Source organism: Artemia franciscana, unplaced genomic scaffold, assembly GCF_032884065.1.
Source record: "Artemia franciscana unplaced genomic scaffold, ASM3288406v1 PGA_scaffold_1180, whole genome shotgun sequence".
In the NCBI taxonomy this organism is placed as follows: Eukaryota; Metazoa; Arthropoda; class Branchiopoda; order Anostraca; family Artemiidae; genus Artemia; species Artemia franciscana.
The window spans coordinates 1,068,182-1,125,747 of NW_027062618.1; the positions used below are offsets into that span (position 1 = coordinate 1,068,182).

The 57,566-nt window shown below is 34.6% G+C and overlaps 1 protein-coding gene across 1 annotated transcript; it reads right to left on the reverse strand.

The window, feature by feature from the left end:
• Positions 1–4,430: 4,430 nt before the first annotated feature.
• LOC136041248 (sorting nexin-14-like) lies at positions 4,431–44,752 on the reverse strand. Its single transcript, XM_065725855.1, has 8 exons — positions 44,564–44,752; positions 36,912–37,075; positions 34,917–35,164; positions 26,935–27,119; positions 22,026–22,190; positions 19,275–19,462; positions 9,952–10,080; positions 4,431–4,592 (listed from the first exon to the last, which is right to left on the reverse strand). The coding sequence occupies exons 3-7, from the start codon at positions 35,159–35,161 to the stop codon at positions 9,970–9,972; spliced, it is 894 nt and encodes a 297-aa protein (XP_065581927.1). The 5' UTR covers positions 35,162–35,164; positions 36,912–37,075; positions 44,564–44,752; the 3' UTR covers positions 4,431–4,592; positions 9,952–9,969.
• Between the last annotated feature and the right edge of the window lie 12,814 nt (positions 44,753–57,566).

The following is a 57,566-nucleotide window of genomic DNA, read 5'->3' on the forward strand; positions in this document are numbered from 1 at the left end:
ATATGTTTTGAATTTGAAGAAAGTTTAATGAAATTGTTTAATAAAATATATCTATAATAAATGTTGATCAATAAGAAACAATTGTTGTATACAAGACAGTATGGTAGCGGGATTGGTAGTTCCTTCAAAAATATTGTCAATTCTCAATTATACAAGACGTCCATAAAAAATATAAAATATGTAGCTCTTTCCATGCATAACACTATGATCTTCCAAGTAATAGTTACCTTTATGCAAAAGTGAAAATAAAACGAAAGTGAAAATAATGATGAAGCTACTTTAACAAATAATGGATTTAATTTGTTAAAAAATACTGAACATATTATTAATGGAGAATGTATTGAAAGTATTGATTATGTAGGTATAACGACTACTTTTAAAAAGTTATTAGACTTTTCAGATGACTTTAGTCAAAGCGTAGCTACTAATATGTTTTGGTATAAGGATAGAAAACAATCCGTTGATTCTTTTAAAGCAGAAAAGGAGTTTGAAAGCACTTTTATACCTGTTGCAGCTGTTGGTGGAACCATCACAACAAAACAAAATAGCACTTTTAATAGTGGTTTATTTTAAAGATAGAATAAAACAAAAGAAAGTCACGTGATTAGTATGTATTTACCATTAACACGATTATTTGGATTTTATCAAGAATATTGATCGTGTTTATAGAGGAGTTACACATGACATTATACCAAACTGAAACGATTTTTCCAATATGATTGCAAAATTTGGAGCTCAAAATTTTAAAGTAGATGTAGTGCATTTATCATGGATGTTACCAGTATCTCATCCCAGTTTACCCATAGCAACTCAATTAGAAGCACGATTAACGAAGAAGGCGGAACAATTAAAAGCTAAATTAGAAAATGGTAGCTAATTTGAATTGAGATGGGAGGCGTGTAATAGCTATAAAAGTGAAAATAAAACGGGTAAAGAATTAACATGGGGGATAGTCAATAAACGCTATAATACAACTAAAATTGTTGTTGTATTACATAAATCTGAAAAAGAAAACATTCATAGGCAAAACAATATGGTATTTGACCATATGAATATTGATAGAATTGAAATGTGAGTAAATGGATATAAATATTCACAAGAAGATTTTAAATGTAATTCCAGTGATGCTAATGAATATTATTCTAACGCTTATCAATGATTTTTACAGTTAGGATATAAACATAAAATTGTTGGAAGTGGAACAATCGTAAGTTACAATGATTTTAAAAGGGTACATCTTTTATTTTGTTTTGATGTTTCAATGCATGAATGGAAAATTTATGGAAGTGGATCAACTACTGATATAGATATTAAACTGTTATTAGATCCCTAAGTACCTGCTAATCCATATAACATTTACTACGTTAGATTTTCAGAAAGAAAAGCAATCATGGAGGTCATTGATAGTATCAAAAAACATTAAAAGATTAAGATATGACAAGCAACGTGCATATACAAGCTGCTGATTTTTTTCCAGGAAAAGACAGATTCGGGAAATATGGGTAAACACACGCACACAAAAACCGATTTTAGTGGAAAAAACAATTTACTAGCAGTGTTCAAGCAATAATCGCCTTGAGTATTGAAGAATTTGCTATGTATGTGAGAAAAGTGTATAACATGCTCTTTATAAATTCCCATCATCAATTATTTGTTAGTTGCAATCAACTTTGAGTTGTGCCACTTTATACACAGTTTCTTTTTCGAATAGCTATCAAGAGGCGTCCCATTCCTTCTCGTTCTTGAGACATCGGAAATACAAAATAAAACTTTAGGTTACAGAGTTGGAAGTTGAGGAATGAGCAACCCCTCCTATGTGGAATATTTTCTGTTTCTTTTAATTTCAAGCATTACTCTTTAACTTCATTTGAGAAAAATTATAAAATTTTTACTCGTTTTTAATACTATACCCAAGATTACCCTAGGTGTCAGGAGGGGTACCGTTCCCTAAAACGTGACTCTTTAAATCATAGTTTGACTTTTAGAGAGCTATGCTGTGAGAATAATTCTCATATAGGGTGTTTTTTTTCTTTTAAATAAAGCCAGATGAAGTAATTTAAATTGTCGTCTCCGTAATAAAACACTCCCACGCAACTCATTACAAACAGTTAACCTTATATTCGTCGACATACCCCTTCTAATTAAGGGGGGTAAGAGGTAAAACCAGAAATAATCTTAAATTCAGTCAATTTTTCAAATTTGCCTGAAATATTTTGGCCCTGTTCGGGTTAAAGTTCTTTAATGCTATACCTTCTTGTTGCATGAACTGTTTTATTACTTAAAAGAGGCAGTAGATCCTTAAATGTTTATTCGAATGAATATTCTTTTAATACGAAAAAAAATAATTGAAGAAAAAACGGGTTTAATTTCTTATAAAGCAGTGACAACACTGCTTTATTTTGTTGTCACTGCTTTATAAGAAATTAAACCCGTTTTTTCTTCAATTATTTTTTTTCGTAAATGGAAAAGCAGTGTGGTCTAAGAAATTATTCTTTTAATACCCTACTAGATAGACTATTGATAGTCGCTATATTGACCTTTCGTTTCTGAAAAAAAATAAGAATTCTCATTTTGTAGGTAGTGGCTTTGGGGTTCTCATACAAGTGAAATTCCGCCACATAGTTTCCATCATAATGGCACCCCCCTTTTCAGGGATTTATATTTCCATTTCCGAATCTCTAATAATTTTTGTGACATGGTAATTACGAGTGACTTTCAAAATAATGCATTTTATCCATTTAGAATCAGGATAACTAAAAGATTTGTAAGTTTATATATTGTGATCAAATTTTGTTTTTAAAGTTTTTGAATCGATTGGCAGTCTTTGCTCTGTACTTACAGTTTGTTGCTTAAAATTGTTTGGTCCAAAAGGTGTATCAAATATGAGTGAGACGATTATTCCCTTCCTCAAACTCCATTTTTATATTCAAGTTTAATGTTTTTTGGCGATATTTTGGGAACGATTATCATCCATTACAAAGCGCACTCGCCAAATATTGACTAGAAGGGGGACATCCTAAATATAGAAAATTAATTATAAGGTCATAAATTCCAAGGTTTTCAAGGTTAACTTTTCAAACAATATGTTTTAGGTATTCCTCCCACCGACATCGGTGGGGGAAAGGGTGCAAAGGAGCAATGCCCCCTGAAAAACGAGAATAAACTATAAATGTCTAGTTTTAGTGCGTGTTTGTGTCTTTGTACACACACACACAAACACATCATGCTCCATCTACTCTAGTGTTTCAGTGGAAATCGGCTATAATTTCATTTTGGAGGCTTATCTCACTGTTCAACTAGACATTTTAACATTTAGACATTTTAACTAGACATTTTAACATTTAGACATTTTAACTAGACATTTAGACATTAAAAAAAAAAATTCCCATACCTTGCACTATTTACCATTCATCTACACCATCTCCTGTGGTGTTTCAGTAGAAAACATCGCTAATATCATTTAAAGACTTACCTCGCTATCCTATTGCAATTTCCAGCACTATTCTACTTTTTACAGCTTAATTGCATACATTGTCATTGCCAATAAGGCTATATAGGAACGTGACAATATTCACTCGGTCAAACTTCATGTTGTCAAATATAATCTCTTCCTCCTCCTAATTTCCTAATCCTCCTCCAAATTCACTCCAATCCCCTAATTTGTGAGATTTCTTCTTTTTCTTTAACTTTCTTAAAAATTAATTAAAACTTGTATAGCAATTACTTGGCCATAACATGCGCCCATATGACACGTACGACTGAATAAAAGCATGGTATAAAATGAACAAAACTGTTGGTTTTTGTTGAATGGAAAAATTCTGGAGACCGTTTTTCAGACGGGCAAAAAAATGAAATCTTAATAATAATAGTTCTACTAACAACCTATTACAGCACCAAGTCACTAGAGGCTAACAAAGCTGTGCACACCACCTCCGGCCCTCTATTTGAAGCTTCGCTCTGCACTCTCCCAAGAAATTCCTATTTCCTCTGAATCTTTTTGGCAATTCTCCCTACCCAATTCGAGGACAACCCCCCATTTTGTTTGGCCCTAATTGGATGTGGGAAAAGGACGATGTTTGATAATCTGTCACCTTTCATCCACTAAATATTTCGTAATGATTTCAACCTTTTTTCCATTATAGCCATAAAAAACCGGATAGAACCACGTCTTTCATAGAACTTATTGTTTCAAATACGGTCAGTCAGATGGGTATCCAAAACTATTCGTAGAAAATCCCTCTAAAAAATCTAACAAATCCTCCTCCGTTTTTTCAAGCGCTGACATTTTCAAAAACCAAACTTAACCAGAGTTATCACTGTAGCTTCCAATAATCTAACTTCAGCCCATCAAAAAAAACAAATACTGCTAAAAAAGATCTAATCGGAATCGTACAGATCATACCATAAGAGCTATTGCCAATATGGCTGTAGCAAGTCAAAAGGTAATATATTTGTCACAAGTCTTCATACAAAATATAATTGTTCTTTCAATATGAATGACCATTTCAAGAATAGCTTTAACAGCAAGATCGTAAATCATATCACCTCCAGGCGTCATTGAATGTCTTTTCTTCTCTTCCCCATTGGAATGCCTATAAGTAGAAGAGGGTAAAATTGGACTAACAAAAGGAAAAAAAAAACTTGGGTATCTTTACATTTAAATAACAAGCAAACCCTGTAATTCAGGCGTACAAAAAAAAAAACCCCAGAAATTATAACGGAAGTTCTTAAGCCGAACTGGATAGACATGACAATAAACAATCAAGAGAGATAAAACTCTAGAAAATGAAAACTTCAAACGAGACGACGACCAGTAGAATTAAAAGACTAAAACAACGCGGATATTTCGCCTGTATAAAACAAGGCGTCTTCAGCACAAGATAGAAAATTAAAAGAAAACTAATCTAAAAACAAATAAAAACCATCACCAAATATAATAAATACAATTGTCGCTACTTATCCACGTAGGGAAAAGCAGCTATGCGAGTTACTTCAATGAGAATCAAAGAGCAACTGAGGAAAAATTTATGAAAATTGAAACTTAGTTAATTATTCTGTTGCGAAATAATCCTCTTGTATGCTAACATTGAAGCAACTCTTTTTGGTCTAGTGGGTAATCTTGTCCCCTGGTGATTGTGTAAAATTTTAATTCCCCCATCGACTATTGGTTCATTTTTTAAAAGAATATCATAAACTGGGTCAATATTTAAATTCCCTGTGTCTCTATTTATTGAAATATTAGCAAATATATGTTTTTTAATTTCTATAGCCTCCCTCACCCACTGAGAAAACCCTCATCATTAGAAATAGCTGTAGCCTCATCAAATTGTATAAAATGTTCAGGATAAAAGAATGTGTGTTCAGCTAGAGCTGAAACAAAAGTTTCGGGAGGCTTTCTTAGTTGTAGGTTTTTTTCTATTGAGTTGCGATGCTCAATAAATCTTTCAGTAAATTGTTGGTGAGTTCTACCAATATATATTAGGAGATTTAGTTAGTGGGGTATATAAAATTCCTTGTTCCTGTGGAAAGTTTGATATTGGTAGAACTCACCAACAATTTACTGAAAGATTTATAGAAAGATATTGGAACATACTAACGGGTATGTTCCAATAAGAATTTTCTTTTTTTTTAAATATATTTTTTTTTTGAAAATAAGAATTTTCTTTGTATGCTCCAATCAAACAGTTCGTGGTAACGAACTGTAGGAAGGAGCGACCCGGCTCAATAGTAAACGAAACTCTAAAAAACAGAATTTTGATGCTAAAAGATACATCAAAAGAATCGAATTTTCACGCTGATTCTAAATATATAAGTTTCAATTAATATAGTCTTTGTCATCAAAAGTTAAGAGCCTGAGAAAATTTGCCTTATTTTGGAAAATAGGGGGAAACATCCCCTAAAAGTCATAGAATCTTAACGAAAATCACACCATCGCATTCGGCGTATCAGAGAACCCTATAGGAAAAATTCCAAGCTCCTATCTAAAAAAATGTGGAATTTCGTATTTTTTGCCAGAAGACAAATCACGGGTGCGTGTTGATTTGTTTGTTTTTTGTTTTTTTTCCAGGGGTCATCGTATCGACCAAGTGGTTCTAGAGTGTCGCAAGAGGGCTCATTTTTACGGAAATGAAAAGTTCTAGTGCCCTTTTTAAGTGAACAAAAAAATTGGAGGGCACCTAGGCCCCCTCCCATGCTAATTTTTTTCCAAAAGTCAACGGATTAAAATTTCGAGATAGCCATTTTGTTCCACATAGTCGAAAATCATAATAACTATGTCTTTGGGAATGACTTACTCCCCCACAATCCCTGGGGGAGGGGCTGCAAGTTACAAACTTTGACCAGTGTTTACATATAGTAATGGTTATTGGGAAATGTACAGACGTTTTCAGGGGGATTTTTTTGGTTCGGGGGGTGGGGTTGATGGGAGGGGGCTATGTGGGAGGATCTTTCCTTGGAGGAATATGTCATGGGGGAAGAAAAATTCAATGAAAAGGGCGCAGGATTTTCTAGCATTACTATAAAAAAAATGAAAAAATAAACATGAAAACGTTTTTTCAATTGAAAATAAGGAATAGCATTGAAATTTAAAACGAACAGAGATTATTACGCATATGAGGGGTTCTAAAAATACTTTAGCATAAAGAGCGAGGTATTTAGGAGGAGATAAATATATCGCTCTTTATGCTAAAGTGTTTTTAGTAATTTCAATTACTTATTCTACGACCTTTCTGATTCAGCGGCCATTCTTAAAGAATTGGGACACAACTTAAGATTTAGTATAAAGAGCGAGGTATTAACGAGGGGACAAACCCTCTCATATACATAATAAAAATATAAGAATATTAAAGTTTGTTAGGTAAGTTAATTCTTAAGTTACGTATATTTTTTACTAATAAAAACGTTTGTTAAAAATTAAAAGTTCTAGTAGCCCTTTTAAGTATCCGAAAAACTGGAGGGCAGGTAGGCCTCCTTCCCCACCCCCTATTTCTCAAAATCGTCTGATCAAAACTAAGAGAAAGCCATTTAGCCCCCCCCCCCAAAAAAAAAAATCTACAAACTTTATTTCAATAATTTATGTGCGGAGGGACAAAATCAAACATGCATTAATTCAAAAACGTTCAGAAATTAAATAAAAAAACTAGTTTTTTTAACTGAAAGTAAGGAGCGACATTAAAATTTAAAACGAACAAAAATTACTCCGTATATGAAATGGGTAATCCCCTCCGCAATCCCTCGCTCTTTACGCTAAAGTTTGACTCTTTGCCACAATTCTACTTTTTAAAACAATTGAAAGCTTTAGCGTAAAGAGCGAGGGATTGCGGAGGGGACAACCCATTTCATATACGGAGTAATTTCTGTTCGTTTTCAGTTTTAATGTTGCTCCTTACTTTCAGTTAAAAAAACTAGTTTTTTTATTTAATAAGTGTCAGCTATCACCCGTATGCCTATATCATACATGCCCTAATAATTGTATCGAAATTTAAAAAAGGAGGGTATTTTTCCTTTCCAGTTTTCAAGTATATTTCAATGGTATTATTTAATCTATTATAAAATATAATTGAAGGTTTCTTCACAATTTTCTTAAATATAAGAACAGAAGTGAGTGAGAAGTGAGTGAGAAGTCAGAGAAGTCAGTGAGAAAAACAAAACAAAAACAGAACAAACAAAAACGCTTCAATACATAAATGTTATTCTAAATAGAAAATATCTTTGGGACGTCTTTCAACCTTCAAATAATGTGCTAATTTTAATAGGTACTTGATTTTTTTCTTAAAAGCTAAAAAAAAATTTGTAATTCAATTTAATTCATCAATATTTTGGCCAAGTATTTGGTTTATTTTCTTTAATTTGTTTTTCTCAAATCCCTCTTAAGAAATATATGAGATATTCTATCTCTTCCTGTGTAATTTTTTCCTAAAAAGCAAAATTAAGCAAAATTTCAAGTTTGCTTAGATGAACACATTTCAAAATCTTCCTTTTAGAATCATTTAATAAAATTAAAGAAAATCCTGGTTTCTGATATTTATGAGTAGGTCTTTTAGAGCAAAATTTCGAATATAAAGGTTATCCATGTTTGTGTACTTTAATAAATTATGGAGGATTCTTTCCCCCCCCCCTGTGTAAAGGTAGGCAGCGTTTTTCAAAGACAAGACTTTAATTTTAAATCCCACATATATGAAATTATGCATTTAAAAAAGTTTTTCTCAAAACTTTTCTTTAGGTACCCTTCAAAAAATATCGATGATTCCACCACTCCTGTGTAGGAGTACATAGGTGCTTTTAAAACTAAAACTTCAATTTTAATTATTACAAATTTTACAAGTAACACCATTTGAGTTTTTATTAGACATCATAATGATCTATCTTTGCTACTAAAGAGTATGTTATTTACTAAAAAGTATATTTTTGTAAGTGTAAATGAACAAGATGTAATTTTTTTCTTTTTAATAAAAATAGCCAGAAGCTCAATTTTATGAATATCGGGTGCGGGGGGAAATTAGACATTCACTTTTACTCCCAAGAATGAGCTTTATTTTTAGAGAACATACTAAAAAGTTCAGAAGGCACGATTCGAGGGAATAACATATTGCTATTGGAATAACAATTGAACATATTGTTGCGAAGATTTTATGCATTAGGGTGTGGTCTTTTTTTTCTTTTGAAAATCTTTAGGCATTCTTCGATAAATAACGAAATGTTCTTCCTAACCCAGTCTGAGGGTAGTTATACAATTTTAGATAAGGTTAAATTTCGGGGTCAACATATTTGAGTTAATGCATTTTAACACATTTGCCTCAAATCGTCCAAATGTGTTCTTCCAATGAATTTGATGGATTACTCGTGCATTTTCTAGAACACATATAGCTGAGCTGTCTCAACTCAATATGAAGAGGCACAATGCTTTGTTGCAGTGAAGTGGTCTTTACACTGAAAGCAAAATTACTGAAAAAAAGTTTTGTTTGTAACTGTGATAAAATAACTATCAGTTGCTCCATATAAGTGCAATATAGCAAAAGTTTTTGCCATATCAACATGAAGATAGAGACTACCTTGGGAGTTTTCCAAGTCTACAAGGGATTAACAAGGATAAAAAGTCTCAATCACTTTCCAATCCTTTGTTTTTTAACTGATCTAGAACCGTTAGAATGCACTCGTGGTTATTGTATTTTTTCAGTACTAAATTTGATTGTAGAACGTTATCTCTTCTTATGCCTGATTATTTAATTTGCGCATTAGAAAACACTTGTAAAATAAGGAAAAAAGGAGAAAGTAAAAGACACGAAATATTCTGAGTTTAAATGTTTATAAGATAATAATTTCTTCGTCTTCTTTAAATCCTCGTAAGATCTATTTCTGCTGCAGTCAGCGTATCTACAATGCCTCAGTGCACCCGTAATTTCTCAAATAGGAAGACTGTTTAATACAGAAAAAACACACGAGTGTACGAACTTTTGTTCAGACATCTCTCCGAAAATGCCACCGATCTGAAAGCGTAAAAATATTTGCGTATCAAAATGAAAAAGCGTATCAAAAGCGTATCAAAATGAAAGCGTATCAAAATTTATAGTTTAATTTGATATTTAGGATAATATCAGATTAATATCAGGATAATATCATATTAATATAGGATATTAGGATATTATAATATAGGATATTAATATAGGATAATATCAGAGCCACTGTTTCTATCCACTTTAATAAATTTCCTCATACCCAAATACGCCCATGCCCTTGATAAATCCCTAGGCCTACTAATAAGCAAGTCGTTGTTCAAACACCAAATAAAATTGTAACATTTAATTACAATTAACATTTTCTTCCGATTATTTTGGAAGGATTTTATTCTTTATTTCGGAAGGAAACTACCTCCTATAATTAAATGTAATTGAGAAAAAAGCTTACATATAGTACAAATGAAATAGAATGCTACAATCAAATTACGCTACATACCATTATTTGACAAGACAGCTACAGTCTGAAGTCACTTGAATGTGTTCTAACATGATAAGTTGTGACTGGTTTCTCGAATAGCTCAGGGAAAAGCTCTTCAATGATCTGATCAAAAAGCATATATACTAGCTGTAATGAAAAACATATAAGCCAAGCAAATCAAACAGTTCGTGGTAACGAACTGTAGTAAGGAGCGACCCGGCTCAACATTAACTAAAACTCTAAAAAATGGAATTTTGATTCCAATAGCTACATCAAAAGAATCGCATTTTAATGCTGATATTAAATATATCAGTTTCATCAAGTTTAGTCTTACCCACCAAAAGTTACGAGCCTGAGAAAATTTGCCTCATTTTAGGAAATAGGGGGAAACACTCCTTAAAAGTCATAAAATCTTAACGAAAATCACACCATCGGATTCAGCGTATCAGAGAACTCTACTGTAGAAGTTTCAAGCTTCTATCTACAAAAATGTGGAATTGTGTATTTTTTTGCCAGAAGGCAGATCACGGATGCGTGTTTATTTTTTTTTTTTTTCCAGGGGTGATCGCATCGACCCTGTGGTCCTAGAATCTTGCAAGAGGGCTCATTGTAACGGAAATGAAAAGTCCTAGTGCCCTTTTTGAGTGACCAAAATTGGAGGGCACCTAGGCCCCCTCCCAAGCTAATTATTTCCCCAAAGTCACCGGATCAAAACTCTGAGACAGCCATTTTATTCAGCGTAGTCGAAAAACCTTATAAATATATCTTTGGGGACGACTTACTCCCCCACAGTCCCCGTCGGAGGGGCTACAAGTTACAAAATTTGACCAGTGCTTGCACATAGTAATGGTTATTTGGAAGTGTACAGACGTTTCAGGGGGATTTTTTGGGTGGGGGGTGTTGAGAAGAGGGGGATATATTGAGGGAGGTTTCCTTGGAGGAATTTGTCATGGGGAAGAAAATTTCCATGAAGGGAGCGCAAGATTTTCTAGCATTATTAAAAAAACAATGAAAAAATAAATATGAAAAAGTTTTTTCAACTGAAAGTAAGGAGCAGCATAAAAAGTTAAAACGAAGAGAAATTATTACGCATATAATGGGCTCACCTCTTCCTAATACCTCGCTCTTTACGCTAAAGTATTTTAGTAATTTCAACTGTTTATTCTACGGCTTTTGTGATTTAGGGGTCATTCTTAAGAATTTGGGACCTAATTTAAGCTTTAGTTTAAGGATCAAGGTACTGACGAGGGGGTGAACCGCCTCATATACGTAATAAAAACATGAGGATACAGAAGTTCGTTACGTAAGCTAAGTTGTAAGTTACGCATATCTTTTACTAATAAAAACATTGGTAAAAAATTAAAAGTTCTAGTTGCCTTTTTAACTAACCAAAAAATCCAAGGGCAACTAGGCCTCCTCCCCCACTCCTTTTTTTCTCAAAATTGTTCGATCAAAACTATGAAAAAGCCATTTATCCAAAAAAATAAATATGCAAATTTTACTTTGATTATTCATCTGCGGAGAGCCAAAATCAAAACATGCATTGATTCAAAAATGTTCAGAAATTAAATAAAAAAAAAGTTTTTTTAACGGAAAGTGAGGAGCGACATTAAAACTTAAAACGAACAGAAATTACTTCGTATATGAAAGGGGCTGCTTCCTCATCAACGACCCGCTCTTTACGCAAACGTTTTTTATTGTTTTAAAAAGTAGAGTTAAGAGAAAGAGTCAAACTTTAGCGTAAAGAGCGGGGCGTTGATGAGGAAGCAGCCCCTTTCACATACGAAGTAATTTCTGTTCGTTTTAGGTTTTAATGTCCCTCCTTACTTTCCGTTAAAAAAAAAACTTGTTTTTTTATTTAATAGGTATAAGAAGTCAAAATTTCAACAAGAAGCTTTTGACCTGAACGTTTGTAAAATTTTATTTGTTATTGTTGAATATATTCAGAGTAAGTCACTTAAATAGCGCAAACAGAGGAAAGAATAAGTGAATTTTAAATATGTTCCAAACTTCAATAACAAGGAAAATTAAATCAAAAGTCATTAATGCAGGTCCAATTTGAAGGTATGAAGATCTTTTAGTACATGGAAGATGCTAACCCAACACTTTGGGGCATACCTACACGACAAATTACTAATTAAATGTATATACTTGCAAAATTGGACAATCATAGCGAAACTTGCAAAATTATATATACCTTAAAAATTCAACAAACAAAAAAGAGAGATAAAACTCAACAACAAAAAACCTCAAACGAGACTGCGGCCAGTAGAGAGATGAAAGACTAAAATAACACGGATATTTCGCCTGTATCTAAACTAGGCGTCCTCAGCACAAGATATAAAGAAAAAACACTAAACTAAAAACAAATAAAACCACCACCAATAATAATAAAAAACAATTGTCGCTACTGATCCACGTAGGGACAAAAGGCTATTAGAGTTACTTCAATGAGACCATCAAAGGAACTGAGGAAAAATTATAAAAATTGAAACTAAGTTAACTATTCTGTTGCGAAATAATCCTCTTGTTAGCTAATATTGAAGCAATACTTTTTGGTCCACAAGGTAATCTTGTCCCCCGGTGATTATGTAAAATTTTAATTCCCTTATTGACTATTGGTTCATTTTTTAAAAGACAATCATAAATTGGGTCAATATTTAAATTCGCCGTGTCTCTCTATTAATTGAAAGATAAGCAAACATATGTTTTTTAATTTCTATAGCCTCCCTCGCGCACTGAGAAAAACCCCTATGATTAGAAATAGCTGTGGCCTCATCAAATAGTCTGAAATGTGCAGGATGAAAGAATGTATGTTCAGCCGGAGCCAAAACATAAGTTTCAGGAGGCTTTCTTAATTGTAGGTTTTTTTTTCTATTGAGTTGCGATGCTCAATAAATCTTTCAATAAATTGTTGGTGAATTCCACCAATATAAAACTTTGCAGTCTCGTTTCAGATTTTTTTCGTTGAGTTTTAGCTCTCTTTTTGTTTGTTGTCAAAGCTGGCCACTTTGGCCAGCTTTGACAACAGAGAAGAACTAAGAACTTTCATTCTTAAAAATTTGGATCAGAAATTCAATTTTTGATAAAAAAAAAATGATTCCATATGGTAGTTGGTTCACTGCAGCCATTGAACCGCAAGAATATTATGAGATATTTAAAAAGCAAATGCAGAGGAATGGCCTAAATCAAATCCTAGAAGCCAAGACAAAAAATGTTAAAGGGCTAATCTTTGAAGGGCTAAAAGTTGTTCGTCAAATATTAAGGAAACCTTCGGATAAACTTGATTAGTTTCTCAGTCACTTACAATTTTTAGTTCTATAAAGCTTTTAATTCAGAATAACGGAAGCGATTTTCAACGACTTAGTAGAAATATTTGAACACAGCCATTGAACCTTTCGTGACGAATAAACATGCTGCAAAAAAACGGAAGAAATTTGACATATCACGCAAAAACGGCCGTTTTTGCGCGAAATCGCATCAGTGGGAAACCAGGTTATGTGTTTCTGGGAATTAACAGATTGTCAATGTTCAATTTTTTATGGATGAAAAGCGTTGTCAAATTCATCTACTCAGTTTTGGTTATTTACTTTGAACCTAGTCATGGCGCTGGTCATGAAGATCATTTCTTAGATTTAAATGTTAATATTTGTGATAATAATAAATTAAGTTTTAAAATGTATAATAAAACGGATGATTTTGATTTTGAAGTGATTAGTTTCCCATTCCCTAAAAGTAATATACACTCAAATATCACATATTCTGCGTTTTTCTCACAGTTACTTCGTTATGCAAGGATTTGTAGTAATTATATTGATTTTAAAAATAGATGTAAAATCTTAAGCCAAAAATTGATATCAAGAGGTTTTTCTGCAAATAAATTAACTTGGCAATTTAAAAAATTTAGTTTTCATTATAACGAACTTTTAAATAAATATCAAAAGAATTATCTGGAAATACTTAAAGAAATTTTCAACTAATTTAGGAGGTTCGACAAATGATGATGCAGCGCCATTTATTTTGAATTGTGTTTCTAATAAAGCAGATTTTTTTTAAAAATAGCCACATGGTAAAGATGAATTCTATAATTGTTTAGTTCATTAATTATTTTTTTTTGCAATGTGTTAATACTTGTGATTTGGTAAATTTTATCATATTTAGTTTAACTATTGTTGCTAAAAAGAGGGATATATTAACAGGATAAGCTTGTTTTGGTGTTACTTGGTTGTTTTACATTTGCTGTTTTTTTTTCATAGGCATGTATTTTGGGGGTGATACCTGACACGGGGATGCCATGGATATTCTGTAGTATCCACAATACTTGGCTGGGTAGAGAATTTAAAGTGGCGAAACCCTATAGGCCAGTGTATTCTCCTGATGAGCCCTTGTGTTGGGTTGTTGCCTCTGAATCATTTGTCTTTATTATTTTTTCTATTGTTTGGTAAATGACGACTTATACTTATTGACGACATGACTGCCTGTCCATGGATTATTCTTTATGGTTGATTGTGTTTGGCTATGCTGTTTGACCTATGTGATTGTATGGATGAGTAGGGTTAAGGCCTCATTCAAGTGCTGGTCTATATTAATCACTAATTTAGGAAAACAGTCTTCCTTTTCTCCTTCTGTCTCTCTCTTTTTTTTTTCTTTTTTTTTTATGTGTTTGTGCTGTTGCATTGGTGATTTCTCCTTTCATGATATACTAAAGATAGCCCCAGGAGGGGGAGACAAACAATCTTTTTGCTTCGATGTCTTTCATATCATAAATTTGATGTTTCGCCTTTCCTACTAATATTTACTGGGTCTCTTTTTTTTTATCCAATCCTCCGTATTCAGTCAGAACATCTCCTTTGTTTCCCTCTTCATATTTTCAGGGTCCCTCTGTATCATAGAGCACACTATTTGGTCCTCTACTCTTTCTAATAATTAATTCAAGTTTTTCATGTAAATGGAAATATTTTGACAATTAGTCTTTACCTGTCATAAACACTAATTTCTGTCGGTGTGGTTATAGGACAAACAGATGAAAGACTTGAAATGCTTTCCAACAAGATTTCACCTCCTAATGCCTTTTTTTTCTTCTGTTTTTTTTTTTTTAATGACAACTAGACCTGAAGGGTTTCCGCATTTGGTGGTTCCAAATCTGTGACTACTATTCCGCTTTAAGACAGCCAAAATTTAAACAAACAAGGCGTATATTTAAAAACGGCGTGCATTTCACAACTAGTTGAAATCAGAATCATGCATGTGTTTTAAACCATCACAATTCGAGGGTCCTAGGTAGGATACTTGAGCCCGTGTCCCCACCAGCCCCCTTTGCAAACGTATGAACTACTAGTAACTAGTGATACTCTGTAGCTAATTCAACGAGTGCTTATTTCAGTTATTTAGACTGTTGTCTGTCTCTTATGTCTAGACTAGAGATTAAATATAAATCCTTAAAGATGGGTGTAATTCACTAAGGCGTAGCTCCAGTCACACCTTCTAAAATCAAGTTACTTTCAAAAATCACTGATCTGATCATAAATAGTTTTTATTTTATTTTTTCTCCTTAGTATCTTCAATTGTTTTTGCTCGATAGTTGTTCGCTTACTTTACACAATATCACCAGATTTAAATGATTATGAAACAACAAAAAGTATCAAATAAATTCCCCAAAGAACAAACTAATACCCTTTCGGTGGTGCACATGGAGTCTGCGTCATCAGCCGAACGAAGAGCAGGTCGTCCAACAATGGAGTGTAATCAAGTCATGAAATAAATATTTAAGGGAAATCAGAACTTGTTGGGAAGGATTAAAGCGGGAAGCTTTGAATAGATTGCGATGTAGGTGGAGCGTGCGTAGCTGTGTTGTCCTCAGGTGGCTTTGTGCTGCAGGTTGTTAGCAGTAGAAGCAGTAGTATCTTGTCGTATCTGGGCTATGCTATATCAAGAAGGCCAAAGAGGCTTATAACATCGAGACCCGTACGAAAACCAAACTGATGATCTCCATGATCACACCTATTTGAGATTTTTAAAAGATAAAATCTTTTCAAATAGTTTTGTAATAACTGAGCAAACTAATCGGACGATAAGAGTCACAATATTGAGCGTCCTTATTCTTTTTTGGAACACACGTCACAATGCCCTCGCATAGTGAAGTCGGTACGAATTGCTGCTCAATACAAGCTTCGAAAAAAAAATGCCATTTGCTCAACTAGTTTAGCCGTACCATAAATCAAATGTTCATGTTGGAGTCCGGAAGAGCTTTGCCTTTTTTAAGGAGACGACTTAGTGTAAGAACTGACGATGGAACTATGGAAACAAGATTTCGACTATGATCTACTTGAGAAAAATAGTGAAAGAGAATCTGCTGAAAAGTGGTGTCCAGTGGTGGGGGGCTATCAAAGAACAACAAGGAGAAGTGTTTTTCCCAGGAAGCTACATCAATAGGGTCAAAAGGCGAACAAGACGATGAAATGAACTTTGGTACTTTGCTCCATAGTAGCTGCGAATGATTTCGGATATTACGAGACATAATAGGCACTTGCCTTCTCTTGAAGAGCGGTACAGCTTTTCGGTACTCTTTTTTGGTCAATTTGAGGATCCTAAAAATTAAAACAGATCTGGGACTATCACAGCCCACCTGGATCTTAAACCAAAACGTGTGACGGTTCTTTGCAAACTGTAGCTCTGGGTCATCGCTCCAGCCCTTTTCCGTGTACCAGCCCTGATTCTCTTAAATGGTACTACTGCTGAGGCGGCTACTTTAATCGAATGAGTATTCTCCGTAAGATAGCAATCTAGATCAAGGCTGCTGCTATTCAGCGTTGTAGAAAGAAGATGAAAAGGAATTTTGATTTTAGACAGCATAGAATCCAAAACGCTTTGACATAGTAGTATATTAATATTATCCCAATGCATCCTCAAAAACCACTGTGCCTGTTGACTGATTTGTGGAATAAACAAATTCATACACAACTTTAAATTTAAATGGTCACTTGTTAACATATCATCAGATACGTCAACTACGACACTCTGGAGTCCCAGGGTATTCGAGAGAACAAAATCAAGATCGGAAGTGGAACCAGAATGGTGAACGTAATAGAAAGATTTGGACTTTGAAAGCAAAAGTATGTCGCTTGGCATTGAAGAAAGGAGTAACTGTGTAAAAGGTTCAGCAGCATCTTTGAGGTCTGAGTTGAAATCACCGCATATGACAAGCGATTTATTTGATGACTTAACTTTATGCAGTAATTTTGACAGGGACGCATAAGCTGACGCAAATTGTCGGCTAGATGTAGAATTTCAATAATTAGTTGGCATATAAACTTATACAAGAACAATACTACCTAAATCAACTGCGAGGTATAGATCTCTAGATTCAAAACAACTTCATCGAACTTCTTATTCACAGCAACTAATAAGCCACCAGATGGACGGCCGGTAGTAGTTTTAGCAGGTTAAGAAATAAATAAATAATAACATTATTATTAAAGTTCGAGAAGCAATTGAAATCAGACTTAAGATTAATAATAATATTTCCTTAAATAGAGATTTAGGAGAATATTCACTGAATGCTCTATACACAAATTTAATTAAACATGACCTTACACAATATTAAAAAAACCAATAGATATTAACACAGAACCTGTCACAAATAGACCTATCAGATCACCAGCGAAAAAAGCTAGGCTGGCATTAAAAACGTGTTTTTAAATAATTTTCTTTCATTTCAATGAATTGCCTCGCTTCATCACAATTTCTTTATCAGTCCTGGTTGAACTTCGCTGAGGTAAGGATGCTGAGACTGTTTTGAAAAACTGTTCATTTTAGTTTTATTAATTTTATCCTCTTGTAAGTTGTTTTTTCTTATTTGTATTGCTGAGGACGGCCCTTGGACATTGGGCTGAAATATTCAATCTTATTTGTTTCCCACTGTCTTGAGAAATTCCCTATTGCTCTTCTTGTTTTTGGTGTTTATATTGAAAATAAACATTAAAATTACAGTAAAATTTTGAACTGATGAGCTTTCAGCAATTAATATAATTGTACATCAAATATTCAGTGTAATTTATTAGTTCTTTCTAAAATTGTTCAAGATGACTATAGTTTCACTATAAACAAGAGTTTGGATACTGCCCCCTTTCTTAACTGTAAAAACCTAAAGCCTACTGCGTCCTTCACGGTTCACTGAAAACAAATTATATTACAGATATTTTCTTTTCCTGTTCTTGCAGCATTGAAAATGAAAATAAAACTACAATGAAATAAAATCTTGAACTGATGGATCTTTCAACAATTAGTATCATTATATATATAATATTCAATTTGACTTTGTTTATACTTTCCGAGACTGTTCAAGAGACATACAGTTTTCAGTAAAGTGCCAATGACGCAGTAGGTTTAGACTTTTACAGTGAGAGAACGAGGTGATACCCAAACTCTTATTTGTAGTGATTTTTGTTCGTTTCAACCTTGCTTTGCATATTCAATTTAAGTTTCGCTCTTTTTAAGATTTATTTATTCATTTATATTAGTACCTGTTTTCTTCCTATAATTGTTTGGTACGATTGTTATGTTTATTTATTTTTTGTTTTGGAATTCATTTTAACTTCAGTAGCAAAAATTTTTATTTCTTTTTAAGCCTGACTTGCATATTAAATTTAAGTTTCACTCTTTTTAAGATTGATTTATTCATTTATATTAGTACTCGTTGTATGTTTATTTGCATTGTTTATTTAATTTCCGTTCGTTTTGGGTTTCATTTTTACTTCTATAGCAATATATTTTTTTTTCGTTTTAAGTTTGATTTGCATATTTAATTTAAGCATTACTCGCTTTAAGATTGATTTATTCATTTATATTATTACTTGTTGTATTTTTTTTGCTATAATTGTTTATTTAATTTTTTTTTTCGTTTTAGGTTTCATTTATTCTTTAATAGTAATTTCTGGTCGTTTTGAGTTTGAATTTTAGCAGCTATTTGTATCTGCTGATCGTAAGTTTCAAATGGCCTTTACTTTTCTTTGAAAAACTTCTTTTTCGGAAAGTTTTTTTTTTTAAATTAATTATACCAAAAATGGGCATAAATCGGGGACAAACAGAGATACAATGAAGGAAAATGGGGGACAAGGCATAAAGAAGAAGCACAGGGGAACAGATTATGCGGAAACTTAATCCACCCCGTCCCCCTTTATTCACCTATCTATAATAAGTCCAAATCTACAAAAGGTTAAGAAAAACACGTCCGTTGGGTTCCTACGCATAATAAAATTGAAAAAAGGAAAATCAAATAAACATATATGACCATTTTCAAGAAGAACATAAGAAAAAAAGAAGAAAACGAAAAAAGTTCTTACATGTTTATTGAGTAAAGGTTTTTGAATTAGATCAATGATGGATGCAATTCCTTCTTCAAGAGATTCGGTGCCACAGACTTTGAGCAAGAGAGACGGCACATAATCCAAAATCTTGAGCTTTATATTCATAACAGTCTCAGACTTCTTTTCATCTGCAAGAGAGCCACTAGCTTGTCCAAAAATAGATTCTGGAAATCAAATTTTCATTTAATTTGTAGAAATTTTAAGTGAGGCCTCACGATGGCTTCATGAATGCATTTAGAAAAAAAAAAAACGAAAAAAAAATGCAAAATGAGGAAATGATACATTTAATTATTATAAGTACTGTTACCCCCTTCCCGCCTCCGTAATGTCTTGGCCACTAAAATTAAAAATATTTGATTTTTGAATTACATAATACAACTTTCATGACATTTGTTAACAGTTTTGAGGAGATTTTTTTTTTATATAGTCTGAACCATTTCAATTAAAAAAAAAAAATTAGGGCTGGCTAGCCATTGGTAAGCAATTACTGAGTCTTTAGCTAAGTAAATGGAGCTAAGTCTAAATTTTGTACCGATGCTTTTTTTTACCGATGCTTTTTTGTACTGATACTTTTTTTTTGAACAAAGACATTAAATTTACACCCACGATAATCCTTCTCGAAAGAAAAAGAAATTTGTAGATAGTGGTCTGATATCATTGTAACAGTGCCCCCTTTTCTAAAATTAGGTAAATTTTCTCAGGATCATAAATTTTAATGAGTAGTTTTAAAGTTGAAAAATATTACATATTTACAACCACTGTAAAAAACCAATTCTTTCGATGTGCAAATTGATATAACAATTCAATTTCGTTTACGGTTACGAACTGCTTAATTTTTCCCAAAATATTTCTTCTTCGATTTTAGTTTTGTGTTCAACATTGCAGTTAGTTTGCTGGAATATGTGTGTTTTCTGTAATTTTAGTTCTTGTTGTATTATCAATTTTCAAACAGTTCGTGGTAACGAACTGCAAATAAGGAGTGACCCGGCTCAATATTAACAGAAACTCTAAAAAACGTAATTTTGACAGCAATAGATATATAAAAAGAATCGGAATTTTATGCTGATTCCAAATATGTACCGATATAATTATTAAGTTTCAGCAAGTTTAATTTTACCCATCAAAAAGTTACGAGCCTTTTCGAAAAAAGGGTAAAAAAAAAACATACAAGTCATATAATCACACCATCAGATTCAGCGGATTAGAGAACCCTAGTGTAGAGATTTCAAGCTCCTATCTGCGAAAACGTGGAATTTTGTATTTTTTGCCAAAAGAAAGATCAGGGTGCGTGTTTATTTGTTTTTTTTTTCAGGTGTGATCGTATCGATCCAGTGGTCCCAGAATATCGGGAAAGGGCTCATTCGAACGGAAATTAAAAGTGTTAGGGCCCTTTCTAAGTGACCAAAAACTGGAGGGCAACTAGGCTCCCTCCCAAGGCCCTTTTTCTCAAAATCGTCCGATCACAATTTTGAGTTAGCCATTTTGTTCAGCATAGTTGAAAGGCCGAATAAATATATATTTGGAGATTTTATGCCCCCCACAGTCCCCAGGGAAAGATCTTTAAGTTACAAAATTCGCCTATTGTTTACGTGTAGTATTTGCTACTAGGAAGTATGCATACATTTTTCGGGTGAGGGGGGCAAATTTTCTACAGGTGGGATTTTCCATGGGGACAATTTGTCGTGAGGAGGGAAGTTTTCAGGGAGTGAATTTTTCAGGGGAAGTTTTACATTGGTGACATTGGCCAGAATTCCTATACGAGATTCTTCTTATGTTTTGTTTTCTCTTTGTCGATTCAATTTTACGCGTGGAGATGTTAAGGGTATGTGTCCGGGGTAAATTTTCCCCAGGATGGAATTGTCTAGAGCAGTGGTTCTCAAACTTATTTAGACACTGTACCCCTTTTTACCAACAAAACATTTTAGGTACCCCTTCTCAATTCCCGATAGTAAGTAAACCATAGCTAAAATATAAATTCAATTCCCAACCCTAGAGTTAAAGGGTTGTTTTATTATTTTTTTTTTGCTGGCCTTGTACCCCCTAAAAAATTTTCGTCCCCCCAAGTGGTATGCGTACCACAATTTGAGAACCACTGGTCTATAGAATAAATCGGTCAGGATGCGAGATTTTTCCGTTGAGGTGTATCTAGATTTCCAGGCATTATTTAAAAAACGATTAGAAATTAAATAAAAGAAAACCAGTTTTTTCAACTGAAAGTAAGGAGCGACATTAAAGCTTAAAACGAACAGAAATTATTCCGTATAAGGGGGGGTTACTCTTCCTCAACACCTCGCTCTTTAACCTAAAGTGAATTCTGCCCCAATTCTTTAAGAATGGCTCATGAAACACTATTTTCGTTTAATTAGAACAATCAAAAGCTTTTTTACAGTAATAAATAACTAGCGTAAAGAGCGAGATGTTGAGGAGGAGCAGCCCCCCTCATATACGTATTAATTTCTGTTCGTTTCAAGTTTTAAATTCTTTAAAACTTATAGTTGAAAAAACTTGTTTTTTTTTTATTTAATTGTTTTACAAGAAACGATAGTTTGGCAAAATCTGCTTGCGAGAGCCATTTCCAAATAATTTTAAAATAAATAAATATAAAACATTATAAATAAAGTATATGCAAAAAAATAAATATAGTGTGTTAAAATTAAACTATATACCTTTAATAAATATAATTTATAAAAATTTTAATAGATTACTAAAAACAGTGTGTATGCATACCATTAATTAGAGTTATTAAACAGCCAACTTTTTCAGGAGCTAAAAGCTGCTCAAGTCTGTTCGATATCCAGAAGCTTAGTTGTTTGTCTATGACGTCTGACAGAACTGTTTGGACACCAAGTAACAAAGATAGTTGCCAATCCATGAACTGAAAACATCGAACACCTAAAAAAATATAGAAAAAATAAATAAATGTAAAAAGACAAAACCACTTCTAAGTTACATTAGATTACATTTTTTCTTGTGCACATTAGACGGCGAAGCAGCAGTCTTTGCCAGAGGTGATTTTAGGGGAGGGACAGAGGTGACATTTACCCCGGGTACAAAAATTTTACGGGTGCAAAATTTCGAATAAGTAATTTAACAGTTATAATCATTCAGTAATTTTTTAAATTTTATTTTTATTTATATGCATCGAAATAGCGCTTCACGCATGTATTATTTATTTATTTTTTGTTTAGACCAGGGCACTTCGTATCGAAAGAGCTGTTGTAGAAACTTCAAAAAGAGATCATTCGATTGGAAATTAAAGGGATTAGTGCCCTTTTTAATAGTCAAAAGTGATTGAAGGGCAACTAACCCCCCAAAACCACCATTTCCCCAAAACAATCAATCAAAATTTTGGGATAGCCATTTTGTTCAACGTAGTTGAAAAGTCCAGAATTTATGTATTTGAGGATGACAATCTCCCTATGGCCCTCAGGACAAGGTTGTAAGTTATGCCCTGGAGGCATATAAGGTTTTTCATAGAAAGTGTTGTCGTAGAAACTTCATAAAGGGTTCATTCGATTGGAAATTGAGAGGACTAGAGCCCTTGTTAATAGTCAAAAGTGAATGAAGAGAAAGTAACTCCCCTCCCACGCACACCATTGCTGCCAAGCACTTCCAATCAAAATTTTGAGGTATCCATTTTGTTTCAACGTAGTTGAAAGATCCAGAAATGATGACTTTGGGGATGACAGACCCCTAACATCCATCACGGCAAGGGTTATAAGTTATGCCCTGGGGGCATATAAAGTTTTTTTTATAGAAACATTGTCGTAGAAACTTCAAAAAGGGCTCATTCGACTGGAAATTGAGAGGACTAGAGCCCATTTTGATAGTCGAAAGTGAATGTAAAGAAAGTAACTCCCTTCTCACGCACATTATTTCTTCCGAACACTTTCAATCGAAATTTTGAGGCAACCATTTTGTTTCAACGTAGTCGAAAGGTCCGGAAATTATGCCTTTGAGGAGGACAACCTCTCTACAGCCCTCAGGGCAAGGTTGAAAGTTATGCCCCGGAGGCATACAAGGTTTTTTTTTTTTTAGAAATTATTGTCGTAGAAACTTCAAAAGGGCTCATTCAATTGGAAATTGAGAGGACTAGAGCCCTTTTTAATAGTTGAAAGTGAAAGAAGAGAAAGTAACTTCCCTCTCACGCACACCATTTCCACCAAAGACTTCCAATCAAAATTTTTAGGCAGCCATTTTGTTTCAACGTAGTTGAAAGGTCCGGAAGTTATGTCTTTGAGGATGACAAACCCCTAACATCCATCAGGGCAAAGGTTGTAAATTATACCCTTGGGGCATATAAGGTTTTTATAGAAAGCGTTGTCGTAGAAACTTCAAGAAAGGGCTCATTCGCTGGGAAATCGAGAGGGATAGAGTCCTTACTAATAGCCGAAAGAGATCAGAGGGCTAATACTCCCCAGGGGGGCCAGCAGGGGGCCATGCCCCCAGAAAATTTGGGACTATAAAGTAGTTATAAGGAAACCAAAGGAAAGAGAGTAGAATAGGGGGAAATCGTGGAAAAAATGTTTGTTGCCCTATTGTTGGCTGCCTTTCAACAGATTTTGACCCTTATTAACGAAAATATAAGTTCTAATTTGTGACTGAGTGACCCTCAGCCAGTTTTCAACAAACATTTTTTTATCCTAAATATGTAGCCTGTTTGTTTATTAGTAATTAGTGCAGTTATTGGAACACAAGAAAGTTCATAAAATTATCGAAAACACAAGGAAAACAACTTAATAAGAGAGGGGGTCAATTTTGGTAAGAATATGCCGTCAACTTTTGCTTGCATTGCAAGAGTACGCATGAGCTGATATATGAAGCCACTACAATCAGAAATGTTTCCCCTGAACAGAATGCTGGGAATTTCTGTATTTTCACCTGGGCGGATACGTTTTTTTGTGTTTTATTATCATTTTTTTCAGGAGTGATTGTATTTATCTAGTTGTCACTTTGAAAAAGATTTAATTTTTTACACTTATGAAGCATAAAGGTGTCAAATATACTGGCTTTTGGTATTTAAAATTAAATTTAAAATATTGAAGTAAGCATTTTTATTTGGTTTTCTTAATCTTAGTCTTAATATTTCTCTTTGAACAAACTTCTTTGATAATGCGTTACTTTTTATAAACACTGAGTCTAAAGGCATTGAATATTTTGGTGTTTGATAACCAATGTCAATAGTAACACACATCCTTTAAGCATGCTGGATGGGTTTGAATTTGCACCATGTATTGTTGAAGAAGTTGAAAAAATTGTTTGTAGCTTTAAACCAAATTCTTCTGGTGTAGATGGATTGAACCTTAAGGGTTTTTAATTTTGTGTCGGTGTATCTTTTGCCGGTACTCGTTTATTTAATTAATCTCTCAATGGTTAAAAGACACTTCCCGTCGGAACTGAAACGGTCTAAAATCATACCTTTACACAAAGGTGGGGACCCCTCGGACCTCTGTAACTAGCGACCGATTTCCATTTTACTTTTATTTAGTAAAATTTATGAAAAAGTTATTTATAAGCGATTATATGTTTTTTTTTTTTTGGATTCGAAGAAAATATTGTATAATGGACAGCTTGGTTTCAGAAGTAAACATTCCACTAGTCATGCAGTACACTGTTGATCAATAGAGAGCTGTTGATCAATAGAGAGCCAAATGACACCATTTTTCTTGGTTTTATTATAGCCTGGGTAAGCAGTATCATACAAGCTGGAGCAGCCTTGAACTAGTTGCGTCGCAGAGGGGAGGCAAGGGAAGCAGTTGCCCCCCCCCCCCTGTAATTTGAAAAATACAATTTATTAAGTCGCTTTAAAACTGTTGCTTGTTTCAAGCGTCAAATTTGCTTTTTATTTTGAAGCTCTTTATTTGATCTTTTTTAATTAATCCTTGCTCATTTTTAACATAAGGAAAGCGAGAAAAATAGCAGTCCGTTATTCTTCATAATATGTTCCACATTTAAAATTTTTTCGAAAATATCCTGCCTTTGAAACCTTATCGTCAAGTTAAAATGTGAGCCTAGTTAATGGCAATATTTAAAAAAGTTCTATGCTTCCTTTTTCGCCACATTTATTCAGGCCAATTTTCCCCTGATATTTAAGGTCATTTTATTTCCTAAAATCTATTAGTTCAAGATTAGATTCTCTTGTTTTAAAACTTTCAAGAGTGGAAATAAACACACCCACTAGATATGCAAATAGGACAGAAATGTAATCATAGAAGAATAAGAAGATACACCATCTTCAGTACACCATCTTTTAAGTTTTGTTGATAATACGCTTGAAAATAATATGGTTCCTTTAACTGTTTTTTAAGATTTCCGTAAGGGTTTTGACACTGTTGATTTTAATACTCTTCTAAGTAGACTAAGTAGGCTTGGGTTAAATAGCACTTGTGTAAAGTGGTTTTCATCGTACTTGCACGGCCAGGCTACTAAAGTTGCTTTATCAGATATATTAAGCAGAGAGTTCGATGTTAAGTGTGGAGTGCCTCAAGGTTACGTGCTGGGACCTCTACTTTATCTTATTTATGTTAATCCGTTGGCTTCACATGTTGCAGTTGATGCGCTGACCTCTTTTGCGGACGACACTATGATAACAGTAATTGGTAGTTGTTTGGTGCAGGTTGTACACAAGGCTAATTGGAACGTGAACGTTTGCCCAGTTTCGCATTATGTAATTCCCTAGCAGTTAACGCATCTAAAACAACATTATCTATAGTAGAACAGGTAGGTTACTTAATGATAGTAATAAATTTTTTTGGATATTTACCCATTAAACAAGTTTTTGAAATTAGGTATTTGGGGTTTTATTTAGATAATAATATTAGTTGGAAAAGGCATTGTTGTAGGATAAGCTGGTCTTCGCTCTACTGGAAGGTCAGGGTTTTCCCTGACCTGCACGAGTCGTTTCGTTTTCTTTCATTGAGGCCCTTATGCCTTTAATAATTTTAATAGTAAGAAACGAGCGACATGGAGCGTTCTGAGACTGAAAGACGTTATGGGATTGATATTTCGAGTGATAAATATAGAAGTTTTGACCTAGACTTTTTGGGAGTTTCAGAAACTCCAGTGGGTGATCGTATCTTAATGAATTTTGATATTTAGAAGGGCATCGTGAGTCAGAGCTCTTATTTTAAATCCTGACTGGCATTAAGCCTCTTATTTTCCTTTTTGAATCAGTCTATTGATTCATGGAATTTTGTTAGAGCTCATACCATATGATCTCTTGGCTCTTAGCTCTTCTGGCCTCGTCACAAGTGCCATATGAGCTCTTAGCTCTTGTTATTTGTAGGAGTCTAGTGACTGGTTCTTCAGTAGGGGGGCTCTCAAGGTTGGGTAGTAGACTACGATGAGCTGGAGAATTCAAACAATTTTAGTCACAATGAAAAAAAAAAATCTTGTCATTGCTGTCTATCCAGAACGAAAGTGTTTATTTATTTGTATTTGCCTTGCGCAATAAATTTTACAGTTCAAATGTTTTAATTTGTAAATAAATATTTTTTGTTACCCAGTTTCTATATTTGTTGCCGTCTAAAAAGCTTTCAGTACAATGTTAGTAAAATTTCATCTTACAATGCGGGGCTCAGGAGGACAATAGGCCGCTCCGCTTTTAAATAAAGGATATATATGGTAAAGTACTCACATAAATGAAGAAAAGCGTCACAGTAGCCTCTAAGTGATATACGGTTGGCAGGTTTGAGCTTTATTACATCAGTCAGGTCCCAGGATGCACGTATTTCGTATGCATTGTTGCCAAATGAGCTATGCTTCACGTCTTTTCGAGGAGGCAAATGTTCTTCTAAGTTTGCTTCTCTTACATCTAGACGACTGCAATGGAAACTTTGGATAATTATTTCTGTTTTATTATAAAAGGTGCAACCCGTGTTTTAGTTAGAATTAAAAAGAGTACAAGACACAATATAATGCCAAATAACTTGAATTACGTAATACATAAAAACGTTATGAATAACACAATACATAATAAACACATTATGTAATAAAGAAAGGATAATGGATCCTTCAGAGCCATTAATGACGCATAGGATACCGAATTGACTTTCCGGTTGCTGGACAGGTACGGGGACAGGTAGCCAGCCAGTCATCCAACCTTGCGCCCAAGGAGATCGATCCTGCAGTTCAAAGCAGAACATCGACTCACCATGCAATCAGATGAAATATCATATAATTGAAAATAATACTCTGTATCACAGGCAACGCTAGCGTTGCCTATAGTAAAGGCTATACGGCTCCAATGTTTTACTATTATTATTCATCTTTTCCCCAGAGGCAGTTCAAATGGAAGAGATCGTAGCATATACTTCGCTAGGGGTTCATTCGATCAGAGATTATAAGTTCTAGTGCCCTTTCTAAGAGTCAAAAGTGATCAGAGCGCAAATAGCCCTCAATCCACGCCCTTTTTTACCAAATGCATCCGATAAAATTTTTGAGATAGTCATCTTGTTAAAAATATTTCAGAGATCGTACAACAAAAACTTCCGTGTGGACACAACCACCCCAGGTCCCAGAGGCAGGCGTATATGCCCTTTGGGCATATATGGTTCTTATGGAAGGAATGCTCGTATAAACTTCAGAGAGGGCTCATTTGATTGGAAATCGAAATTTCTAGTTAACTTTTTAAGAGTTAAAAGAGATCAGAGGGCAACTAGCTTCCCCTTCCGCGCCCTTTTTTATTCATACCTATCCGATAAGAACTTTGAGATAGCCTTTAAAAAAAATAGTTCAAAGATCATACAACAAAAACTCCTGGGTCGACACAAACCCCCAGGGCCGAGGGGGAGACGTTTTAAATTATGCCCTGGGGGCATATATGGTTTTATAGAAGGGATGCTGGTACAAACTTCAAAGAGGGCTCACTTAATTGCATATTGAAAGTTCTACTTCAGTTTTGAGAGTCAAAAGATATGGATGGGCCACTAGCCCCCCACACCCCAATTCCATCCAAAAAAAAGTTTGAGACAGCCATTTTGTTCAAAATAGTTCAAAGGTCAGATAACAAAAACTTAGGCGTTGACACGACCCCCAGGGCCCGGGGGCAGGCGTTCTATGTTATGCTCTGGGGACTAATATGGTTCTTATGAAAGAGACGCACGCAAAAACTTCAGAGAGGGCTCATTTGATTAGAACTTGAAAGTTCGAGTTCACAAGCGCCCCGCACCCTTTTCACCAAACCCATCCGATAAAAAATTCTGAGACAGCCATTTTGGTAATATTAGTTTAAAGGTCAGATAAGAAGAACTCCGGTGTCAACACAACCGCCCAGAGCCCAGGGCAGGTGTTTTATGTTATGTTCTTGGGGCATATATGGAATGGATAATTTAATAAACTTCATAGAGGGTTCATTTGATTGGAAATTGAAAGTTGTAGTCCACTTTTTAAGAGTCAAAAGAGATCAGAGGGAAAGTAACCCCTCAACACCCTTTTCCCCAAACTCATCCGCTACACATTTTGAGATAGCCATTTTTTTAATAGTTCAAAATTAGATAGGAAAAGCTCTTGTGTCGACGCAGCGCCCAGGGACCAGGGGCAGGTGTTGTAAATTATGCTCTGGGGGCATATATTGTTCTCATGGAAGGGATGCTTGAATAAACTTTGGAGAGGGCTCATTGGATCGGAAATTGAAAGTTCTAGTTCATTTTTTAAGAGTCAAAAGAGAACGGAGGGCAAGTAGCCCCGCCACTACGCCCTATTTTTCTCAAAACCTTCCGATAAGGTCTTTGAGATAGCCGCTTTTAAAAAAAATGGTTTAGAGATCATATGAGGATCACTCTGGGGTCGACACAATCCCTCAATGTCCATGGGCAGACGTTGTAAGACATTGGAGGGCAACACGGCCCCTCACAACACTTTTCCCCCAAATTCATCTGATAAAAATTTTGAGATAACCATTTTGTTAAAAATACTTCAAAAGTTAGATAATAAAAACTTCGATGTCGACACAACCCCCCAGGGCCCGGGAACAAGCGTTGTAAGTTATACCCTGGGGGCATATATGGTTCTTATGGAAGGATTGCTCATATATAGTTCCGAGTGGGCTCATTTTAATGGAAATTGGAAGTTCTAGTTCACTTTTTAAGAGTCGAAAGAGATCGAAGGGCTACTAGCCCCTTCACCATGCCTTTTCCCCCCAAATCCGTCCGATACAAATTTTGAGAAAACCATTTTTTTAAATAGTTCAAACATCAAATAATAAAAACTCCGGGATCGACACAACCCCCAGAGCCCGGTGGCAAGTATTTTAAGTTTTTTTCCGGAAGTGTACAAGGTTTTTATGAAACGGGTGGACGTATAAACCTCGAAGGTGGCTTATTTCATTAGAAACTGAAAGTTCTAGTTTCTGAAAGTTCTAGAGTCGAAAGAGATCCGAGCGCAACAATCCCCCCCCCAGCTCTTTCTTCCCCAAATCCATCCCACACAAATTTAGAGATAGCCATATTTCTTAATAGTCCAAGCATCAGATAACAAAACTCCGGGGTCGAATTAACCCCCCCGATCCCGGGGGTAAATGTTTTAAGTTTTGCCCGGCGTATAAGATTTTTATATAAGGCGTGGTCGTATAAACTTCGAAGGTGGTTCATTTGATTCGAAATTGAAAGCTTTAGTTAACTTCTATGAGTAAACTATTAACGGAGGGTATCTATCCCCCTCTGACACAAAAACACTCTTTTCCCAAAATGCATAAATGAAAATTTTTAGAGAGCCAGTGTGTTTGAAATAGTCTAACGATAAGATAACATAAAGTTCATTGTCAACTTAATCCCCCCCCAGAGCCAGGAGAAGGGTTGTAACTTATGCTGCGGGGAATATAAGGTAATCATGGAAGAGGTGGTCGCATAAACTTTGAAGGGGACTCAAATGATTAGAATTTGACAGTTCTAATTCACCTTTTAAGAGTCAAAAGTGATCGGATGGCGACTAGCTCCCCTCCCTCCCAAATTTCTTTTCCCCAAATGCGTTCAATCGAATTTTTTACACAGCCATTTTGTTCAAAATACATCAAAGATAATAAAATAAAAACTCCGGAAAGAAAACATCAACCCCAGAATCCGGGGGCAAGTGTTGAAAAATGTGCCCTGGGGGTCTGCTGGGTTTGAATGGAAGATGGGTCGTATAAACTTCGAAGGGGGCTTATTCGACTGTAAACCAGAATTTCTATTGCCCTTCGCAAGATTCGACAGTGATCGGATGGCAACTAGCCCCCCCCCCCAACCAAGGCCCCTTTTCCCCAAATGTATCCAATAAAAATTTTGAGATAGCAATTTTTCAGAATAGTTTAAAGATCAAATAATAGACACTCCGGGATCGATACATCCCCCCAGACCCCGGGGGCAAGTGTTGCAAACTATGCCCCGAGGGCATATATGGTTTTATGTAAGGATTGATCACACAAACTTTACTGATGGCTCGCTTGATTGGAAATTCATAGTTCTAGTTACCTTTTTAAGAGTCATCAAAAGTAATTGGTGGGTATTTACCAGTGCTGTCACTTACTTGAAGTACTTTTACTTGAAGTACTACTTAAGTAAAATTTTCCATTACTTGTACTTGTACTTAAGTAAAAAATCTAGGGTGTGCTTATTACTTGATACTTAAGTAAGATTACGAAATACTTGTTACTTAAGATACTTTTAATGAACTGGTTTTTCAAATACTTTACCTTTGACACGGAAATTTTGTGTGTGTGTGCTTTGGCGATGTACAAGAAAACAGCACCTTTAGATTTAGAGTAAACTCAGATATAGCTCCATGCCCTATTTTTGGATGTGAAATAAGGTATTTGTTTTTGACGAAAAAAAATTATAGTGTGATTAACACTTGGTTTAGTTTTGTTTAAAAGTTATATAATAAGAAAATTGAAATTATTTCATAGTTCACTGGTCAACAGTGAGGTAAAATCCATTGTTTTGTGCTAAATGTTGCTTACTGTAGTCCATTTGATCTTATATTTCTGACATTAGTGTTTAAGTTTTGTCATCTCGTCAACTGAACCAGATTTCTACCATTTCATCATCTTCAGGACCATATTATTGGTAAAACTACTGAAGCTATGAATCTTTACCCATCTAAATGTTGTCTGCAATAAACAAGTCTGGGGAACTCTAGCTGGATCCAATGCAGTGGTATTTTGTCAAATCCATTCCAGCAAATTCAGGTATTCAGACTAATCTGACTTCAGATTTGTCACTCCATTCATAAGTTATAGGCCCTACTAAATTAAACGAAAACTCAACTTTCTTAAAACTTGAAACCCTCTCCCCCTCGCCCTATTTGAGATAGGGTTCGTGACATGTGATACCAGAGCTTGATATGAGCCCTAATCCTAGGCATCTCTGGTCTAGTTTTCATTCGGGTCCGTTACTCCATTTGCAATGTATACTAAATTAATCAGAAAACTTAAATTTTTCAGGAATTAAAACCCACTCCCACTTGTTATATTTGAGCTAGGGTCTTTATCTCGAAACTAGATATGTGTCATGGTCTTAGGCCTCTTTGGTTCAATTTTCATTCAGATCCATCGCTCCATTCGTAGGTTAATCTGAATTAAACGAAAAACTGTTTTTAGCAGATAAAGCCCTTTCCCCCCTGTTCTATTTGAGCTAGGGTCTTCATTTTTCAGCTTGATGTGTCTCATGATCCTTGGCACCAAATCTGGCTATCCAAATTTTCATCCAAATCCGACTAGCGGTTCTCCCCGTATACTTGTCTGTCCGCCCGTCTGTGCAATCGAGTATAGTGGGAGAACCGCCAGTCGGATTTGTATTAAAATTGAACTATTTGGATTAACATTGAGCTTAATTAGAGCGAGGGGGCTTTAAGTGTTAAAACAAAATTTGAGGTTTTCATCTAATTCAGTGTAACTAGCGAGTGGAGTGATGGATCTCAATGAGGATTGAACCAAAGATGCCTAAGACCATGACAGGCATCAAGTTTTGAGATGAAAACCCTACCTCAAATAGAACGAGGGGGAGCGGGTTTTAAGTGCCGAGAAAGTCAAGCTTTTTGTTTAATTTAGTATAACTTGTGAATGGAACCAAAGATGTCTAGGATCAGGGCTCATATCTAGCTCTGATATCACAAACCCTATCTCAAATAGGGTTTGATTTGCTTGAATCGCTCAAAGCTTGATTTGCGTATTCAACTTAAGCTATTCGTTTTGAGATTTATTTATTTATTTATTTTAGTACCTGTTGTGTGTTTTTTTTTGCTATGATTGTTTACTTAATTTCTGTTCGTTTTGGATTTCATTTATTCTTTAATTTATGCATAAGTTTTTATGCAAACCATTTTTTTTTTGGTTTTTCATTACAAAACTTTATTCTTTTCATTTGGCAAGCCATCATAGAAGACGTCCTAGGAGACCGAAGCATTAGAGGATATCCGGAAGACATTTTATTCCCCGGAACATTACTTACATAAATTCAATAACTTAATGTTCAATATATAGATTTATAGTTTATATTTTCTTGTTAATTTTAGCTAATTAACTAAATAATTTATGTTAGAAACTCATAATTTGTATATTTCTTTTCACTAAAATGCAATAAAAATATACAATAACGGACAAAACCTTAAATTAAGACAGTGAACAAGAAAATACTATAAAAAAGATGAATAAATGCTAACCAACAAAACGAAGAATGAACCGATAAATTCGTAAATTTGTGTTCCTTCCTTCTTTTCGTGGTATAGCATTTTGTTGCATAGAATAACGAAGATACAGCAAAGTCCTTTGGATCTTCTAGTAGGCAAAACCCTTCCAATCAAAGCATTTCAACGGCAATAAAAACAAACAGGAGTTTGTCAAACGAAAACCTAAAGTATTTGGGCATGAAATGTTACATCAACATAACACTTACATGATCATAAGGGTTCTTTTACACCACGCTATTGGACTTTTGACTTTAAGTAATTTTAATGCGCAAAATTTGCGCGCAACGTCGGTAGTGCCAAGTAGAATCGAGCTTCTCTTAGAATTTCATGTTATGTAAGGTCATGTTACGTTATGAAAAAGTCAATAGCAGCAATAAAATGGAACGCCTAAGTGAGCAACGAACAAATCTTGAAAGCAAATTAACAAACATTTCCTAGAAAGCCTTTCACACTTGATCAGAGAGTGAATCTCTGTCTCCATAATTTTTGAACAGTTTGCTTATTGATGATTGTGGGGATTTTAGACGATGATTACGACGGTTTTACTACTCCAATATTTTATTCAAAGATTATGTGTGTCTCATACTTTGTTGTAACTGCAATTGAGATTAATAATTAGATAAACGTTGAAACGGCTAGGACACGTTCTGCGGATGCAGGATGACAGAATGCCAAAGGTCATCCTTTTCAGCCAAACGAAAAGCAGGTGACCCCCGAGCAGAATGACAGTATGTTGTAAGGAAAATTTTAAGAAAAATTAGAACTTATTCAAAGGGTGTCGGAGGGAAGGAGCGTGCGTAGCCGTTATGGGCTCAGGGGGCTTAGTGCTTCAGCGAGTTGTCAGTATTAGTAGTAGCAGTGGCAAAAAAATGAAGCACTCATCATGTACAACCCAATAGGTTTCCCTGATGATTGTTGAAAGAAGATGTAAGCGTTGTCTTTGCTAATAAATTTATTTGTCTTTTCGTTTTCTGATCCATGACAATATCGTTTTCTAAAAAGAGCGGATTCAAAAAAGGAAAAGAAAAAAACGCTGTCAAAAAGATATCAAGTCATTTTTTAATAAGTATAACTAAATGAATATAAACTATTTTTGATTAAATGCTAAAAGACATTCCTCTCCAAAAATCTAATTAATACGTCTTTATCGAGTTTCAGCCGGTTCGGCGTACGTCATTTAAACAAAGAAAAGTACCTGGATCGAAAAATGTGTTTTTTTTTGGAAAGTATAAAAAGTAAAGTTTTCTAGCCTTGGCGCTTGTTTTTAGATCATTTGTCGTCTAAAAAGGATATAGCACAAGTCTTAAGTAAGTGTGGTTTAGGTTTTAGGTTTTGTTAAGCGTTTTTACAAATTTTATTGGTTGTCTCGTGCTTGCTCTGCATTTTCAGTTAATACAGTAGTTGAAAGAGAACCTTGGATTCCCTTAGTTTGACCTAGGTCAGGACCAGCACATACTTGTCTAGGCATTCAGGATCGACTGTGGTGCTGCCGCTATCTACGCCTGCGGCTGCTTTGACGGCTGCTACGCCTGCGTACTGGGTGTTTTGAACCCGGCGGGCTCGCCTTAACAAGCGTTAAGGACCCCCAAAAAAGATTCACTCCAGGCAGTTAACCGTTGGGCTAGTACAGTCTTCAGTCGCAGCAAACCGAGAGACCTCAGAGCATTATAATTTGGCACTTATCCATGAGCCAAATCAAGGCTTTATATATTTAAGCAATTCGCCTTAATAATACTTTTCTTACGAAGGACAAACCAGTTCCAGAAATAGCACACAATAAAAATAATTTTTAAAGCCCAGTCAGCCTAAAAGTTAAAGATGAAACTGATCATATCTTGAATTTCCTCCCAAAACTTCTTAAGAACTTAAGAAACACGCTATAACCTACTTCAATTTTTGCTTTTGGGTTTTAATTGATGCATTAAAACAAATAATAGACAAAATCAAAGAACTTACCTCGGTCGAGGCTTAATGGGCTCAATAGAAGCTGTGTAATTAATCAAAAACGGTTCCAAGCATTGCCCCTTCTCTCCTCTAAATTTAGCTGGGACATTTTTTATAATTCTACCCAAGCCAAGATCTGGCACTACAGGGCTCCCATTGTCAGCATGCAAATTGTCCACTAAAGTCAGGAATGAGAATATAGAGTCACTACCTTTCAGAGTAGGAACAAGGAGCAGAGATCGAAGGTAGGATTCCATTATCTGAAATAAATGAACAAAATAAATAAAATCAACATACAAATAGTAAATTAAATGAATAAATGCGCAAAACATATTCAAGAGACATGCTGCCAAACAACCTAAATCCTGACTCAGTGTGAAAATTATTTAAGTCCTGAGTCGACGCAATTACGAGTGTAGCCTCGACAACTCCACAAGCCTAAGCAAAGGGATATCGTGCGAAAATTGTAAAATTCGACTTAGTTCAAAAACTACCAGTTTTATGGTGCGGGTTGGCTCAATGCTAAAAAGAGCTGTTTCCAGGATCGGTAAAAAAAAAAAAAAAAAAAAAAAAAAAAAAAAAAAAAAAAAAAAAAAAAAAAAAAAAAAAAAAAAGTTAAGATCTGACTTAATACAAAAACAAGCTCAAGTCTGCTTCAGTGCAAAAAAAAAAAACAACAACAAAAAACAGAAACAAATGAGAAATTTACTTATAAAAAAATGATCATAAAGCCTTAACATTTCTGCTTCATAAGCAGAAACACTTATTAACGAAAAAAAAAATAATAAACTAGCTTAAACATAACACACCCATTTTTTTTATATTTTCGTGTCGTAAATTATAATTATAGAAAGGGCCAGTGGTATGAAAACTGATTTGAGAATAAGACAAATTCAGTGAAAAAAAAAAAAAAATGAAAGCTCAAATTACAATAGGCGGCAAATTTCATTGACACGGTACGAAAACGACTCAAGTCCTGGCTCAATGCAAGCTAATTACTTAATCAGTGCAAAACTTACTTAAATCCTGACTCGATGTAGAAACGACCCAAGCCTAAACTCCACTTAGTCATTTTCTATTACCAATTTTTCGGCAACGATGCAGGCAAATTGCACTAATAGGAATGTTGCACCTTGTTTGAACTTAAACTATTCAAGAATGTTCAATCTCGATGATGAGAAAACCCAATTGAGGATTAAAAACTACAGCACTCCCAAATGTTACCCCAACACCATCTTTTAGCAGAAAGGACAGATGTTTTCATGTATAACTTAGTTTTAGACACGTAAAAATTATTTGGAACATTTTACAAACAAGATTTTAGAATATAGCTTTCAATTTAGTTTACTAATGCAAAACGCAAATGAAACTTTCAAAGCATTAATTTGTAACTCTTACATTAATGTGTTTGTGTCAGTGGAAAAAATTATTTTGGACTGAAAAACCAACAAATGATCCACCCTTTGATTTTCTATACGTTTGAAGGGAATGGGTTTAAAAGGAAGAAAGCATGAACGAGAACGTTAAAGAATTAAAATTCAGAACCAATTGATCCAGGTATGAATAAAAAAAAGTTGCTATCACAGACAGGCATGCTAGTTAAACGTAACGACTCGGCGTTTCATTAAAAAAAAAAAATATAAAAATAATTTGAAAAAAAATGAACTAAAAACGAGCGTGATGGCTTTGCGGATATCCTTGCCAACACATCTGTTTCGCGTTATTGATTTTTTTTAACACACTGAAAATTACCCTCATTTTTTGTTTTTTAATTATCTTTACTTTTTTTATACCAAATATCAAACATAGTCAATGCGGTCTCACAAATCTATTGAAAAAGAGAAAAGTTAGTAAACCGTATAAAAAAACGAAAAATAATTGAAAAAATCGCGAGATTCGGGAAATACCTAATGATTGACGAGGTAAGAACTAGAAAGATAATACAAAAACAGGAAGATAATAAAAAAGAGGAGAGAAAAATAGAAGAAAGAGCAAAAAAAAACTCACAGGGCGTTTGGATTCAAGGAATTCGTGATTTCGGAAACCGAAGATTTTTTTCGGCGGCAGACGAACGTCATGCAAAATTCCATGAAACTTAGTCAGCTGGTCCTCAAGGTTATAAAACTCGGAATATTCCCGTTCTACCGTCCAACGAAAGTTGTCTAGAGCATCTTAAAAAAGAAGTAATAATATCAAAAGAACTAAAAACTATCATTGAAAATAAAAAAGGTAGTTAATTCTGAAGAACAATTTGAAAAAAAGAAGATAATGAAGAAATTGATAAAGTATCTAAAAAGTATTCACTTTTTAAATTAATACACAGGCTAGTTCATACACTTAATCTAACTAAATGACGGATCTTTTAACCCAAAACTGAGCCATAACACTCTGTTACATCTCTTGGAAAGACATTCGGCAGGTATTTGTCCTGATGTTAAATGCTCTTTCTAGCACAGATGAGTTATTTATTTTTTACTGGTTACCTGCGTGGTTTTATGTTGTGCTTCAAATTTTAATCCTTACTACAAATCCTTATGTCCTAATTTAGCCTTTCAAATTGCGTAAAACAACTATATTTTCGATTTTCAATAAAACTCCCTATTTCCAATGCTTGTCCGTACTATGAGGAGAAAGCAATAAAACTATAATTTTTCTTTGAAAAAAAAAAACACTTTTGAGGAGGTATGGAGGCTTTTGGATCCGAACACACACTAGAACCAAAATTTCACTTATTCGATTTTTAACCCAAAGAGATCAGGAAATTTTCTTATAATTTGTACATTTTTTGCCTTTAGTCAATGATGTCTCCCTCCCCCCAAAGAAAGAATCACCCTTTTTCGCTTGAAAAACCATAACCTCACGATTAATCCAGTATATACTAGATTAAATAGGTTGGCCTACATCTAATCTACATAGGAAGCATGGGTTCCCTCCCTACATTAAGACAAAATATAGTAATTTCCTTCATATACATATATATATATATATGTACCTAACTGTACCTAAAGTACCGAAACCCTACAGGCAGGTGTGTATTCTCCTGATGAGCCCTTCTGTTGGGTTGTTTTTTTTGTGCTGTTGCACTGGTGATTTCTCTTTTCATTATATATATATATATATATATATATATATATATATATATATATATATATATATATATATATATATATATATATATATATATATATATATATATATATATATATACCTAACTGTACCTAAAGTGCCGAAACCCTACAGGCAGGTGTGTATTCTCCTGATGAGCCCTTGTGTTGGGTTGTTGTTTTTTTTTTGTTTTTTTTTGTGCTGTTGCACTGGTGATTTCTCTTTTCATTATATATATATATATATATATATATATATATATATATATATATATATATATATATATATATATATATATATATATATATATAAATATATATATATATATATATATATATATATATATATATATACATATATATATATATATACCTAACTGTACCTAAAGTGCCGAAACCCAACAGGCAGGTGTGTATTCTCCTGATGAGCCCTTGTGTTGGGTTGTTGGTTTTTTTTTTTTTTTGTGCTGTTGCACTGGTGATTTCTCTTTTTATTATATATATATATATATATATATATATATATATATATATATATATATATATATATATATATACATATATATATATATATATATATATATATATATATATATATACCTAACTGTACCTAAAGTGCCGAAACCCTACAGGCAGGTGTGTATTCTCCTGATGAGCCCTTGTGTTGGGTTGTTGGTTTTTTTTTTTGTGCTGTTGCACTGGTGATTTCTCTTTTCATTATATATATATATATATATATATATATATATATATATATATATATATATATATATATATATATATATATATATATATATATATATATATATATATATATATATATATATATATATATATATATATATATATATATATATATATATATATATACCTAACTGTACCTAAAGTGCCGAAACCCTACAGACAGGTGTGTATTCTCCTGATGAGCCCTTGTGTTGGGTTGTTGGTTTTTTTTTTTTTTGTGCTGTTGCACTGGTGATTTCTCTTTTCATTATATATATATATATATATATATATATATATATATATATATATATATATATATATATATATATATATATATATATATATATATATATATATATATATATATATATATATATATATATATATATATATATATATATATATATATATATATATATATTTAATTGCTCCAACTCAAGGTGAAGACATAAGCAAACAAGTAAAATGTGAATTTTTTTTTTTTTGAAGTCCACAAAGGCAGCGGCTGAAGCGCAACAAGTTATACAGCGAAATAGTTCGTACTGACAAGCAGCCTGTTTGATAAGCGAGGAGTAATTTCTATTTACAGGAGTTTTACTCCTGCTGCAAAGAAAGGGAAGTTGAAACAGCAGAGAGCTGACGTTCAGAAAGTGAATTTAACCAATGGGCGGCTGATCTTAATAAACAGGATATGATTTCCTAGATATTACAGCTCATTACGTGATAAGAAGAGGTGACAGAAAGCTCACTTTGATGCATAGGTAGAAATATCTTAGACATATATAATAGATAGACAGTTAATAGATCTGATTCAAGAACAAGCATAATAATAAATCCAGACAACAACGTATAATTAAGTCATTTTCTTCATCCCGTAAGACTCTATGACCGAGAAAGCAGGAAGAGACCTTGCCTGGGAAGACTAAAAGTAGCTCACAGTTACGCCCCATTCTTCACACCATTCACTACAGGGAAGCATCTTTGGAAAATACGTTCAAAAACATTCACAACTACTTGTTTTTCATATAACTCCCTATTTTCCAATACTTGGTTCTTTCTATAAAAAATTTTAAACAGTATTACTAAAGGTTTTTACTACTCGTAGTCCCCTACTCTTAGGTGTGAAGAAAAAACTTTTGTGGGGAGTGGCTGCCTGATTGCGGCAAAGAAAAAGACAAAGCAGGTCACAACTAAAGTTCAGAAAGTGAATTTAATCAATAAGCTGCTGATCTTAAGGAACAGGATGTGGCTTTTTAGTTATTAAAGCTCATTTTGGTAAATAAATTGTGAGGTATAAAGTAGAGAGGATCATTTCTTCTAAATACTGAAAGCTGCTCACGCTAGAGCCAACATTCTTCGTAAAATCCATAGTGGCCTTTCAGAATTTCAGAAAGCTACTAAAAGTCTATTTTACAACTAATGATTGAGGAGATGATATAGTTATTTTTTATTGTGATGCCCTTGTGTTCTCTTGAATCCTACTGACGAGTGTAAAAAGGTCAATCTTACAGGTTTGTAAACATAGAAATGAAGTGGTAAAGTAAGGCGAGTAATTTAAGTTTTTTTTCTGTTTTGTTGTTTATTTTTGGGAGGGATGATTCATATTTACTTTATAATATTTTGATATGTATTATAGAATACTGCGATGTATGGTTATGTTTGGTACTGAGACACTGATATCATGCAAAGGTTGTTTTGCACAGAACCTGCATAATGCAATGCATCTTAAACAAAAGCAGTTAAGCTGTGGGAATGCAGAAGCCAGACATATTTAGTGAATATTACCCACCTATAGGATTCAGAGCTCAGATCAGAATCTGATGACAACGTAGATACTGCTGAACAAGAAGATTTTCTTGGCCTAATTATAGGAGATAAACAGGATAATCAAGGAAACAAAGAAATCTCAAAAGCCCCAAAAGTACCGTACACATCCCTCCTTAATCAGTTTCAACTTCAAACACTTCATTCCAGTCGTTTAAGACTCGCCCTATCCTTTGATAATAAATCCTGTCCAGCCTATATACCGAAATATCCTCCCGCCCTAACATTAACCGGCACGGGTAAGGCCAATCAGGGCCGTTGCAGAGCCTGTAGCGAAACTTCAACCTGTGACTGTGTCACATGCTCGTTATGAGCTTGGTTTTGTGCCGGGTCGACTTTTTAATCTGGATTATTGTTGTTAATTGTATATATTAAATTTGACCTGTCGACTGATTTTCATCCGTATATAACAATTATTATTATTGATTGTAAATATTATAATTTTGTGTATGTTAGTTTTGACTTGTCGACTGATTTTCGTGTGTATATGACAACAAAAACTAATAATCGGCTCTGTCCGTCGCATGGTTTTTAAATAAAGTGAATTTGAATTTGAATGATCTGGAATAATCTGACTGCAGCAGTGATAATGATGTTACCTCGGAATTAAAGGGTCAAGACCTGGACAGGAATAGTGAGATCAGAGTACCCGGATAAAGAAGGCTCCCTAGTGAAGTATTGAAGCAAAAAGCAGCACTAGCAGAAATAGGGAAGCAGTTTAGCATTCTAATGTACACGTCTTCCAAATTCCATAAATCTTACTAAAGCCATCTACAAGATATGTAATCTTAGTCAATTCATCAAAAGGCGTGAAACCTCGGAATTAAAGGGTCAAGACCTGGACAAAAATAGTGAGATCAGAGTACCCGGATAAAGAAGGCTCCCTAGTGAAGTATTGAAGCAAAAAGCAGCACTAGCAGAAATAGGGAAGCAGTTTAGCATTCCAATGTACACGTCTTCCAAATTCCATAAATCTTATTAAAGCCATCTACAAGATATGTAATCTTAGTCAATTCATCAAAAGGCGTGAAAATTTGATTGAACAGTACTCATCCAAATTTATTAGTTCAGAAAGAGCCTCTCTCTGCTAATTCTTCGATCAAAATCTTTCCCTTTTTCCCTTTCACACTAGCAACGGCCCTTATTTCAAAGCAAGGGGCGCATGAAGGTAAAAAACGCCCACTTTCAGTAGAAAAAACTTGTTTTTTTCATTTTTTAGAGAGGAAAACCAGAACAAAATGACTCTGGACCGCTTGAATGACTACTTTTACACTCACCATGGTTTAAGTGAAATTGTGACTCAGTCCCTGCAACTTCAGCACCAAGCATGAGTCTAATTATATTTCTCCAAAATCTTTTAAAATAGCTATTTTAAAATAAACAACTCATTCTGTCTCTCGATAAAAAAAAGGAAACACTGAAACAGTTTTCAGTTTGTTTTTGTTCTGTTTTTTTTTGCTGTTTTAGCCCCCCCCCCACCAAAAAACAAAACTCCTAATATGCAAGCTTATACAAGACAAGAGTTTATTAAATTAGTGACTTAATTGATTATAACTGATTTGTATATCACCATCGGAAAACAAAACATCCGAAGAATTTCAGCGTAATTGGACAACAGGAAATCGGCAAGATATAATCACAAGTTTCGTCCAGAATTTGATCTTTAACTTACAGTTTATGTTCGCTGTATAAATTTTAGTATAAGACTACTATTTTCCTGTTCTACAGTTTTAATATATTAACGGAAGTCGATGATTTTGCTAACATTCAATAGCTGAAATTCAGTTCTATCCATTTACCGAATTACATTTTTTTTATTTAGTGTACAGGGGTTTTAGATTGAAAATACATCGAAAATTGGTTCAAAATCGTAAAAAAAAAAACAGACAATTTTCCTAATTCTTAGGCTTGTTAGATCCTTATTAAATAAAAAATAAAACAATATCTTAATTCTAGCGGGGCGAATGGATAGATCTGAGACTAATGTTTTTTTTTTTTGGTTTATCTTAAAGTATATAAATTTTTTTATACATAAATTCTTTTCTAATTTGTTACCTGTATGTTTTTCGACCTTTTATAAGAAAAGGGAACATAGTTATGAAACCAGAAACGTTGACATGGTTGGAATTTCTGTTCCTATTACAATGAGATCTAAGTTTTCCGCCAGGTACATGGGCCCTGAAGTCTGGAATAGACTTAGGTAAGAAGACCCTTGAGGAATTCAAGAAAATTCTTCCGTAGAAATTTCATTCAACATAAAGTGCACCCTCTGGGTTATATTCCTACCAGACAGTTTCACCATCGCTGAGAACCCCCCTCCCTGTCAAATTGCTTGCGGAAGATTCAGCCTGAAAAATTCTCCTTAGCATTCTTTCGTTTGAATAGGATTTTAATCTCTAATCTCTTTCTCGATCACTCAGAAATGCCCTCTTCCGTGAATATTATTTCCAAGAAAACAAAACTCGTAGAAAAACGCCCCTGGACAATTCCCCGGAACATCTCCATGTGAAAAATTTGGCAAGGAGAAAGTAAGACAATTAAAACGAACTTCGTATAGTAACTATGTCAGATCCTCCAGTGTAACAAAACCCCTGGAATAATCGCCCCTCCCCAAAAATTTTCCTCCCCAAGGAAGATTCTCCCTATAGAAATCCACCCCAAGAAACCCCCCACCCCCAAAAAAAATGTCTGTAAACTTCCCAATACCAAATATTATACATAAACAATGGGCAAATTTCATAACTTACAGGCTTCTCACAACGGACTGTAAGGGGTCATTTAGACCTAAAGAGGCATTTATTTGATTTTTCAACTATGCTGAACAAAATAAATATCTCATAATTTTGATTAAATAATTTTGGGGAAAATGGGCGTGGGAGGGGGCCCAATAGCACTCCAATATTTTTGGTTACTTAAAAGCAGCACTAGGACTTTAAATTTCCGTTCGAATGAGCCCTCTTCTGATATTCTAGGACCACTGGGTCAATACGATCACCCATGGAATAAAAAAATGAACACAAAAAAAACACATTCGTGATCTCTTTCCTGATAGCTAGGAGCTTGAAACCTTTATTGCAAGGTTCTCTGATACGCTGAATATGATGGTACGATTTTCATTAAGATTCTATGACTTTTAGGGGGTGTTTCCCCTTTTTTCGAAAATAAGGCAGAATTTCTCAGGCTTGTAGCCTTTGATGGGTAACACTAAACCTATTGAAACTTATATATTTGAAATCAACATAAAAATCTGATTCTTTTATATATCTATTAGTATCAAAACTAATTTTTTAGAGTTCAATTGCTATTGAGCCGGTTCGCTCCTTACTTACAGTTTGTTACCACGAACTGCTTAATATATCTGTTTTATCCAATATTCTAGAGACGGATTGATTGATTGGTTTCGAGTTGAGTTTACTCTTGTGTGTTGTTAAAATTGGTTATGTCGGTTTGTGCCAGGAATTCCAACGAGTTGTAGATTATGAGTGCGGGATTCATTCGAGTTCTCTGTAAACATATTAATTTTAGAATTGTATATTAATAGTTTAGTAGGGGATGAGGCAGGGGAAGGAGTAAAATGTTCTTTTTCTGAGAAAGTGTTTGAATAGTTGTTTCGTGTTCTTTGGGTTGTCCCAAACACGCCAATTTACGTCGGGACTTGTACCATCTTTGTTACGGAAAAAGTACCATCTTTGCAAAACGTTAACTGAAAGAGTGCGTACATTTTCTAAAAACACAAAAATAGAGATATATACTAAATGTCCCTTAATTAGTGTGAGTGTAATGCGCCAATGTTTATTTTTGTTTTGTTTGGATTATATGGGAATTTAAATGTTGCGTTTTGTTGCAACCCATTTGTCAATTTAAAAAAAAAATGAATTCAATTATATAATTATATTGTCCTTGGGTCGCTAACTTGCTTGTTTTATAGGGAACATATACCTTAAGTAAAGTAAAAAACGAAAACAAAATATAAAAGCATTCGAAAAAAAGAGATGCTATTTTTACCTTCATACTTTAGATCAACTCGCTGAACATCAATAACATAAACGAAATAATTCCTACGGCTTTCAGAACTGCGACGAATGATTCGAGGTATACTGACTCTCCAGGAACTGAGATCTCTATTCGGCTGAACATTCAAAGGGGAAAATCCATTATCGCTGAAGGTGTTTATATCTTCTCCCTAAAAATATGTCTGAGGATAAATAAAACACTAAAATCATTATATGTTTTAATAGCCTAGATTCCACCCGCCTCCATCCCCGAAGTTCGTTCAAAGATTCTAGTTTTAAGTTTTAATGTCGCTCCTTACTTTCAGTTAAAGAAAAAACTTTTTATTTATTTCTCTCATAAAATCTTGAAAACAGAAAGTCTCGAAAACAGTTTAGAGCAGAAATATTCGCAGAAATCAGGAAGGATAAAATATTAATTTTGCATCTCTCTCCCTCCGTCGCTTGCTAGCCGAAAAACTTTTAATTTTTGCTAGCCAAGGTCCTGGTTGTGGGCCTTAGGATTACGTATCAATTTCTACCCTCTCGTCTCTTCCTTGGAACTAATTCTGTATTTATCTAAAGCCGTTGTGGCTAAGTGGCTGGCGCGCTGAGTCGGGAGTCCTTTGTCCAAGGAGCAAGGGTTCAGCCCCTGGCGTGGCCAGTTATTTGGTCTGAGGCAGGATCATTGACATGATTCTGTAAGTTTAGCCAGAATCACAATTTCTGTTCGTTATAAATTTTAATGTTGGTCCCAAATTTCAGTTGAAAAACGTTTTTTCTATAAATAAAAGTTCAAATAGGGATAAACAATTTTATTAGATTTTTAATAGATGTGAGTGTTTCTGCTGATAACGGTCACTGTACATATGACCGAAATATCCATTATGTTTTGTGAATTATCTTTGTCAATTAAAAGGATTTATCCCATTTTAAACTTTCATTTATCGTCATAGAAAGGCAGTATGGTCTTAAAAATTCCCTACTTGTTTTTTGTTTTGTTTTTTATTCTTGCTGTTTTGCAATTCCAAACATTTGCATACAACGGCTTTAAATCTCTACAATGGGGGTTTCTGATTGTTTTGTAGTTGGGTAGAGAGGGAGATGCCTTAAAAGGTGTATTTTAATGCACCCCTTCTAAATTTTTAAAGTTTAAAGGACATTTAATTTTTTGTAACCCCGCCCCCCCCCAAAAAAAAAGCCAAGGTCCTGGTTGTGGGCCTTAGGATTACCGGTTGTGGGCCTTTAGGATTAGCGCCGAGTCGGGAGTCCTTTGTCCAAGGAGCAAGGGTTCAGTCCCCGGCGTGGCCAGTTATTTGGTCTGAGGCAGGATCATTGACATGATTCTGTAAGTTTAGCCACAATCACAAATTCTATTCGTTGTAAATTTTAATGTTGGTCCTTAGTTTCAGTTGAAAAACTTTTTTTCTATAAATAAAAGTTCAAATAGGGATAAAAATTTTTATAGATTTTTAATATATGTGAGTGTTTCTGCTGATAACGGTCACTGTAATCCATTATGTTTTGTGAATTATCTTTGTCTATTAAAAGGATTTATCCCATTTTAAACTTTCATTTGTCGTCATAGAAAGGCAGTATGGTCTTAAAAATTATCTACTTGTTTTTTTTTCTTTTTTATTATTTAATTAGTGCAGTAGCAATTATTTCTGTCGTGAGTGTTACAACTGTTAAAGTTCTTTTATAACAAGAGCTAAGAGCTCATATGGCACTTGTGACGAGGTCTAAAGAGCCAAGAGCTTATATGGTATGAGCTCTGGCAAAATTCCAATCAATAGATTGCTTTAAAAGGAAAATCATAGGCTTAATTCCAGTCGGGATTTAAAATAAGAGCTCTGAGTCAAGAGGTCCTTCTAAATATCAAAATTCATTGAGATCCAATCACCCACTCGCAAGTAAAAAATACCTCGATTTTTCTAATTTTTCCTCTTCCTTCAGCCCCCCAGATGTTCGAATCGGGGAAAACAACTTTATCAAGTCAATTTGTACAGCTCCCTGACACGCCTACCAATTTTCATCGTGCTAGCGCGCCCAGAAGCACCAAACTCGCCAAAGCACTGAACATCACCATCTAACTCCCCCAAAGAGAGCGGATCTAGTCCGGTTACATCAGTCACGTATCGACAACATTTATAAGCATTTTCCGAGATTTCTGGTTTCCCCCTCTAGCTCCCCCTAATGTCAACAGATCTGGTCGGGATTTGAAATAAAAGATCTAAGACATGGGTTCCTTCTAAATATCAAATTTCATTAAGAATCGGTCACCCATTCTTAAGTTTAAAATATCTCAATTTTTCTAACTTTTCCAAATTAACAACCCCCAGCTCCTTCAAAGAGAACGGAACCGTACCAATTATGTCAATCTCGTATCTATAACATGTGCTTATTCTTCCCATCAAGTTTCATCCCGATATCTTCACTCTAAGCGTTTTCCAAGATTTCTGTTTCCCCCCTCCAACGCTCTATGTCCCCAGATCCGATTCGAATTGAAAATGGAGCATCTGAGACATAAGATTCTTCTATATATCAAGTTTCATTGAGATCTGATGACCCATTCGCAAGATACCTCAATTTCACGTTTTCCAAGAATTCCGGCTTCCCCCTCCAACTCCCTTCAATGTCACCGGATCTGGTCGAGATTTAAGATGAGAGTTTTAAAGCACAAGATCCATCTAGATATCAAATTTCATTAAGATCTGATCATCCGTTTGTAAGTTACAAATACCTCATTTTTTTCTAATTTTTCCGAATTACTCCCCCCTCCCAACTCTACCAAAGAGAGCGGATCCTGTCCGGTTATGTCAGTCACCTATCTTGGACTTGTGCTTATTCTTTCCACCAAGTTTCATCCTGATCTCTCTGCTTCAAGCGTTTTCCAAGAATTTAGGTTCCCCCCCAACATCCCCTTCACCGGATAAGGTTGAAATTTAATATAAGAGCTATGAGACATCATATCCTTCCAAACATCAAATTTCATTAAGATCCGATCACTCCTTCGTAAGTCAAAAATACCTCATTTTTCTAATTTTTCAGAATTAACCCCCCCCACTCCCCCAAAGAGAGCGGATCCGTCCCGGTTATTTCAATCACGTATCTAGGACTTGTGCTTATTTTTCCCATCAAGTTTTATCCCGATCCCTCCAGTCTAAGCGTTTTCCAAGATTTTGTTCCTCCCTCAATTCCTCCCAGTGTCACCAGACCCAGTCGGAATTTAAAATAAGAGCTATGAGACACGATATCCTTCCAAACTGCAAATTTCATTAAGATCCAATCACTCCTTTGTAAGTCAAAAACACCTCATTTTTCTAATTTGTTCAGAATTAACCCCTCCCCCAACTCCCCCGAAGAGAGAGGATCCGTTCCGGTAATGTCAATCACGTATCTAAGACATCTGCTTATTTTTCCCATCAAGTTTTATCCCGATCCCTCCACTCTAAGCGTTTTCCAAGATTTTAGGTTCCACCCTCCAACTCCCCCCAATGTCATCAGATCTGGTCGGGATTTAAAATAAGAGCTCTGAGACACGATATCATTCCAAACATCAAATTTCATTAAGATCCCATCACCCGTTCCTAAGTTAAAAATACTTCATTTTTTTTCCGAATTAACCGCCCCCCTCCCCCTAGATGGTCAAATTGGTAAAACGACTATTTCTAATTTAATCTGGTCTGGTCCGGTCCCTGATACGGTTGCCAAATTCCATCGTCCTAGCTTAGCTGGAAGTGTGTAAAGTAGCAAAACCGGGACGGACAGACCGACAGACCGACCGACAGAATTTGCGATCGCAAAGTGCCAAGTGCCATAAAATGGCACTTGGCACCAAGTGCCAATTTATCTAGTCTGGTCCGGTCCCTGATACGGTTGCCAAATTCCATCGTCCTAGCTTAGCTGGAAGTGCCTAAAGTAGCAAAACCGGGACGGACAGACCGATAGACCGACAGACCGACCGACAGAATTTGCGATCGCAAAATACCAAGTGCCATAAAAATGGTTCTCGTATTTTCATAATTCTCGGTGATCTTGCGTTCACTATGTCTGGCAATATTGCTTCAAGATAAAAATTTTGTAATTGTGGTATCATTCTATTCTAGCAGAAATCTTTGTCACGATTGATTTTCTCAGTAAATGGATCGCCTTTTCAAAAAAAAAGCCAGAATCTATGTTACAACACAGCCTCCATTCTTCTGTATTTAAGCTTTGGACATTGAAAGCGAATTTTACCTCTAAAATCGCCATATCACCAGACAAAAAAGTGGCTGTTCTGTCAGGACTGGCTGCAAAAATTCTTATTTAATATAAACCACAAGTCCTAAAGCACTTTGCATTCCATCTTTTTCACAAAATCCGATATATCGATATATTGCTCGTGCATTTGCCCATGTTCCATTGCTTTAGTCTGGCGGGTTTTGGGATAAAGTAGTAGTAGTCTCAAAGTCAGTACAATGTACACGGTTCATAAAATCAATTTTGTGTCTACAAAAAAATCCGGATCTAAATCTGAAACACGTGCGTTTTCGAAACTTGCTTCGTAGATTGTTTTGCAAACAGACGTCATTTAGCTTTTCACATCTGCTTGTTTATGACACTTCTAGCCCGCTGCTCAGCATGTTTCTTCAAAAAATGGCCAAGCGTAAATCCTAAACTTCTGCGAAATGTATGCAAATGGGCAGAATGTCCCTTAAAATATTTTATGAACGCAGCAATAACACACGTTGTGTATTGAGCTGTTTTTGTCACCATTATGTTTTTCCCCCAATAAACTTCGTAACTATGCTCACAAAATACACTGCAAGGTTGCTAGAACTGTTTCCGAAGAAAAAAATCGAGCTCTTCTAGTTAAAGTGTCAAAGGCTGAATACACATGACAAAGGAAATATTGCTTGGGGCATCTTCTTCACTTAATTTAACAATGTTCCCTGCCATTTTGCAGCATTCTGGGTATTGTGTATTATCACCGCGAAAGAAATGCAATGGTTTTGCTTTCAGCTCATTTACAAGGTCTTCTCTTCTTTCCCTTTCTCTTCTTTGGTAGTGCGTACAATTGCGGTTCTTGCAAAGTCGCACATTTTCTTTGTTTTTAAACCAGTAAGAAGCCTCCTGCATTTGGAGTTTTCTTTTTACGCCATGTAAAGCCTCCTTTTTAAGCAATTACTTGTGTGGTTGGCACACTCAATTTTTTTATGTATCTACCGTACGGTACTTTGGCTGTAAGCTCTGCATGGGTGCTAGAGTCACCATCAGCGTTAAATCTAATATATTTTAGAGAGTGTAATATATTTTAGAGGAGTGATTCGAAATACCTCTACTGAAATATCAGATTCCATGCCTATGCTTGGTCCCTGCCAGTTCATAAAACACGTACGGTCGGAAAACAAAGTGTTTTCATTCCTACGATGCTTCATACAAATGTAACAGTATTTATTTATAATCCCAAAATGTAGAAGCTTTTCAAACAGTTCGTGGTAACGAGCTGTAGTAAGGAGCGAACCGGCTCAATAGTAAACGAAACTCTAAAAAACAGAATTTCGATGCTAAAAGATATATCAAAAGAATCGCATTTTTATGCTGATTTTAAATATATAAGTTTCATCAAATTTAGTCTTTGTCATCAAAAGTTACGAGCCTGAGAAAATTTGCCTTATTTTGGAAAATAGGGGGAAACGCCCCTTAAAAGTCATAGGATCTTAACGAAAATCACACCATCGCATTCAACGTATCAGAGAACCCCATAGAAAACAAGGTCCAATCTACAAAAATGTGGGATTTCGTATTTTTTGCCAGAAGACAAATCACGGGTGCGTGTTTATTTGTTTGTTGTTTTTTTTTCCAGGGGTCATCGTATCCACCAAGTAGTCCTAGAGTGTTGCAAGAGGGCTCATTCTAACGGAAATGAAAAGTTCTAGTGCCCTATTTAAGTGACCAAAAAATTGGAGGCACCTAGGCCCCCTCCCACGCTCATTTTTTTCCCAAAGTCAACGGATCAAAATTTTGAGATAGCCATTTTGTTCCGCATAGTCGAAAACCATAATAACTATGTCTTTGGGGATGACTTACCCCCCCCCCCCAGTCCCTGGGGGAGGGGCTGCAAGTTACAAACTTTGACCAATGTTTACATACAGTAATGGTTATTGGGAAGTGTACCGACGTTTTCAGGGGGATTTTCTTGGTTTGGGTGTTGGGTTCAGGGGAGGGGGCTATATAGGAAGATCTTTCCTTAGAGGAATATTTCATGGGGGAAAAGAAATTCAATGAAAAGGGCGCAGAATTTTCTAGCATTACATTAAAAAAACAAAAACAAAAAAAAACAATGAAAATATAAACATGAAAAAGTTTTTTCAATTGAAAGTAAAGAGAAGCATTAAAACTTAAAACGAACAGATATTACTACGCATATGAGGGGTTCTAAAAATACTTTAGCATAAAGAGCGAGGTATTTAGGAAGAGATAAATACTTCGCTCTTTATGCTAAATTATTTTTAGCAATTTCAACTAATTTATTCTACAGCCTTTCTGATTCAGGGGTCATTCTTAAAGAATTGGGACAAAACTTATGATTTAGTGTGAAGAGCGAGGTATTAACGAGGGGACAAACCCCCTCATACATATATATATATATAGTCAAAACTATGTGAATATAAAAGTTTGTTACGTAAGTTAATTCTTAAGTTACGTATATTTTTTACTAATAAAAACGTTCGCTAAAAATTAAAAGTTCTAGTTGCCTTTTTAAGTAACCGAAGAATTGGAGTGCAACTAGGCCTCCTTCCCCACCCCTTATTTCTCAAAATCGTCTGATCAAAACTAAGAGAAAGCCATTTAGCCAAAAAAAGAATTAATATGCAAATTTTCATTTTAATAATTTATGTACGGAGAGCCAAAATCAGACATGCATTAATTCAAAAACTTTCAGAAATTAAATAAAAAACAAGTTTTTTGAAATGAAAGTAAGGAGCGACATTAAAACTTAAAACGAACTGAAATTACTCCGTATATGAAAGGGGCTTTTCCTCCTCGACACCCCGCTCCTTGCGCTAAAGTTTGATTCTTTCTCGCAACTCTACTTTTTAAAACAATAAAAAACTTTAGCGTAAAGAGCGGGGTGTCGAGGAGGAAAAGCCCCTTTCATATACGGAGTAATTTCTGTTCGTTTTAAGTTTTAATGTGGCTCCTTACTTTCATTTAAAAAAACTTGTTTTTTTTTTTTTAATTTGAACAAAAACCAACGACCCCTCCGCAACCAGACAAGGCAGAACACCTATTGCCATAGCTTCTAATGCACCAGCCACCGTTAACTATAATACAGTCTCCACTGAGCCATACATGTCAATTTTTTCGCTTGCTTTAATAGCCATTCTCTGCTAAATCTTGCTATTGCTCAGTAAATATTGATGAAGTGTTACAAATTGATACAGTTCAAACCAACTGTAGAAAAAAGCTCCTGAATTTGGGCCTGAGTCATACCACCGTTTATTGCACCAACTACTACTTCTTTGTTAACGTTTATTGTCCCTGTTTTGACCTTTCGTCTTGTGGCTACTCTTTCTGTAGTAAAATTGGTTCGTTTTTGTTTGTTTTTTTCAGTCTGTTTTTCTTCTGGTTGTAAATCTACCATGCGGTTGGCGAGATGTTTTCCATGTCTTTTTCGGTGCTGATGTTATTTCAGTGTGTAAAATAACCTCTCTACTGCAAGATTCACATTTGAAAATGAAACATGAGCATAATCCAGCCCTGAACTTTGTCGAACATCATCTTACACTATTTGGTACTATTTAATTGAAGTTTAAATTAGACAAAAATCTATGAATAAGTCTTGCAATTTGTATTTACCGTTAGAAGGTTACAAAATAATTTTGTAGCTAATTTGTGACGGAATTCATGGAGTATTAACCTTTTTTTTCAATACATTTCAAAGAAAATTTCAAAAGATTCTCTTCGGATCCAGATTCGATTGTTGATTTACTAAAACCAAATTTTGTTGGATGGATGCTAGACTCAGTATTAATTTAGTTCCATCTTTCTTAGGCATTTTGTTTTTAGGGCTCATTGTCTTTTTTTTAAATTAATAAAAAAAAACTTTTTCCGCAAAATATGTTTTTTCAAATAAAAGTACAGAACTTCATTGAAACAAAAATTACCAAAAATAAAACCAAATAGTCTATCAAGCGTAAAACTACCAGAAATCAGCATCGATAAATAAATGAAACCCAAAACGAACAGAGACTACAATAAATAACGGAGTCAAACTCGAAACGAGCAGAAATTCAACATGAATAGGGCTCAAAATCCCTATGTTTTCCCATGGCCAAGACATAAATTTGCACTTTACTGAAAAAATACAAATGAATGTGCATTGTCAGTTTAATATACTTTTGCTAATGTTTATTACTTAAAATGTCAATAATATTGATTATTAAAATTGTAAAAATGAAAACATCTAATTTTTTACAGTAAAGTGCAAATTATGTTCTGGTCTTAGGGGGGCATAGGTTTTGAGTTTGACTCAGTTATTTATCGTAATTTCTGCTCGTTTTGGGTTTCATTTACTTATCGATGCTGATATGTGGTAGTATTAATCTTGGTAGACGATTTTATCTTTGCTCATTTTGGTTTAATGGAGTTCTTTGCTTTTCTTTGAAAAAACTTATTTTATGGAAAAAGTCTTTTTAATTAATTTCTATTCGTGTTATATTGAAGCAGTCTTTTCAGGGAAAAAGAAAATAACAGTTTAAATCTTTTCAGTTTTTCTTTAAGAATTTATAGCTTTACCTGCTATTTATACGCTGGAGAAAATTTTTCAACAACTTTTAACTATATAAACCCTTATAAAAATCTGTACACAAATAATAGTGTTTAAATAAGTTATATTCCACTAGTTGATTTGAAAAACAAAAGTTGATACCATTCGAAAAAAAATCTATCTATGCTCTTTGACAGCTTGGATACACTTACACTATTTGGATTTAGTTAAATTTCAAGAGCAGAAATAGTAACACAAGTAGCCCCGAAAGTTTAAACATAATACCCTCCTTGGTTCTTGGGATATTGCTGAGATGTCTAACTGGCAATCACAGTGCTATTTTACAGTACACAGTGCTATTTTATTTAATCTTATGGCAACATTTAATTTTTCAAAATAATGGGCAAATTGCATAACTGTGGGGGGGTTGACTTACGCAATAGCCCTAGAGATGTCGTTACAAGACCGTTCAGCTATACTGAATAAAATGGCTATATTAAATTTTGATTGAAAGTGTTTGAAGAAGAGGGCTGATTGCCCTCCAATGACTTTCTACTCTTAAAAAGGCAATAGCCCTAGCTCTAATAGCCTTAGATTTCTAAAAACGCAATAGCCCTAGAGATGTCGTTACAAGACCATCCAGCTATACTGAATAAAATGGCCATCTTAAATTTTGATTGGAAGTTTTTGGTAAATTATGAGCTAAAGAAGAGGGCTGATTGCCCTCCAATGACTTTCTACTCTTAAAAAGGCAATAGCCCTAGCTCTAATAGCCTTAGATTTCTAAAAACGCAATAGCCCTAGAGATGTCGTTACAAGACCATCCAGCTATACTGAATAAAATGGCCATCTTAAATTTTGATTGGAAGTTTTTGGTAAATTATGAGCTAAAGAAGAGGGCTGATTGCCCTCCAATCACTTTCTACTCTTAAAACTTTGAGTTTCCAATCAAATTAGATCCTTTAACATATCAATGATATTACTGGTTATGATAGAGCAGCTCTGTTTAATTGAAACTCCCCCTAAACGTTTCAACTTATTGCCCTTAGTTTCATTAGTTAGAGTAACCGTAGAAGTAGTATCAAAAGTATACACATAGTGCCATCTGGCTTGTTCAAAATATGTCACAGCTTGTCCTGAAAAGTCTATCTTAATAATGTAAGCCGTTATTATGATATTCCTTTGTAACCCTATTGATAATCTATGTTACCATAGTTCGTTTTGGTTCTGCCTCCGCCTAAATATTCCTTGAAAGTTTCACTTTAATACCCTTAACATGTCTAGTAGCATCAGTAGTAGTTTGCACATAGCACCTTTTTTTCAACATCCCCTCCAACACACGACGAAATTTTCAACTTAATACCATCAACCGGTCCTGAAGCATTGTTGATGCATCCTCTTGAAAACCTGTGTGGGCATAGTGTGATTTGATTTATTTCAATACAGTTACAATGTCGCCCAAAATTTTCGCCTTAATACCCTTAGGCTGATTAGTAGTAGTAGTAGTACCACTAGTTATAGTAGTAGCAATAGGAGTAAAATTAATAGTAGTAGTCTTATCTTTACTAGCAGTACTAGTAGTAGCAGTAATGATAATAGTAGCAGTAGTAGTAGTTGTAGGAGTAGAGGCAGTAGTATTATAATGTAAATATTGTCTTTTGGTTAGTTTAACATCCGCCACAACAAACATTGCAAGTTATAATTTCACATACGAAACTGTTCCTAAGATATTACTGATATGCCCTTTTTACAACCTACATACAGATAGCAGGTTGCCATTCGTAAAATAGAAGTTTTCAGGAATATTCGATTGACTACTATATTATCATTCCATTTATTCCTTGTTCTCTATGTTTTGTTTTAAAATACATGTTTTAACAAGCGCAATTTTATTTTTTTTTATGTCCCTGCAACCTTATTTTTCTAATATATGGATTGTTCACAAAATTCGATTATACGTGGCACTCACGTCACCAAATTCCGCGGATAATCGAGAGTCGACTATAGTAGTTGGAGCAATAGTAATGGCAGAACTAGAAAATGTTGCAGTAGCAGTAGTATTAGAAGTAGCGTGCACATATTGCCTTTTGGTCAATTGATCTTTGCCTTTAAGTATTCTCCGAGAGTTGCGAATTTGCCATCAATATTCTCCCTAGATTTTCCTCCACGGAGAGCCTTAATAGTACTAAAATTAAATAAAAAGACAAGTTTTTTTAAACTGAAAGTAAGGAGCGACATTAAAACTCAAAACAAACAGAAATTGATCCGTATATGATAGGGGCTGTTCCCTCCTCAACGCCTCGCTCTTTACGCAAGTAGTTTCGGTAGTAGTAAAAGTAGTTGCAGTGTCAGTATTGTATTAGTAGTAGTAGTAGCAGCAGTATTAATAGCAGTAGTAGCATATGCATATTGCCTTTTTGTCAGTTGAACATCGCCTTCATAATGCCCAGGAAGTTTCATTCGCTTAGCTTCGTTCAAGAAAACTAGATTAACAACTTTATTAAAATTCATACGAGGTTGCAAATGTTTTTAAGTCAAACTATTTGTTTAGAGAGTTTATGTTGATTTTACTCAATTAAAGATCTTTTTTATCCTTTTCAAGGATTTAGCCCAGTGGCGTAATTTCATCAAAATCCTGAGGGGGGGGGGGGAAGCAAAGCTAGAGCAAATTTTTCCAAGTCAAGTGGAAATGACAGTGAAAATGAAAAATGAGCCACATAGTACCATAAAGACAAATATATACTAAAGAAAACTGACCTGTTTCTGTGAATACTTGAATTATGCAGGCTTATCTTAGTTTTGACTAGAATTTTTGCAGAAATTAAATTTCAGCTGGGTGGGGGAGCAAAACTGAGTCTGGGGGAACCAGAGCAAGAAGGGGCAGTTGCACCCTGTCCCATAGCAAATTACGCCCCTGATTTAGCCTTTAACGTTGTAATATAGTTCTAAAAAACGTAGTTCTCTGATTACATTCCGGCAAATCGATTTCAATGTATCGTCTTACTCCTTGAAGAGAAGTTTACAGCTAATAAGATAATGAATCATTAAATACAGAATAGGCAAAAGTACCTGTCGAATATATCATGCTGGGGAGCTGGGCAAGGCCGTATCCAGGGGGATAGGAGGTTTGACCATCCCCCCTCCCCCGAAATATTTTTTCGACTCGTAAAAACGTAACAAAAATTAATATAAACAAATTTTTGATGGTTTTTGAAGTTTTTTTGTAAACCACCCCCTGAAAAAATCCTTTTATACCCCCTTCCCCCCAAAAAAATCCTGGATACGAACCTGATACTGGGATAAAACGGGTAAAAATAAATTGATCCAGAAACCCCTCTCCCTTCTATCTCAGCGTCTGTCGGAGACATTTTTGGCTATCATTTTTTCTTTCGTAAATTCTTAAAATGGTATATACCATTTTTTTTGTTTTTTAAATTGAGGCTAATAAAAAAAAATATGTTTTATCCTAAAAACTTCCTTGTTTTAAAAGTGTTTATCTCAATAAATTTCACTTCGCTATCTCCACAGTGTCAATATTTAATTATTTACAGTGTCAATACAACCATAGTTTTCGTTACCCTATAAACGTAGAAGAAACTTTGAGAAAAAAAAGACAGCTTCATCAGGATAACATAAAAAAATGTTTAGAGAAGATTTTAATCATTCAATCCAACGTTGATAAAAAATTCTCTTAAAAACAGTATATATATATATATATATATATATATACTAGCTGTTGGGGTGGCGCTTCGCGCCACCCCAACACCTAGTTGGTGGGGGCGCTTCGCGCCCCCCCCAAGCCCCCCCGCGCGCGTAAGTCGTTACGCGCCATAATAGTTACGCGCCATTGTAGTTGTGTCCCTATGTCCCACCTGTGAATATAGATATATATATATATATATGGTTTTAACTACGTAAAACTTGCGAATATACAACATTCTTTGCTGTCCCATTGTCTTTGCATATAAATAGATTGTCAGGTTATCCCCCTGTTTCCCCCGGTGTCCCCGTTGTAGTTGTGTCCCTGTGTCCCGGTCGTCATTTATATTCCCTGTGTCCCGGGTCCCGGTCATCATTTGTATCCCGGTGTCCCGGTCTGTATATACATTCGTTTTTTAGTTTTGTTTTTCTCCTTTATTTTTTTCCTTTTTTTTTCTTTTTTAGCTTATTTAGATTTTTAGATTTTTTAGTTTTTTTTATTAGTTTTTAGTGTTTATTTCTTTTTAGTTTTTTTGTCCCGGTCGTCATTTATATCCCCCTGTTT

What these genes read in the sequence shown, in the direction of transcription:
- LOC136041248 (XM_065725855.1), bottom strand. Translation starts at nt 35,161, where the DNA reads ATGGAATCCTACCTTCGATCTCTGCTCCTTGTTCCTACTCTGAAAGGT. An exon ending in TTTAATAACTCTAATTAATG is followed by an intron (nt 19,463 to 22,025) that starts GTATGCATACAC and finishes TTTGATTTCCAG; the next exon opens with AATCTATTTTTGGACAAGCT. An exon ending in AACCTTTACTCAATAAACAT is followed by an intron (nt 10,081 to 19,274) that starts GTAAGAACTTTT and finishes TTTTCATTACAG; the next exon opens with CTAGTATATATGCTTTTTGA.